The sequence below is a fragment of the Neomonachus schauinslandi genome, chromosome 5, assembly GCF_002201575.2.
Source record: "Neomonachus schauinslandi chromosome 5, ASM220157v2, whole genome shotgun sequence".
Classification (NCBI taxonomy): Eukaryota; Metazoa; Chordata; class Mammalia; order Carnivora; family Phocidae; genus Neomonachus; species Neomonachus schauinslandi.
In genome coordinates this window covers 101,703,291-101,774,584 of record NC_058407.1, presented here as the reverse complement: position 1 = coordinate 101,774,584, position 71,294 = coordinate 101,703,291, and the positions used below count along the sequence as shown (strand labels likewise).

Below are 71,294 nucleotides of genomic sequence, written 5' to 3'. Positions count from 1 at the left end.
TGACTCTTCCTTTTCACAGCATTCCTCAGGGAAGCCGGCTGGGTTTTCAAGGCAACCCAGCCCATCATCTTTTAATGACTTTAATCACCAGAACATTCTTTCTTATAGTCATTTGAAAAATGCCTCCCTGTAACTTCCGCCTGCTGGAGCTACACTGTCTAATCCCTTCCCATTTGACAGCCTTTCAGCATTTGAAAACAACTGATAGGCCTTTTATGTTTTGTCATTTCCAGGCTACAGAAGTCTGATTTCTTCCTCAGTTCTTTAGCAAACATGCTTTTCCGAGCTGAATCACGCCTCTCAGAATTGCCTTTCAAAATAATGTGCCCACATCTGAGCATAATTATGCAGACACTCTGCTCTGACCGTCCTGGCCTATCATGATGGGCTCGGATCCCACTCTGTCCTCAGGTGGATTAGGTGTCCTTGCAGGTGCTCTGCCTCTTTTGATTGGGGCATCGAGGGTGGGCAGCTCTGCATTCCTGGGGAGCAACTGGGTCCTCTGCTAAGTGCAGACTACGAGTGCTGCTCTCAGCCAGCAAGACATAATGCAGGGCTTCAGAATGGACAAGCAAGCTGGGGGGCTTCTCTAAACGTGCAACAACTCAGAGTGGAAACTCAAACCATCTCAAGGATAGAGGCTAATAAACCCGCAGCCCTGTTGCTGCTAGAGAGACCTGGCATCTTCCCCCTACAAGGAGACAGCAGGACAGGAGCACGCCCTCTCTCTCTGTTTCTCAGTAGAGCCACCCAACTACCAGGAAGGTGCCCCCATGCACCCCTGACCAAGGCTGAGCCATGCACCACGGCTCCCTCCAAGGTGCTCTGCTGCCCTCTGGTGGTGGACTCTGGCAGCAGCTTCAAAGAAGGGAGGACTTTCTTGGAAGTCATATATATGAAAGAGAGAGAAAGAGAGAGAGAGAGGATTCCCCAGGAGCCACCCTGGGACCAAGGGCATGAATGGAGGATAGCTTCCCAGGTAGCATAAGTCTGCAGGGAAGCTACAAAAAGAAACTGTGAAAATAAGGCAAGCAGGGGGTTCCGTTCATAACAGAACAGGGTCCGGGGAGAATGGGAGGGCCGGCTGGCACAAGTCATTCCCCCAAGCCAGTCCTCACCCAGTGGCATTTCCATTCCTGCTAACTCCTTCCTTTCCTCAAGTAAAGCTCACTTTTTGGCTGTCACTCAAACAAAATTACACATGAAAAGGATCTAGGGGATGTCAGGCACGCATTAGTTCCCTGAAAGTGATTTGTGGATGCCTCTCTCTACACCTGGGGTCCTCCTGCTCTCCTCATCCAGAACCCAGCGCAGGGAGTGCTGCTAAGACTTTACCAGATACTAAGTGTATTTGAGGAGAATCAATAAATTATGAACAATTCCCACTTAACCCCAAGTCCATTCTTTTAGGAAAGCTGCCCAGTAGGACTGTGGCAGGAACATCTGAGCCCTCCTTGTCTAGACCTTGAGTTGATACTAAAGGAAGGACGAGGGCAGCAAGGTTCAAAGCATACTTTCCCCTGGTCCTCACTTGTCAACATGGGTAGGGGAAAGAGGTCAGGAGAGAGGGGCCTTCCTCATACCCTCCTTGCTGCTAAAATCGTCCTTTGGGAAAAACTCAGCCTCAAGTAACTCCCAAATGCCCTCCTTCCTTGGAGGGGAAACTCTTTTAGAGAATGCGAGACAGAAGAACACAGTGCCCTAACACCTTCCTTCTATGGCCCTGCCGATCAGACCCAGTAGAATAGGGCCGGATTTCTCAATTTCTTGCCAGGGAGGGGAGGATTGCATTTCAAAAGGACCTCAAACAATTAGACCCCAAATCACACCTCCACCTAAGCAATAGGGCAGCCGGAGAGCAGGGGGGAGAGGGGAAGGGACAGGAATCCAGGAAGAGGTGGCCTCTCATCTTTCTTCTGGGTCTGTCCCCTTCCCCCACGTTCACACACATCCCTTTGGAATGAAAAAGCCAGGACTGGATCTGGGTCAGGTTAATGACAGCTATCACCAATTTGGCCCAAAGTTTCTATCTCTCTCTCAGGGTCCAAGTGGCAGAGGTAAAAGTCATCTACACTTTCAGAGCTGCAATTTTCGGTTCTCTACCCAATGCTGTCCAAGCCCCCTCCCCCCCGCCCCCTGTGCTGAGACAAAGGGCAGTGTAATCCACTCGGACTCAACTCTGCTGTTCTGCCACCCTCCCAGAGTGAGTGGCCGCTGACCGCCGCAGACAGGGCGAAGCTGGGCGCTAGCTGGGTGGCCCACACGGCATCTGAGACCCTGCTTCCTGTGTGCATCTCCATCTCCCCTTGCACACCGCTTCCAAGCCTCGGAGAACTCAGACACGGTGAGGGCTCTCTCTGCCGGGCCTGGGGGGCGAGCCCGGCTCCTCTAGCCAGCCATGTGCCGGTGGGCTCTTACCTATCTGCATGACTCTGCCAAAGACGGACGCGTTGTCCACCGTGCTACAGTTCCACCGCCGCTGGCGAAACTGGTACTGGCACTCCTGGATGCCCGTCTTGGCTCCCTCCCCGATGTGGGCCATGTGTTCCTGGTACAGTTGGCACAGCTTCCTCTGGCCAGGGGAAAGCCCAGGAAGCTGGCTGCACACGGGCTGGGCACCGATGATAAACATCTCGGGTCTCTGTACCGGGCTCATAGCTAATGACCTACAGCGGAGAGCCAGAAAGGGGACAGAAGGCCAAGGGGTGAGCGTGCGCTGTGTGCAGCACGAAGTCATTCGTTCGACACATTTAGCAAGTGCTTTCCTTCGCTGTGCAAGGCCCTGTACCGAGGGTTTGGAAAGGAAACTTCCTAAAACAGAGGCCCTGTCTTCAAAGGGCATTCTAGGAAACTGAAGCACAAACGCGGATGACACGGGAGGTGTCAAGGGCCAAAGCCAGACTTGCGCTTCTGCATCCACAGTGACCAGACAGAGACAGAGCTCTTACGGCCAGAGAAAAGATTTTTTTTTTTAATTTTATTTATTTATTTGACAGAGACAGCGAGAGCAGGAACACAAGCAGGGGGAGTGGGAGAGGGAGAAGCAGGCTTCCCGCTGAGCAGGGAGCCCGATGTGGGACTCGATCCCAGGACCCTGGGATCATGACCTGAGCCGAAGGCAGTCGCTTAACGACTGAGCCACCCAGGTGCCCAGAGAAAAGATTTTATAAGCAATGGCCAGAGTGTGAAATGGGTCGTAAGGGATGGGGGCAGGCAGAGAAGGGCAACAGAGAGGGCAGAGGACATTCATTCCAGGTGGAGGACAGAAACAGCCAAACCTTAACGGGACAGCACATGACTTATTCAGGGGGTGCAGATGATCCATTCACTTTAGCCCGTGCGCAGGGCATGTGATGGAAAGCAATAAATTCCTTCAAATAGCACTGCCCTTATGCCTTGCAAACAGAAGCCAATTTACATACATCACAACACAGTCTAAAGGTTTTCGCTTCCATATCCCACCCACAAATCCCCTAACCCACTCTATCCGTTCAGGGGCTCTCGCTTCGGCTCATGCTCTACCAGATAGAGTAAAGTGTTCAGTTAGATGAGAAGACTGTAAGATGTGCCATCTGAGTACAAATGTGAGCGGGGCCCAGCCCAGGCAAGATAGGTGGGGAGGGCCGGCCATTTCCAGGTTGACTTGGCCATGACAGTAGTCTTAAAAACACAAAAGAAGGCCACACAAGGGACCTGCAAATCTCTCAACCTCTCATCTGGTCTTCAGACTTATAAAATAGGAATTCTATTCTCCTTGCTCCCACTGGAAAAAAAGAAATCAATGTTCTTATTGATCCAATAACAACGCAAGAGCTATTTCTAACAACCCATGGGGACGGAGGAAGGTCCCAAAAAAGGGGAAAGCAGACAGGATCAGAGGAAAAACCCAAATGAACTAATCCTTTATCCTCGCTGAACCTTCACCTCTGGGGGCTTGTTCGAGGAAAGGCTGTCCTAGTTTTCCTGGGATGAAAGCCATCCTTAGGATTCCTACCAATAAAGGAATGATCACAACGCATGGTGACCCTTCTCCACATTTAATTACCAAAGGAGGCGTAGGTTGTAGAGAAGGGCCTCAGCCGCTCTCACTCACCACCAGGAGCTGGCTTCGGCCGGAAGCTGGGCCCAGCTGGACAGCAGAGCGGCGGCTAGCAGCAGGAGGCTGGCCATGGTTGGCCTCGGCCTCGGCCCCCCCCAGTGCCCTGGGAAGACCCCGGGGGCGGTCGGCTTCCGAAATGGGGCTCCCTGGAGAAGACAGAATGGAGGGAGCATCAATGTGGAGATGCAGCCGATGAGGCAGGACCGGGGGAGACGAGGAGAGGGTTAGCACCAAGGATTAGGTGCTAAGGGGGGCTAACGTCAAGTTCTGCTCCCCCCACAAAGAGATTCAGCCTCTTTCCATCTTCCACCTCCTACGGCTACTCTTCTCACCAGGGGACCGCCTTTGTGTCTCTTACCCCAAACTGTGGGAACCTTACCCAGGACCTAATTCCAAAGGAAACAATGAGCTGAGAAACTAGAAAAGAGAAATGAAAACAAGTCATTTCCAAAACAGAATGTGCTCCAGGTAGCATCAAGGAAGATGCTGTGGTTGCTGCAGCTCACACCTGCCCTTCTTCCAGAACATCCAAAGAAGCCAGGGCACCATCCACTCCTCCCTGTACGTCTCACTCCAGTCAGAGCGCTCCTTCCTGGGCTAAGAACAGCTGGTGAGTTGGATTTGCCTGCAGCCAAATAGGAGTCTTCCCTCCCAATGTGTACCCTTCTCACTCCAAGGAAGTTTCCGCATCTCAGCTCCTGTTTACCAGGAATAGAGCAGACAGAAGGGCGAGGACTTTGCACTTTCTCAGGGCAGCTTCTCTGAGAAATGCCATGTGCCCCTAAAGCTCCCTCGGGTGAGGTGGTCTCTTCCTAGGTGGCCTCCTTCCCCTCCTCTGCGCTGTGGCCCTCGAGGGGCGGCCGGGAGCACTGATGGCAACAGCGAGCTCTTGGGTCTGCAACGCTGGCCTCAGTGGTCTGCGCCGAAGACGCATCTTCCAAAAGCAACGACCCCTTCCCTTGGAGCTCAAGAGTTTCCCACATCTTTGCCTGTGCTTTTTGTAACTCACGCTTGTGCCTGTATCCCCGAAAGAGCACCCTTCCTCCAGCCCTTGGAAACAAACGGAAAATCCTTGCTTCTGGATCCTAGAGCAAGTCTATAAAAACACGCCCCCTTCCACTCACCCCCACCTCGTTTCCCCCTTAGCTTTCATCCAGGGCGTGACCCCACATCTCCAATGAGTCTTCTTCCCAGGACCCCTTAACACCTCCAACTCTACACACGCTCACACACACACTGGCGCGCGCGCTCCCAGCCGCCCCCACCCCATCTCACCGCGCGGCTCCCACGGCCCTGGGTCTCCGGGCTCTCCAGGAGAGGGCGGCAGGTGCTTCGGGTCATCAGCCTAGGAGATATTTTTGTCCTGGGGCCACCAAGAGAGGAAGGTGGCCTGAACAGGGTCCAGGGAAGCTGGGCCACAGCCTGGTCCCCACCCCCTTTTGGTTTTTCTTCTTGAGGTCTCAGCTGGGGCGGGAGCACCAACAGGCAGGTGTGTGGGGCCGGCAGGGGGCAGATCAAAGAAGAAACTTGCTCCTTCCCCTTTGTCATGCAGAGCCCGGTCGGAAATGATCTGGCCTCTAGCGCCGCGGAGTAACAGCTCCCCACACTCTACTTTCCTAACAGACCTCGCCTCCTCTAAAGGATGCCCCCTCCCCCTCTACCCTCTACCCCCCCATAAATCCTCCCCGTCCCTCAGGGCAGGAGGTCTGTGAATGCACCGACTGGAACCAAGAGAGATGCAGCAGAGATAGGGCCGGCACCAGAAGCTAATGGCTTTATGGAGGGGAGGGAACCAGGTCCAGAGAGGGGAGGACGAGAGAAGAGCTTCAAAGGGTTTCCTTGTGCAAACATCCTCAACTCCACCTACCAGTCCTTCTTGGGGACTGAGGAGTCTGAGCTGCCCCCATTCCCCTGTGGTCCTCCTCCCTCCCCCACACCGACCCTCCCGCCACCGCGCCTCCCGCCGACCCCACACATCCTCACACGTTCCTACTGCCCGAGAGCTGAGTTCTGTCTCCCAACGGGTGACACGTCTTATCCCCGGGGATGCCCCCCTCACACCAGCGTCTCTCACTTCTGCCACACCTTTTCATCAAGCTCCTGTGAAATCTTTCTGGCTCTGCAACTCCTAGGTTCAACCGAGGCCACATGGGCGGGGGGGCACCGTTTCTGAGCCAAGGACAGGAGTCCGTGCCTGCTAATGGTCACTGTGGCTTTGACTCCCCAGTGACAGGCCAGCTAGGGCCAAACTTCCCAAGAGCTGCTAATCCCACCTCTCGGTGCCTCACGAGCATAAACGGAGAGAGGGCTCACGGCCCAGCTGTTCCTACCATGCTGTGCTTTCCATCAAACTGGCCACGCATTAAAATATATATATATTTTAAAAACTTTAAAAAGAAAAAACAGACTACCGCACGTGTGGTGACTTCTTTCTCTGCCTTCCAGATGTGTGGCACCTGAAATTGCACGCCCTCCCCCCGCCCCCACCTCCACGACAACCTCTCAGGATGCTCTCTGGCAGGACGCAGGCAGATGTGACCCACCCTTGGCATGTCACAGAGCCCTAGGGGCCAGCTCTCGGCCCTGGCTTACATTCTTGGCTTTCCTTGTGCGGAGCTGGGAGGAGAAAAGTGAAGACTGGTGATTGGGTTCATCAACATGGGCAGCATGGAAACTTCTGGCCTCAGCCCAGCCAGGGTGGAGGGAAGCTGGGTGGGGCCGGATGGTTTGGCTTTGATGAGTGGGACACATGGAAAGCCCTGTTTGTGCTCACAGGTGAGGTTTACAGCACGACTCAACCAGGGGAGGCTCTTCTTTGCATAGGAAGAAAGAGCTAGTAAATACGGAAAAGACAGGGGAGGGAATTCCTTGTTCCGCCTTTTGTCATAACCACGGATTTCCTCAGAGAACGAAAGCCTCTCCCCTTGCTGGGGGGTGAATCCCGCTATCAAACACAGCAAACACAGTGAAGCACGGGGGACTCCAGGGTCTCTGTCCTTTAGTGGTAGAGGGTCAGGGAAAGGGAAGATGCCTCCAGAGGGCCAGAAAGAGCTGGTCAGACATCTGCTCTGCCCTACTTCTTCAGTCAGTTATTTGTTTATTCATAAAGTCATTAATCAAAGGTGCACCAGGGGCCTCGTCTGTAACAGTTACTGCTCTAAGGGCTGGAGACAGGGCAGTGAGCAAGGAAACGCCTCCTGTGTTAGGTCCCGTGAATACTGCAAGAAGGAAAGCCGGGACAAGAATCAAGAATGGTAAAGGGTGATAGTGTACATTCTTCGGGGTCCCGTAGGGAAAGCCAGACTCTGAAATATCTGCCCAGCCCACCTGTCTTCAAACTGCTGTGGAGATAGGGAGGTGGCAGGGCTGCGACCCCACATCCCGGACTCCGCTGTGCCATGTCCTTCACTGAGACTGCGATGCCCGCTTTACCAGCACAACCAAAGGGGTGCATATTTGCAGACAGGGCTCCAGGTCTTCTTCCTTTTTTGGATTCGGTCATCATTTTTCATTCCCTTAAGTAGTTAGCCCAGAGGTAGGAGCCCAAGGAGAGAGACGTGGACAAGTGTGCTTCCACCCACACCTCAGAGCAGAGCCACCATGAAACACAACCCCCTACCCCCCAACGGCAGGGCTTTGACAAGGTCATTAGCTGTTCACAGAGGCCACCACTGGGTGCTCAGGACTGACCTCCCCCAGAGCCCGAGAACTCAAGTAAGGTATGAGTCACACATGAAATGGTGTCACATCCCACACCTGCCCCGTTGTCCCAGACAGGCACCCTCACACCTAAAAACCTACCCAGAAAGAACCAACAGCCTCCAGGGGAGCCTTTTCCTGGTTGCCACTGGCTAATTCTTTCTGTGTGACCCAAGGAGGAGCTATGGAACATGTGATTAAAAAATACATTTGCAGTCCACCTGGACTGCAGTCCAGCACGTGACTCCTGATCTCAGGGTTGTGAGTTTGAGCTGGGGCATGGAACCTCCTTAAAAAAAATACCTTTGCAATTTTGTCAGTGTTCCTGACAGACACTCTTAGCAGTCTTTGGGAAGCGAGTGTCTCCCTTTGTGAACTCTGGCCACACTCCCATTGTCGCCAGTGATTCCATGATTTCTGTGGGGGCAGGTAGGGCAGGAGCAGGATGCTGGAGGCTTCTCTCCCTTCCGCCACATCATTTCCACCACTGTAGAGAAAGATTCTTTTTTTTTTTTTTAAGTAGGCTCCACACCCCGCATGGAGTCCAATGCGGGGCTTGAACTCACGACCCCGAGATCAAGAGTTAGACACTTAACTGACTGAACCACCAAGGTGCCCCAAGAAAGATTCTGTATGGATCTCAAAACACTTGACAAACACCTCCTAAAATGCACTCAGGCTCAGTAATTTCCTTCTCTATTTTCAGGTAAATACACCTGAACACCAGAGCAGTCCTCTGTGGTCTAACCCAATGGCGCCCACACCAGTTTTCCTGAAACACAAATCTTGCATCATAATATTCCCATTTGAAGACTTATAGTGGTTCCCAGCTCTTCAACCATTCTAAACTTCCCAGCCTGGCCTCATTTTACGTCTCATTCTTCTCCTGAAATTCCCGCTTTGGGGTCTCTTTTCCAATCTCTCCCTGCTCCTAGAACAAGCTCTGCCCCTCCCACCCCCCAAGCCCTCATTCTGCTCCTCTTCCCAGGGATGCTTTCTCATCTCCAACAATACTTCCAAGTCCGTGCTCAAGATTCACTTCTTCCATAAAGTTGTCTTTGATTAATTCCACGCCATGGAAATCTTTCCATTGACTTGGGATTTCCTTGGCACTGTGAAGACACCATTCCACACAGGCTGCCTTGGAACCGTGCATATTTCTTCCAGTAGACGCGAAGTTTCCCGAACATACAAACTTACCTCCCCTACTTCCTCTGTATGCACCACTGTGCCTAGTATAGTTTTACTAGACAATAATAAATGGCTCTTGGTTGATAACTGGTGACAATACTTGATACTAGAGGACACTTACTGAGCACCTTCTACATGCACTGAGACAAATATTTTATACCCAATTCTCTCATTTAAGCTTCACTAAAATTCTATGTGATCTATGCCATTATTATCCTCGCTTTGAATATAAGGGAAAAAATCCTTTATGGGGACGCCTGGGTGGCTCAATTGGTTAAGCATCTGCCTTCGGCTTGGGTCAGGGTCCTGGGATCAAGCCCTGCTCCAGGCTCCCTGCTCAGCGGGGAGTCTGCTTCTCCCTCTCCTTCGGCTTCTTCCCCCAGCTCAAGCTCAGCTTGGGCTCTCTCTCTCAAAAAAATAAATAAAATCTTTAAGAAAAAAAAGAGAGAAAATAGAAGGCAGGCTACGGAGGCCAGTCTCTCTTGGACAAAGGAGTCCTTTTGGTTTCCATATGGCCCAGCCCACAGAAAAAGCTGCTTCTACTAATGTATCCCTATTTGGCAATCTACTGTTAGCTGCTAATTGAGATTCTGGAGATTCCAGGTCTCAGCTTTGTTTCTACCTTTTCCTCAAAGACATGAGTAGCAGGCAGCCTCTAAAGCTGTTTATTTTATTTTTTTTTTTTTTTTTAATTCATGAGAGACAGAGCGAGAGAGAAAGGCAGAGGGAGAAACAGGCTCCCAAGGAGCAGGGAGCCCGATGCGGGACTCGATCCCAGGACCCTGAGATCATGACCTGAGCCGAAGGCAGACGCTCAACCATCTGAGCCACCCAGGCGCCCTAAAGCTGTTTATTATAAGATAACCTGAAAATGTCTAAAACGGTGCTCCTTGCAGCACTTCATCTAGCTGTGGGAAACATGAAAAAGCTACTCTGAAAGGCAGGACACACCAAGTGCCTGAAGAGTCCAAGGGATGCTTCATAGTCAGGAAGTGGGAATGGAGTAGGACCTTGAAGAATGTGTAGGAGAAAAGGGGAAGAAGGATTTCCCATAAAGATGGGGTTTGGTCAAAGAAAATTTCAAGGTGTTTTGAGAAAGGTAGGAGAGAGACTGCAATAAAGAAGGACTTCAATAATTTCCAGTGTCCTCAGAATCATTCTTGTTCATTAAATTTATGAAGTCCCTCTGAACCCCGATACTGAATTCCCAACAAGCATTCAGCCATGCGCCACCCAGGAAAACTCGCGTGATCTGCAGTAATGGGACCTGAAATGGTGGCTGGGTAAATCTTCTCAGAGAGCTCAGTACAGGAGTTGAGATACTGATTGATCACACTCTCCCTCACAATCTTGCTTGTTCTTTGCCCTCCAAGTCTCTTCCTGGATCCAGGCCTAAAACCTTGCTGCTCATCTTGACTCCTCCCTCTCCTTTACCTTCCACGCCCAACCAATTGTCAAGTCCTCTTGGCTGGGCCTCCATAGTATTTACAAAGCGTATTCCCCACCCTCCACTCCTGCGGCCTCACTTCGAGCTACAAGAGCCTGAGAATGGCCTCCTTTGCCTCCAACAATTTGTAAGTGTCTTTTGTCTAATTCTTATCTTTGGAATGATTGAATGAATTCCTTCCACGCTCAGTTCTCTGATTTCCAGGGTAATAGCCAGCTACCAGGTTGCTCAAAATACCGTCCCCAGACTCACAGTATCAGTATGGCTTGGAAACTGATTAGATATACAAATTCTCGAGCCCCACCCAGACCTGCTAAATCTGAACTCTGCGGATGGTGCCGAGCAATCTGTTTACACAAGCTTTCCAGGTGCTTCTGGTGCACACCCAAATCTGAGAACCTCTGTCATAAAGCAGCCCATAGGAATTAATGCGCTAAATCTTTCAGGGAACATGTATCTGTGTTAATGGCAAATTTCTACCTGTCGGTGCCTTAAACCAGTGGCTTCTTACCTGGGGGCCCCAGAACCACAGAACTTATGCAAACCAAGCACTGTCTCTGGAAGGAATACATATGTCTACCCACTTCCACTGTGATGACCTCCATGTATATAGACCCTTATAATTAATAAAACCCTAATTCATTTGGAAGTGTTACTGATGATTGTGGTTGCTGGTGGTTGCACAACCCCAGGAATAGATTAAAAACCACTGAACTGGGGCGCCTGGGTGGCTCAGACGGTTAAGCGTCTGCCTTCGGCTCGGGTCGTGATCCCGGGGTCCTGGGATCGAGTCCCGCATCGGGCTCCCTGCTAGGCGCGGAGCCTGCTTCTCTCCCTCTGCCTCTGCCTCTCTCTCTGACTTTCATGAATAAAAAAAAAATTAAAAAAAAAAAAAAAACACTGAACTGTACACTTTATTTTTTAAGATTTTTTTTTTTTTAGTTCATTTGAGAGAGAGAGAGCACAAGCAGGAGAGAGGAAGAGGCAGAGGGAGAAGAAGCAGACTGCCCGCTGAGCAGGGAGCCCGACGTGGGGCTCGATCTCAGGACCTGGAGATCATGACCTGAGCTGAAGGCAGATGCTCAACCATCTGAGCCACCCAGGCACCCCAGAATTGTACATTTTAAACAGGTGAATTGTATAGTATTGGAGTTATAGCTCAACAAAGCTGTTACTTTTTTTTTTTTTTTTTAATGTTCCTGATAATGCAGCAATTCCATTTTCCTGGAGATGTCTGCCCACGTGCACACCAGGATGCATGTCAAGAATAGCAGTGCTATTAGGGGTCTCGAACTGGAGTGGCTTCCGGGTGGCTCAGTTGGTTAATTGTCTGACTCTTGGTTTCGGCTCGGGTCACAATCTCAGGGTCGTGGGATCGAGCCCCATGTGGGGGTCAGCGCAGAGTCGGCCCCTCCCTCTCCCTCTGCCCCTCTCCTGCCCGGCTTGCACACTCACTCTCTCTCTCTCTCAAAAAAAAAAAGAGCCTCAAACTAGAAACAACACACATATCCACAACCATGGATGGACCAATTAATTGTGATATATTAATGCAATGAAATATTAGGCAGTGATGAAAGTGAATGAAGTACAGTTACATGCAACAACATGCGTGCATCTTACAAACATGACGTTGAGAAGAAGCAAGTCACAAAAGAATATAAAAACTATGATTCCATAGGGATCCATACATGGTACGTGGGGAAGGCAGGGAAACAATGACTGTGACCGTCAGGAAAGTGGTTTCCTCAGGGGTGGAGAGGGGACTGTGATGAGGATAGGACATAAGAGAATTAATTTGTGGAGTGCCAGCAATGTTCTGTTTCTCAGCCTCAGTAAGGGTACATGGCAATCCCCTTTATAACAATGTATTAAGTTGTGCATATACGCTCTATGCATTGTTCTGTATATGTTATGTCACACAACAAAAAAACCTTTTTTAAAAGATTTAATTTATTTATTTGACAGAGAGAGAGAGCACAAGCAGGGGAGCGGGGAGAGGGAGAAGCAGACTCCCCGCTGAGCAAGGAGCCCGATATGGGACTCGATCCCAGGATCCCAGGATCATGACCTGAGCAGAAGGCAGACGCCCAAACAACTGAGTCACCCAGGTGCTCCCAAAAGACATTTTTTTAAAAAAGATTTTATTTATTTACTTGAGAGAGAGAGCACAAGCTGGGGGAAGGAGAGGGTGAGGGAGAAGCAGACGCCCCACTGAGCAGGGAGCCGAAAGGAGGGAGCAGGGAGGATGCTGGGATCATGACCGGAGCCGAAGGCAGACGCTTAACCCACTGAGCCACGCAGGTGCCCCTCAAAAAGCATTTTAAAATGAGGACAAGGGCACCTGCGTGGCTCAGTCGGTTAAGCGTCTGCCTTTGGCTCCGGTCATGATCCCGAGGTCCTGGGATCAAGCCTCGCATCGGGCTCCCTGCTCAGCAGGGAGCCTGCTTCTCCCTCTCTGCTGCTCCCCCTGCTCGTGCGCTCTCTCTCTCTGTGTCAAATAAATAAATAAAATCGTTAAAAAGAAAATAAAAATAAAAAAATAAGGGGCACCTGGGTGGCTTAGTCGTTAAGCATCTGCCTTCAGCTCAGGTCATGATCCCAGGGTCCTGGGATCAAGCCCCATGTCGGGCTCCCTTCTTGACGGGAGGCCTGCCTCTCCCTCTCCCACTCCCCCTGCTTGTGTTCCCTCTCTCGCTGTGTCTCTCTCTGTCAGTTAAATAAATAAAAATCTTTAAAAAAAATAAAAAATAAAAATTAAAAAAAAAATAAATAAATAAAATGAGGACAAGTCTGGGCGTCTGGCTGGCTCAGTCAGCAGAGCACGTGACTCTTGATTTCGGGGTCGTGAGTTCAAGCCCCATGTTGGGCCTAGAGCTTTTTTTTTTTTTAAAATAAATGAATAAATAAAATGAGAAAAAGTCTCATTAACACCCAATGATTTGAGAGGATCTTCATATATTTCTTCAGTGGAAAGTACAACTATAGTCTCAGGGGGCACGTGACCTTTTGTGGGGACGAGCTTAAAAAAGGGTCCTCATACTCAAAAAGAAACCTCTGCCTTAAATGCAGGTTGAAAAATTTAGGCACAGAGACAACCACTTGGGATAACTATTTGAGGGCGGGCAGGCGGGCTTGCTGGGGAGGGAGGGTGCTCAATGCAAACCACATGGGTACCATTCGCGGAGTGCAAGGTCTGCACTGACTATACACGTAGGCCCAGCTGCCATGACCACGCCAGGGGCCAGCTCAGCATTTTGTTTCTTCTCTTCTCACTCCAGAAAACGAGGATCTGACCAAAACTGCCTTCTGGCAAAACCACCTCTGCCTGCCGCACCCCCCCTTTTTTTTCTTTCCAATTTTTACCATTTAGTCCTATAGCTAGTTGTTTTCTTAGATGGATTTTTTTGTAGATATTTTTCTCCCTTAAAAATATTTTTAAAGGGGTGCCTGGGTGGCTCAGTCGTTGGGCGTCTGCCTTCGGCTCAGGTCATGATCCCAGGGTCCTGGGTTCGAGCCCCGCATCGGGCTCCCTGCTCAGCGGGAAGCCTGCTTCTCCTTCTCCCACTACCCCTGCTTGTGTTCCCTCTCTCTCTCTGTGTCTCTCTCTGTCAAATAAATAAATAAAATCTTTAAAAAAAGTTTTTTTAAGTAGTGACCAAAGATGAATGCAATTATGTACCCAAGACTTGGATCAGAAAAATCCCATAACCTCTTGAAAGAATCCCCAGATGCTCATCTTTCTTTGCAGCTCAATTAACATAGCCTTTCCCTGCCAGCCTTAATTATTTCTCCCAAGGGCCTCTCTCTGTCTCTAGGTCTCTCTAGCTGTTCCTTCTAAGCTTTTCTCAATGAATCCTCTCAGCCCTAAGGCAGAGCATTCTTTTGTGTGATCTACTTTTCCGATGGTAGGTGGAAATAAAATTAAAGTTTTTTTTGGAGCAGGTATTCCCAGCTAGAATATTACTCATCTCCCAAATAGTGTCTTTTCTCTTTGTTTCTCTCATTTGCAGGAGAAATTATGCTCTGGGGATGGGGGCGGGGGTGAAGGGATTGGAGGGGGTAAAAGCAGTGAGATTTTAATCTGGCCCTCAAGAAAAATGCAAAACTGCCCTTCTTCAAGAAACTGTGTTTACCATTCACTATGAGAAATTTCTCACAATCTGGGAAGTATGGGAGCAAAATGGACATAATCACAGCACAGGGTGACAGGCACACAGAAATAGATCCTGATACCTCCACACTAAAATCTAGTTCTTGGTGTTTCAGACAAAAGCGATTCCCAGGTCTCCAGCTCCTAGTGCCTGGAGAAGTGTAAAGTGGCCACTCACACCTGGCCAGAATAATCCCACACATCAGGCAGGGCAAATCCCTGAGACTCCAGGCCCTGCACAGTTCCCAAAAGTGGTACATCCCAGCTGACCCCTCCTTGTCTCTCACACTTGAGGGGGGAAAAAAAAGCAGTCCCACCCCAGAAGTCTTATTATTTTATTTTTTTTAAAGATTTATTTATTTATTTTATTTGAGAGTGCTAGAGAGAGAGAGAGCATGAGGGAGGGGGGCAGAAGGAGAAGCAGGCTTCTCCTTCCTGAGCAGGGTGCCTGATGAGGGGCTTGATCCCAGGACCCTGAGATCATGACTCAAGCTGAAGGCAGACATTTAACCCACTGAGCCACCCAGGTGCCCCGGAAGTCTCATTCCATGCAGAAGATAAGAAAGGAATTTTTCCTTCTCCTAAATCCTGATAAATTAATTTCAAAAGATTCTCTAGCAAAGAAGGCAGAGAGGTATGGCCACCGATCAGTGTGGTATAGGAAATTGTTTTAGAAGCATGCAGCCGTGGTTTTGGACTTTGTTTCAAGAGAGTTGAGGAGTTGACGGGAAACCGGTCTCATCTTTCTCCAAGTAACCTTATCTCCACTGAGTCTGGTTCTATGGGAAAAAATATTTTCCTGGGAAACTGCCACCCACTTCTGCAAATTCCCTGGCCTGGATAGGGTGAATGAAGCAAAGAAATGGAATTCTGGATCCCCATTCTGGGCAGGGGGATGACCTCTCTATGTCACAGGCTAATTAGAATAAAAATGTATCTTGTGCGATCAAGGAAATGCGTTCCTGTTTTTGCCAACTGAAGCATATTGTAAAAAGACCTCGGGAAATCTTTTTTTTTTTTTTAAGATTTTATTTATTTATTTGACAGAGAGAGACACAGCGAGAGAAGGAACACAAGCAGGGGGAGTGGGAGAGGGAGAAGCAGGCTTCCTGCTGAGCAGGGAGCCCAATGAGGAGCTCCATCCCAAGACCCTGGGACCATGACCTGCGCCAAAGGCAGATGCTTAACAACGGAGCCACCCAGGCCCCCTGGGGAAATCTTACTATTTAAAAAAGCAGGCTCACCAACTGGCAGACACGAAATAAATCTCTTTGGCTAACAGAATGATTTAAAATTTTTGGATTAGGAATGTCTTGGTGAGTGGGAGAGGGGTGCACAGGCTCCCTAATTCCCCCAAATCCCACTGTTCTCCACTGCATTTCTCCTGGCTGCTTCACACATTCATTTTGCTTGTCAGGTGCCCAAAGGCTTTTAAGTATGCCACTGTTTTTTAAAGGAACCGTAATATGTGTATTATATATGTTACATATACACTAGCCATTTTACTATATGAATAATCACTCTGAACTATTTATAAATCTGGATTTGCACATATGGAATTTTCTGAACACAGTTACGCTAACTCTTCTTTTTTTCCTAAACAATTCTGTCATACCATCCCAGGAACTCAATTTGGGTGAGAATTTATTGCCTCCCCTTATTCTAGTCTTCTTGCTGTCTTGGAATCTTACTGAAGCTGCCAACCTTAGGCTTCAAACATTGGCAATTTCCACTTGGAAAAACAGGATGGTTGTTTTGTTTTTATCAGCAAGTGGGAGGTGAACGTTGCAGTGGAAAGAGTAGCAGAAACAGCCGCTCTGGACCCAGAGGCCTTGAGTGGTGGGTGCAGCGACCGTCCCCCAGATGTCCCCCAGTGGGGACAACAGCAGAGGAAGAGTCTGGCTGGCTGGGCTCCAGCGGCAGTGTGTGAAAGGACAGACTGCCAATGAACCCCGCCCCCCCCACAGCCGACTGCTCATGCAGAAATGACACTTGGCTTTTTATTTGGGGGGAAACCAGTCCCTCTAAGTTACATTACTCCCCCGAGCTACTGCCCCTATGTTTCAAGCTAACCCTTAGATGGGGCTATGGAAGAGCTCCTAAATCCTCACAGGGAAGAAGTGTCAAGCAGCTTTATAATGAAAAGCATCAAAGGAAAGCGTTCGGTGCCTCCCTTCCTTCCTCTTGGGTGAGAAGCCAAGCTGGCCGCCTTGCTCTTCTCCCCCCAGGGCTAAGACCCCCATCACCAAGGGGCTCACTGCCAGCCGGCTTCAGACCCAGTCTGTGGGTCTCACAGGTTCTGATTTGGGGAATTCAATACAATTGAACTCTGTGGCTGCTTCAGGAAAAAGCATGATCACCAAATTTAGGCAGGCCGGGCATGTTAAAGGGGTTTCTGGTTCACCGCTGAGATTCTTTCCTTGCTTTGATGGCTCTGCTGGGCCCCCTTCACAGAGCTCTAGCCCTCTTGCTCAGTTGCTTCCATGGCTACCTGCTCGCTTCCCCGGTGAAGGCTGCAGTGATGGAGGCCAGGCTCGTGGTCCGCGCCACCTCAGCGAGGGGCTCTGTGCAAAATGAAGACAACAAGCAAACAAGCCCTGGCAAGCACCTAGCATTCGGCAACCATTTGATGAATGTCAAATGTTCATCACTGAAGGGCACCTGGATGGCTCAGTCGTTAGGCATCTGCCTTCGGCTCAGGTCATGATCCCAGGGTCCTGGGATCGAGTCCCGCACTGGGCTCCTTGCTCAGTGGGGAGCCTACTTCTCCCTGCCCCTGCCCCTGCTTATTCTCTCTTAAATAAATAAATAAATAAAATCTTTAAAAATGTTCATCATTTAACAAATATTTGTCTGGGCCTATTGAGCACCTAGCACTATATGGGAGATTATAATAAAGTAATAAGATGTTACTCTCCCAGGAACTCGGTATCACTGCCCTGTCCAGTATGGTACCACTGGCCACATGTGGCTTTTCAGTAGAACACTTCCATCATCACAGAGAGTTTATGGATGGTGCTGGTCTAGAGTGGAAGCTAGAAAACAAATCATGACTCCTACAAAACCGAAAGCTCCATTTGAAATCTATTATTTAAGTTTGATGCAATGAGGGCAGCCATAATAGAGGGAACACGTAACCTACTATAGGCACTTGAGTAAGGGCAGCTAACTCTGTAACCCACGGTCTGGGACCAACACCCCACCTACCAGCCAGGGAGATACACTTTTTCTATTCCAATGACAATCTCCACTCACTGTCTTTAGAGTTATCATTAGGAAAAGGAGACAACGTAATGAAGTTGGGAGCAATTTTTCATGATCAGAACTAAATGTGTAGCTATTTTGCATTTGCTACTCAAGAGAAAAGGAAAAAGTTCAGACCCAATGAAAATGTCAGAAAGTAATATAAATGGAATTCTTTCTGTGACTCCAGTTTGAATCAATAAATATTATTGAGCATCTACTAGGTCTTACTCAAAGAGTAAGAGAAATTCTTTTTTTTAATTTTTTAAATTTTTTAAAAGAATTTATTTATTTGAGAGAGAGAGAGAGTGAGAGAGAGAGCCCAAGATGGGGTAGGGTTAGAGGGAGAAGCAGACTCCCTGCTGAGCAGGGAGTCCGATGTGGGACTCAATCCCGGGACTCCGGGATCATGACCTGAGCCAAAGGCAGTCGCTTAACCAACCGAGCCACCCAGGCGCCCAAGTAAGAGAAATTCTTATAATCTTATAGGGGTGAGGCAGACATGCACAAGATTACAATATTTAGCGGAGTGACATGCTATAATGGAGATACCAACTGCTTTCCGATTATTCTCCTTTGAATCCAAGTCCTAAGATAGAGTAATTAATTCCAAAGGAGGACATGCTTCATGATAGAGTGGTATTTGAGCTTGTCCCTAAAAGGACAGGGAGAATTCCCACAAGTGGAGATGGGAGAGTTAGACCCTGCCACTGGGCAAAAGTGCAGAGGCCTGCAAACACAGGACACATTCTGAGAATGATAAGAACATCACACAACAATTTCATGCCCCAAATTCAACTATAAAAAACAGAGAGGGGCACCTGGGTGGCTCAGTCGGTTGAGCGTCCAACTCTTGATCTCAATTCAGGTCTTAATCTCAGGGTCATGGGTGTGGGCCCCGAGTTGGGCGCTGCCCTGGGAGTGAAGCTTACTTAAAAATAAATGAAAAAATAGGGGCACCTGGGTGGCTCAGTCGGTTAAGCATCTGCCTTCTGCCCAGAATTAATTATAAATAAATAAAAACAGAGGGGTGCCTGGGTGGTTCAGTGGGTTGGGCGTCAGACTCGGTTTTGGCTCAGGTGGTGATCTCATGGGTCATGTGACTGGGCCCTGCATTGGTCTCCCTGCTCCACGGGGAAGATTCTTGAAGATTCTCTCCCTCTGCCCCTCCCCCACTTGTGCTTGTGAGCACATGCTCTTTCTCTCTCAAAGAAATAATGACTCTTTTTTTTTTTTTTAAAGATTTTATTTATTTATTTGACAGAGAAAGACACAGCGAGAGAGGGAACACAAGCAGGGGGAGTGGGAGAGGGAGAAGCAGACTCCCTGCCAAGCAGGGAGCCCGATGCGGGACTCGATCCCGGGACTCCAGGATCATGACCTGAGCCGAAGGCAGTCGCTTAACCGACTGAGCCTCCCAGGCGCCCAAAGAAATAATGACTCTTTAAAGAATAAAATAAAAACAGAGAGAGAGAGAACCAAAGCCAAAATTCAAAGTGAAACAAGTCATCAATTGTTGGTGAAGCAGGACCTTCATACTGGGACTTGCCCATGGAAGACCTGAGGCCCCAAGCAAGAGTGTGGGCTTCATTTTGTAATCTGTAGAAACTATCCAAAGCATTTAAATAGGAGAGAGGCATCATTGGATCTGTATTTGGGAAAACTGCTGATAGTTTGCCAGCAATCGTGATTGATGGAGTATAGAGAGTGAGAGTCTAGGGGCCGGGAGCCCAGCTGGGAGGACTAATCCAGCAGAAACAGGATAAGGGGCAGAAAAAGAGCACTGTCAGCCTGAGTGGAAGGAGGGGGAGGAGGTGTGGTCTGTGCCTTATGCAGCCATGAGAACGACAAATGTTAGTGGTGGGAACCAATCACTAGCATGGGCCCTCAGATCACTTGCCTTTGATCACTACTGAATTGAAATAAAGAATACTGATGATAGTATACCTTCATGTAGCTTTGGGGAGAGCCCACACTATATTTATGCTCATCTCCAAGGTTCCATTAGGTGCTTGGAACAGGTTTGATATCCGTGGGATCTGGCCATCTTGCGAATACATGTCACTGATCAAAAAGAGTCACCACTATTGAAGAAACAAAGAGCTTAAAGTACATTTACCACCTAGAATGAGTCAGCAGAAATACGTGCATTAAAATTATCAAAAAATATATAGTTAATAGTAGAAATAGGGGCGCCTGGCTGGCTCAGTCAGTGGAACATGTGACTCTTGATCTCGGGGTTGTAAGTTTGAGCCCCACGTTGGGTATAGAGATTACTTAAAAATAAAATCTTTAAAAAAATAGTAGAAATAATTAGCAATAACTTCTGCATTCCTGGGTTTGTATGTATGTATACATATATACATGTTTGCCCATGAAGTGACTTCACCCCCATATGCTGTCTTTCCACTTTGGACCCTCAAAGCTATTCATGGTGGAGCTCACTTGATAGTCACTGAAACCACACACAGCTTGACTATGTCCTCCAGCCTCCACTGCACTAAGATGTCGTCATGTGACTGAGTTCTTTCTTTTTTTTTTTTTTTTAAGATTTTATTTATTTTATTTATTTGACAGAGAGAGACACAGCGAGAGAGGGAACACAAGCGGGGGAGTGGAAGAGGGAGAAGCAGGCTTCCCGCTGAGCAGGGAGCCCGATGCGGGGCTCGATCCCAGGACCCTGGGATCATGACCTGAACCGAAGGCAGACGCCTAATGACTGAGCCACCCAGGCGCCCCGTGCCTGAGTTCTTTCTAATGGAATGTTAGATGAAATGATGTCTACCACTTCCACGCCTGACCCATAAAATCCACCAACAAGCAGTCCTCCATGCTCACTTTCCTTCTTTCACCTTGATGCAGATAAGCATGGTGGCTTTCAAAGTGAGGGCTGAGGACAGAGTCATTAAGACAGAAAAAGCCCAGGTCCCAAAATTACCCCTTGGAGAACTGCCTGCCAATAAGGAACATGCATTTTGCCTTCTACTTGGGCTAGAAACAAACTTTGATGGCTTTAGAGCCAACCTACATTTGGGTGTGTGCTCATTACAGAAGCTAACATTAGCTTAACTAACACAAACTCTTACAACCCTCTCATTCTACCTGGTATTAGATCCACCTATGTCCTTTTAAAGAAAATCCCCTTTTGAGGGGCACCTGGGTGGCTCAGTTGGTTAAGCATCCAACTCTTGGTTTCAGTTCAGGTCGTGATCTCAGGGTTGTGGAATTGAGCCCAGCATCAGGCTCTATGCCCATCAGAAAGAAAATCCCCTTTTTGGACTGTAAACACCCCATTTTTATTTATAGTTGCTCAAGTGGTTTCTAAGACTATCAAAGAGACTTCAGTTGTAGGGGCGCCTGGGTAGCTCAGTTGGTTAAGCATCTGCCTTTGGTTCAGGTCATAATCCCAGAGTCCTGGGATCAAGTCCCATATCGGGCTCCCTGCTCAGTGGGGAGTCTGCTTCTCCCTCTTCCTTTGCCTCTCCCCCTGCTGGTGCTCTCTCTCTCTCAAGTAAATGAATAAAATCTTTTTTTTTTTTAAAGATTTTATTCATTTATTTGACAGAGAGAGACACAGCGACAGAGGGAACACAAGTAGGGGGAGTGGGAGAGGGAGAAGCAGGCTTCCCGCGGAGCAGGGAGCCAGATGCGGGGCTCGATCCCAGGACCCTGGGATCATGACCTGAGCCGAAGGCAGACGCTTAACCGACTGAGCCACCCAGGCGCCCCAATAAAATCTTTTTTAAAAAAGGACTTCAATTGTAGATAAATTGCTATTCTACTTAAAAATATATAGAGGTGGGGCGCCTGGGTGGCTCAGTTGGTTGGGCAACTGCCTTCGGCTCAGGTCATGATCCTGGAGTCCCGGGATCGAGTCCCGCATCGGGCTCCCTGCTCGGCGGGGGGTCTGCTTCTCCCTCTGACCCTCTTCCCTCTCGTGCTCTCTGTCTCTCATTCTCTCTCAAATAAATAAATAAAATCTTTAAAAATATATATATATAGAGAGAGAGAGGGGTATCCAGCTACTCAGTCATATGAGGACAGATTGAGTGAGGGTAACAATGCCTGAACTCCTGTTCTTTGAGGTCTAAGACATTTTGTCTGTCTAGAAAGATAGTAAAGCACAACACCCTTGAGGTATTAAAAAAGGAAAAAAGTTTAATCCTATGTTAAGCTATTTTACCTACAAGAAGATCTAAATAACAGCCCATCATATTTTACTAATGCAGTCCCAGCTCTTCCTAACTGTGTGACCCTGGACAAATCACACAGCTGCTCTGGGTCCTTGATTTCTCAATGCCGTAATGAAAGGCTGAACTATATAATCCCTAATGTCTTGCGCTGCCCTAACATCTCTGACATCTACTGACCAGTCAACCAACCCAGTGAAATTGGCTCATTAAGTACATTGGGCAATTGATTGTTTTTTCAAAATACATTATTTTTAAGAAAGTAAAGCCTAATAAAACATTACACTAGGTTTTAGTTTTAAGTGACAAAAGTTAAGATATTTAGATAGTGTCACTTAAAAGAATCTCTTCTCATAATAGGTAAAAATGGGCATCCGATTTTAAACCTCATTTCTTTGATTATTAGTGAGGGTACACTTGCATTTCCTCTTTCATCAGTCATTTAGTTTTAAGATTAAAACACTTGCAGGAGGATCACGTTATTGCCCGCATCTCTCCACCAGTGGGCAACGAAAGGGGCCTAAAGTATCTTACCCACAACCATCACCAGCTCAACGGACTGAACCGTAGGACTCCCAGCACTGCTTCGGCTCTGTGCCTCCCCGAGTGTGCCTGCCTTTCATTATGTGTTCAATTCAATGGAAGAAAAGTGGCTGCAAGCATAGCATTGTGGGGTTTCATATTTATTCTCTTTCTGTGACAGCCGCATCCAATTTTCTCAGTTGAGAAGTCAAAGGGGTTACAAATTCTGCTCAGGACCTGGAAATCCAGCTGGGCTGTTAGAGCTTCTTTCTGCTTCTCCATGAATCAAGATTCTAGGAGAGGCCCTACACCAACAATGCTGCTAATGACGTAAGACGCAGATGGGTCCTCAAACCCAACTGGCCAAGGAGCCCCTGGGCTTTGCCTGGCTAACTCATGCGCAAAAATTTGTTTTTGTCAAAAGAAACCCCGTAACGTGATATGTGCTGAAGTGACACAGAGAACGGAAGTGTTGAATCAGAAGGCATGTTTTGGCTCTGCTGCTTCTCCGAACCTCACCATGCTCTGTGGCCCGGCACCGTCCCCACATCAGCCTTCTGGTGATCTGCGTCCAGGTGACGCAGTGCGTGTGCCCGAATGACGGAAGAAACCAACTCTCTCCCGCCATCTGGGTCCTAGCAGCAAAATAGAACAAGACCGTTGGTTTCCAGAAATTCCGTTTCAATAAAATAGTTTAAAAAATTGACAGGGAAATTCTTCTTCTTTTTTTTTTTTGAAGGTTTTATTAATTTATTTGTCAGAGAGAGAGCTCAAGAGATCGCACAAGCAGGGGGAGCAGCAGAGGGAGAGGGAGAAGCAGGCTCCCCGCTGAGCAGGGAGCCAGATGCGGGGCTCAATCCCAGGACCCCGGGATCATGACCTGAGCCGAAGGCGGACGCTTAACAGACTGAGCCACCCAGGCACCCCTGGAGAGGGAAATTCTAATGAGGATTCTCTGTAAAAACTGCCCAGTAGCCAGTGTGCCCGAGTTGAAAGCAAGAAAACATTATCAGCAGGAGTGCTGTTGGATCGCCGCCCTGGAGCACAAATAAGGGAGGAGTGTCCTTGCTCTTCTGCGAAAAGGGCCTTGCCCTTGCAGATGCCACTGTCTGGGATGGCAGTAACAGGCAGACAGCTGGGTCTGAAGCTCGGCTAGGCCACAGACAAACGTGCGTTAATGGCACACAGCATCACCATGGTTTGCGTGACTTCCTGGAAAGCCTGCATTTTTCTACTCCTATGTAGCACATCCACCATACCAAGGAAAGCCACGGGAGGGCACCCACAGATGGAAGCAAGAACAGGAATGTAAAAACGCATCCCAAGGACAACGTCCAGCTGAAGATGACCAGGCCCCTAGGAATGTTTCGGTGGTAAACGTGTTCATGTTTGCATCAAGAGAAACCACACACCCAACCCTAAAAGGCCAATATCAACAACCAAAAAGACAATGGAAAACAGCACAGCATAACATAACAAGTCTAATGTGACCTGATTTGGTTTAGTAGGGAACAGCATGGAACGGCACACAGCAAACGATAGAACTCTTGCATTTTTCCAGCATTAAGAAAACAATTCTCAAACACTGAGGCAAACCCAGAAATGTCTGTGTGCTCTCTATTCCTGCTCCTGCCTTGCCCCCAGGTTGTTTGCCCCAACACGGATTCATTCACTGATCCATTCTTTAGAGAAACAGCTTCCTCTGCCCCTCTCTCTCCCACTCTACCCCCACCCCCAACATATATTAACCAAAGACAAATGGTCAGACTTAGAGGCAATCTCTGTTGAATGCTGACTGCATCCACTGTACCAGGGGCTGCAGGACAGGCAGGAGTGGAGGCTTGCAGGTGAGGCGTAACAAAACAACGGACACAATCCTCGCCCTCGTTCTGCACTGAGAGCAGCAGGGCAGGGAAGGTCCAGGGACGGAGTGACAATTACAAGCAAGACAGCGCTGTGCGGTTGAGGGGTAGCGCCAAGTTCCCATCCCTGTTAATTCTGGGCAGCAGCTGCTGCAGAATCTCTACCTGTTTGGTTAGCCTGTTGAACAAACAGAACTTGTGATAATTTGTATGCAGAGAAGTAAACTTTCCTTGACCCATTAAACCCCCTCTGACTTAAACAAACAAACAGCTTTTTTTATTGAAGCAAAACGTAGAGAAAAATGCACAAATCTTAAATATACAGCTTGATGAATTTTTACACCCTTATACACCCATGAAACCATCACCCAGATCAAGAACCATTTAGCCATGAAGCACATCAAATTGATATGCTACAGAAAAATGCAGGAATAGAATCCAGTTGGATCTCTAACGTGCCTTTTAAAAGCTGTGTTATTGTTGTTGATTTTATTTCAATGTTTAGAGAGAGTTTATTCTTTTTTGTGAGGAGGGGGGCAAAAGGAGGTCCACTCAAGCAGAAGCTAGGCACACAGACACTCATTCAGAATAGAATTTTCTACTTGTTTGAGAGTCTTTCAGGATCCCTAACATTTATGAAATGTTTAAGAAAACATTCAGGCTCCCACCTACTGCTGCCACATATTTGCATCCCTTATGTTTAGAAACAGGGTGTGAAAGCAGTTTAACTTTTATATGTAATGCCTTCTCTTGCATAACACCACAAACTTAATTCCCGCCAACTTTTTTTTTTTTTTTTGCAAGTCATTTCTTTTCCATGGTAGAACAGCACGGCAGACAGTATTATTTTCAGGTCTTCAATTCTCCCTTTCCAGCTTTGTCTTAGAATTCATTTCTTTTTTAAAAAGATTTTATTTATTTATTTGTCAGAGAGGGAGAGAGCACAAGCAGGGAGAGCAGCAGGCAGAGGGAGAAGCAGGCTTCCCGTTGGGCAGCGAGCCAGACGGGGGACTCGATCCCAGGACCCCGGGATCATGACCTGAGCTGAAGGCAGATGCTTAACCGACTGAGCCACCTAGGCGTCCCTAGTCTTAGAATTCAAATGAACAGAATAAAAAATAAAACTTGAGGTATGCCGGGCTGGCTGAGTCGGAGGAGCATACGACTCTTGATCTTGTCATGAGTTCCAGCCGTGCGACGGGTGTAGAGATTAGTTAAATGAATAAAACTTAAAAAAAAAAAAAAAAGCATGGGATGCCTGGGTGGCTCAGTCGATTAAGCGTCTGCCTTCTGCTCAGGTCATGATCTCAGGGTCCTGGGATCGAGCCCCACATCTGCTTCTCTCTCTGTCCTACCCCCTGCTCATTCTCTCTCCCTTTCTCTCTCAAATAAAATCTTAAAAAAAAAAGTAAAAACTTAAAAAAATAAAAATAAAACTTGATTTTTTTTATAAAGGTTTTATTTATCTATCTGACAGAGAGGCAGCGAGAGAGAGGGAACACAAGTAGGGGGAAGGGCAGAGGGAGAGGGAGAAGCAGGCTCCCTGCTGAGCAGGGAGCATGACGCGGGGCTCTATCCAGGACCCCGGGATCATGACCTGAGCCGAAGACAGACCCTTAACGACTGAGCCACCCAGGCGCCCTAAAACTTGGTATTTTTAAAAAAGCAAAACCAACCAACCGAACAAACAAAACCCTCAGTTTGGAACATGATTCCCACATCAGAACTGAACAGCCAGCCTTCTCCCAAAGCTGTGGATCATTTAAGATGATTTAATGTTAACCATATGATTCTTTACATTGGTCAAGGATTAAGAAGTGCTCAAATTTTAAGCATTTAGTATCTTACACTATAGAACACAGAAAAACTTTCGTTAGCGTATTAATCATGTAGTAGCTACAACTTTCTGCCAGTTTAGGACACCTTACAGACTGTTTTTTCTTTTTTTAAGTTTATCTATTTATTTAAGATTTTATTTATTTATTTGTCAGAGACACAGAGAGAGAGAGAGCGCATGCACACAAGCAGTGGGAGCGGCAGGCAGAGGGAAAAGCAGGCTCCCTGCTGAGCAAGGAATCATGACCTGAGCAGAGGGCAGAAGCTTACCTACTGAGCCACCCAGGCGTCCCTATTTATTTATTTACTTACTTATTTTTAATAATTGCTACACTTATCATGGGACTTGAACTCACGACCCCAAGATCAAGAGTCACATGCTCTTCCGACTGAGCTGCCAGGCACCCCCAGAATGTGTTTAATAAATGCTATGCTTGTATTGAAAATTATGATAATCAGGATATTAAATGTAGCATACGAAAGCAAATATGCAGTCTCTATAGTGATGCATTACAGACTAAGACCTGTTGCTGATGAAATCATAATGCAAGCTAACTCAATTTTAGCTCTGTCAGCTACATTTCTTAGTTTATACATTTTTTTCGAACTGTGCCCAACTTTTAAAATTTATAGGTTTAAAATCAGAAAAATGGAGGACTAGGCTGACAGAGGATCCCAAAGATTGTTTTCCATTTTCCCATAGCACTTTGTCACTAACATCACTCTATCTAAAATAAAATGTTCACTGGTCCTCCCTTATTGCAGTTAAACCAATTAGCAATCCTAACCACTTAGCAGCATAAGTGATCAAATTTCTATGTACTTCTGCCAGTGTCTAATCATCCTTCCCACTGCACACATCGAGTACAAAGGCAATCCTGAGCATGCACCTGAGTGAAGAATTCAAAGATGCTCTGCAGATCCTAGGAAAGATGCACTTAACCTCAATTGTCCCCGGGACCCTGAGAAAATCATTTCTTTTTTTTTTTTTTTTAAGATTTTATTTATGTATTTGACAGAGAGAGATACAGCAAGAGAGGGAACACAAGCAGGGGGGGTGGGAGAGGGAGAAGCAGACTTTCCGCGGAGCAGGGAGCGCGATGAGGGGCTCAATCCCAGGACCCTGGGATCATGACCTGAGCCGAAGGCAGACGCTTAACCACTGAGCCACCCAGGCACCCTGAGAAAATCATTTCTTTATTCTACGCTTTATTTTCTCCATTTGCAAAACAAACAAACAAGTGCTGCCATTAAATGTCCAATAGTGCTCTCAGAGCTGTAAAGTGAAGGTGTCATCTAATTACTAAGTTTTGTCATTGTGCCAAAATGTTGACAACTCCAATTTCAGTTTGTGCCCTCACCCAGCTAAACCAAATAATTCTCAATAGTTACAACAGTAGCCATTGATTATTTGAGTTAAGTTACTTGAACACTGGGGCGCCTGGGTGGCTCGGTCGTTGGGCGTCTGCCTTCGGCTGGGGTCGTGATACCAGGGTCCTGGGATCGAGCCCCACGTGGAGCTCTCTGCTCAGCGAGAAGCCTGCTTCTCCCTCTCCCACTCCCCCTGCTCATGTTCCCTCTCTCGCTGTGTCTCTCTTCGTCAAATAAATAAATAAAATCTTTAAAAAAAAAAAAAGTTACTTGAACACTTTGGCCTTAAATGGTAAGTGAAATTTAAAAAATAAAAAGTAAACAACAAATTAAAAAACCTCACTGAATTCTAGGCCTGGAAACTGAGAGAAGTTGTTCCAAATTTAGAAAAATTTGGACAGGGTTTTTGTGCTGTTTTCATGTCCCTCCCAGAAGAGGGAAAAGCCAGTGCTTGGTATTACTGACATCTTTAGGAATGACTGGTATTCAGGAAAACAGCAGTATCACATGATGTAAAGATCTGATTTTTATCTCCTAACCATCTTTCTTCTGGGGTGTGAAGAGTTAATTCTGGCTATTTTCTAAACCTTTAACCCTACTGTCTTGGCAGAAAAGGGAAGCTGGCTGTGAGCTCTGCAACAGGGCCAGGGCCGGTCCCTCAGACTCCACTGGGTCTGGAATTATGTAAGAAATGTAAATGCTCTGGTTCGTCCACATAGAACATTCCAGAAAAGCCTGGCTCAGCCCCAGTACCTTTTCAAAAATAGGAATCACCTTCAAACTCCGGCTCAATAAGGCTTTAGACAGCAGAGTCCCAGGCCCAATGTGGAGTAACAAACCAGTTCTGAGTGAGATTGATGTTGATCCCTCCTTGCCTTTTGAAATATTTATCAAGATATGACAAACCTATCAGGATGACCTTCACCAGCAGAAAGAACCACAGCCTCAGGCTATGGAGAGGCAGGAAAGTTAGCCTTCCATTCCAGGGTGGTGAAAGCCTGGAATGTAGCCAGCCTTTGTTAGCCCCACCGTCTGTGCTTACTTCCCCTGGAAAAGAGAATTGAAACTGGCCGAGAATATTCTTCTCCACTCCCACTTCAGCCCTCAGTACTGAAGAAGCTCTGGAAAGAGCTCTAGATGCAGTAACTGTCCCATCCCACAAATACAAAATAGTACTTGATGAAAACTGATATGTAGGAGGCTCACTTGAAACCAACATCCTTCCGTCCTCCCTTCTCTCCGAATGTTCTGCTTTTCCTGCCTCCCCTTCCTTCCAGCCAGGAGCGGACTAGTCATTATTTCCGGTAGCGCGTTTTCCTTCCTTCACACCCTCCCACTCTCTTCTTGCCCTGGGCCATGCTCCTCTTCTCTCAGCCCCGCCCTTCCGTGCCCAAGTCTTCCTCAGGTTCTGCTCACTGAGTCTCTTTTGGAAGAAGCACTGAGTGGGCTGTTCCATGAAGAAAGGGCTAATGGGGAAGTAGCCACTAGAGGGTGACATAATTACACACAAGTGCATTCCTTGGGGACCATAGGAGGCCAGAGCCAGCCAGGCGTCCACCTCTGGGCCTGGAGGTGTAAAATGGATGATCAGTGTGTCTACCCAAAGCGTGCAACTCACACATGCTCTCGCTCTCTCTCTCTCTCACACGCACACACATGCATGCACACAAATACTGACCTGCTTTGGCTAGCAAATCAACCAGGGTCTTCCAGTGTTTTGCATGAAAGCCACACCTGGCCCTGGCCCAGTACTGCTCACAGTCCAGTCACTATCTCATTCACGGCTGACCATTGTTTTCCCGGACCCCTCCTTCTTTGGTGTCATATAGAAACTGCATCCTAGCAAGGTAGAACGATTAACCTACACTGTGGAGGCAGCAAAGCACAGTGATTTAGAATGTGGTCTCCAGATCTAGACTAAGTTCAAATTCCAGTTCCACTAGCTGTTTGGTCTTGAGCAAGTCACTTCTCTGTGCCATAGTTTTTTCGTCTGTAAAATGGAACTTTCTTCATAGGGGGTACAGGTTAGCTGTTGTGAAGAACAGATAAGTCCATATATGTAAGACCTTAAAAGAAAGTCTAACGCACAATAAATGCTCCATAAATATTAGATATTTTCATTATGATCAGGAAGTGTACTAGGAGGTTATATGCATTATCCCATTCAACTCTCCCCAAACTCCCAAGGCACAAAAATCACTAGTCCTATTTCACAGACAAAAAAAACCAAGGCTCCAACTGGTTAAATAACTTGTCCAAAGTCACAGAGCTTTTAAGTAATAGAGTCAAGATTTTAAACCAGAACCTGTCTGACTACAAAACCTATGTTCTTTTCACTCTATCACTGGGGGAAAAATGCAGTCGTCATGAGCTTATGATCTAAAAGATAAAAGATGAGTGGGGGAAACATAGTTTTTTTTCCTATGTTTTTTTATTCTACTAAAAAGGGAGAGCCTTTAGGAAGTATAACTTAATAGAAGTTTTATTTATTTTTTTAAGATTTTATTTATTCATTTGAGAGAGAGACAGAGAAAGTGCAAGCAGGGGGAGAGGCAGAGGGAGAGGGAGATGCAGGCTCCCCAATGAGCGGGGCTCCATCCCAGGACCTGGAGATCATGACCTGAGCTGAAGGCAGACGCTTAACTGACTGAGCCACCCAGGTGCCCCCTAACAGAAGTTTTAAAGCAGGAGAAAGAGAACTGGGTAGTAGGAAGTTGCTCACCAGGGGTTGTTGGTGCTGTGATCCAGGGTCAGCAGCATCAACATCACCTGGGAACTTGTTAGAAATGCCAGTTCTGGGCCCCACCCCAGACCTCCTGACTGAGAAGGCTTCAAAGGCCTTCAGATGCACGCTCAGGTTTGAGAACCACTGCTCTAAGCACAAGTGTGAGAGTTGGTCGTGAAAACACGTTGAAGGCAACAAGTTGGACGTTCCTCGGGCAGAAGAGGAGTGAGGGACTACTGGTGACTGAATGCAAGATGCTGCTCTTCCTGACTTTTGGAGGCGACAATGAGGTGCAGAGAGATGGATGGTTTGCTCTAACTGAAAGATCATTTTATTATGCACTGGCACTTTTGCTGTTTCCGCTCCTTTAACCTGTACATTTCTTAAAAACAGGAAATAACATTTTTAAAAAATGTTTAACTGTCAGCAAATGTATATCTATACAATTTGGGGGCACACCTGTGTGTGTGTGTGTTTTTTTTTTTCCCACAGTGCATTTATCAAAGAAAAACCAAAATAGCATTCATTAGATCTCTCCTATGTGCCAGGTTCTACACTAGGCCCTTCCTTTCCTGTGGATTTCCCCCCCCGCTCAGGGAATTCGCACAACATTTCTGTGAACAGGAATTACTTTCATTTTATAGATGAGGAAATTGAAGCTCAAAGAATTTCAGTCACTTTGCCAGAGGCCATGTGTCTATGATGGCAGAGCTAGGATTCCCGTGCCCAACTTCAGACTCCGAGTCTGGTGGAGATTGAGCTCACGGGAACAGAGGTGATCTAAGGAGCCCCCATCTCCCAGGCACTCAAGGGAGACACACGGGGAAGCCACCCTCGCCCCTGGGCCGTTTTTCCGGGGCCAGGCAGAACACTGACTGGCTGCTCTTCTCCATCCCTGTCTGAATGTGTGCCATCAATCTTTACTGTCAGAGAGCAGAGAACTGGGCAAACGAGGAGAAAGACTACCAATTAAGAACATTTTTTTTTCTGTTTTCTTTTTTTAAAAGTATTTATTTATTTATTTATTTGAGAAAGAGAGAAAATGAGCAGTGGGGAGGGGCAGAGAGAGAGAGGGAGAGAGAGAAACAAACTCCCTACTGAGCAGGAAGCCTAATGCGGGGCTCCATCCCAGGACCCGGAGATCATGACCAGAGCTGAAGGCAGACACTTAACGACTGAGCCACCCAGGCGCCCAAGAACATTTTTGTTCAAGGCAATCTGGTTTGTAAAAACAGTAGCCAAGTCCAAGCCATGAACTCAAATTTCCTGACTTCAGATACTGAATTCCAATTCCAGATAAATCAGAGTTAAAGTTTCCTTGTTCTTGAAGAGAAAAAAAAAACCAAAAATTCTTTGAAAAGGTGATTTTAAAAATTAACCTAACTGATGCCTCAAGATGAAAGAACCATAACAAAGTATGACAATGCAGGGCTGCTAGTAGTAAGTGTTTTTATTTTTTTCTAAACAAGCAAGGAAAAACTTCAGCCTGTTCTCTGAGTAAGTTTCCACCCTATGTAATGACCTTCCTCCATCAACACCCACTCATCAATTCTAGGCTTCCCTATGGTGACCCTCTAAACTGAAACATTTTATTTCGATCACTCTGGTGGCACTGGAACACCAGCAAACACACCACTAGGAGCAGGTGCTCTGGAGCTCATTGCCTGGTCCTCAATCCTTAAAGGCAGAAACACCACTTCCACATCTTCGTCTACTTCAAAGCACAGAGCCCTGCACAAAAGTTGTTTTAACGTTTCCTGAACTACTGACTGACTGAAAATCTACCTTGTTAGGTGTTCCCTGCCCTGGAAACAGCTGTATTTACAACACAACTTATTATTATTATTTTTTTAGAGTTGCTATATCTATCTGCTTTATAACAAGTACCTAAGGTTTTTGTTTTTTTTTAACAAGTACCTAAGGTTTTTGTTAACATTAACAAACGACAGCTGATATTTGAGATTATTCTATCAAAGTATTTAATCCTTTGGTTAGGTGCCTGAAAATATGAAAACGTACATTAGAGTTAGTGCTCGGGGCGCCTGGGTGGCTCAGTGGGTTAAGCGTCTGCCTTCGGCTCAGGTCGTGATCCCGGGATCCTGGGATCGGGTCCCGCATCGGGCTCCCTGTTCAGTGGGGAGTCTGCTTCTCCCTCTCCCTCTGCTACTGCCCCTGCTTATGCTCTCTCTGTTAAATCTTTTTTTTTTTTTAGGATTTTTTTAATTTATCTGAGACAGAGAGAGAGAGAACACAAGCAGGAGGAGAGGCAGAGGGAGAGGGAGAAGCAGACTCCCAGCCTAGCAGGGAGCCCCATGCAGGGCTCGATCCCAGGACTCTGGGACCATGACCTGAGCCGAAGGCAGACGCTTAACCATCTGAGGCACCCAGGCGCCCACTCTCTCTGTCAAATCTTTAAAAAAATAAAATAACTAGAGTTAATGCTCAAAAGTTGCAAATACAAATGGCAACTCGTTTCCAGAGAAGGAGGGAGTGACCATTCATGGGGGCGGGGGTGTAATCATAAGTAGCACCCCTTTCGCTCTCATGAGTTTTTCCAGTTCGGACAACAAATTGCACGGTCGCCTTTCTTGGGTGACGGCGAGAGCAGGGACGGCACCCTGAAGGCCTGGGCGCGCTGCCTGCCCACCCCAGATGCCGCACTGCGTCCCTCCATCGCGTGCGAATCTTTGCACCTCGTCATGGGGTCGCCAAGTCCCCCTTCTGGTGCTTTGTGTCTCAGCGGAAGAAGATGAAGAAGGCTTCAGGGGAACTGTCCAGTGTGGACCGGTGTTGGAGAAATCCCCCCTGGCGCGTTTGGAACTTCGGGGCCTGGCTGCGCTCCGACTCCCAGAGCGGCGCCCGCACACGGCCTGTACCGGGAGTCCCGGCACCTGGCCACTGGGGGCGCTGTCACCAGTGCTACCCGGACATGGGTGCCCACTGGCTCCCCATCATGAAGGTGGAGGAGCCTGCAGCCAGCAAGTGCCGTCACTCCCAGATCAAGTCCCCGCTGCCCCGTAGGGGCCTGTGGCGCCAGCACAAGCCACGCTTCACCACCAAGAGGCCCAACACCTTCTTTTAGATGCAGAGCCTCCCTGTCCCCAGGTCTGCCCAAATCAATTCCTTGGGAAGCCCCCTCCCCCCCAAATAATAATAATAAAAATAAAAAATAAAGTGCACAGTCACCCTAATGAGAGGGCTCTAGCTACCCAGACCCCAAGCCCTGATTTTTATTGTGGTGGTTAAAGCCCATGTTTATCGGATATAGCAAACTAATAATTTGGGAAGAGTAAACAAATAGTTCAGGGTATTCCTGGCAATTTGTTGATAGAACAATTTTCACCTATTTTTTCCCTTTATTTACATCTTTATTTCAAAATGTTTGTTCTATTTAAACATTTTTTTAAAAGATTTTATTTATTTATTTGACGGAGACACAGCGAGAGAGGGAACACAAGCAGGGGGAGTGGGAGAGGGAGAAGCAGGTTTCCTGCGGAGTAGGGAGCCTGAAGCGAGACTCAATCCCAAGACCCTGGGATCATGACCTGAGCCGAAGGCAGACGCTTAACGACTGAGCCACCCACATGGCCCTATTTAAACATTTTTAATTACAGTGAAATACATATAATGTAAAATTCACCATCTTAACTATTTTTGAGTATGTAATTCAGTAGTGTTAAGTATATTCACATTGTGTAACAAATCTCTGGAACTTTTCATCTTGCAAAAATGAAACCCTATATCCAATAAACAATTCCCCATTTCTTCTTCCTCCAAGCCTCTGGCAAACACCATTCTACTTTCTGTTTCTTTGATTATTCTACATACCTCATGTAAGTGAAATCATACAGTATTTGTCTTTTTTGTGACTGGCTTATTTCACTTAGCATTATGTCCTCAAGGTTCCTCCACCTTGTAGTGCCAGAATTTCCTTCCTTTTTAAAGCTGCATGTATATACCACATTTTGCTTATCCAATCATCATGATGGACACTTGGGTTGCTTCCACATTTTGGCTATTGTAAATAATGCTATGAAGATGGGTGTACAAATATCTCTTTCAGACCCTGCTTTCATTTTGGGGCGTTATAAACCCAGAAGTGGAATTGCTGGATCATACCTATGGTAGTTCTATTTTTAAGTTTTTGAAGACCCATCATACTGTTTTCCACAGGGGCTCATCCTACATTCCCACCAACAGTATGTCAGGGTTCCAATTTCTCTACGTTGTCATCAACACTTGTTTATTTTCTGTTTTATTAATAGCAGCTATCCTCATAGGTGTGAGGTACTATCTTATTGTGCTTTTAATTTACATTTCCCTAACCATTACTGGTGTTTAGCATCTTTTCATATGCTCATTGCCCATTTGTATATCTTCTTTGGAGAAATGTCTATTCGAGTCCTTTGCCCATTTTAAAATCAGGCTATTTGGGGGGCACCTGGGTGGCTCAGTTGGTTAAGCGACTGCCTTCGGCTCAGGTCATGATCCTGGAGTCCTGGGATCGAGTCCCGCATCGGGCTCCCTGCTCGGCAGGGAGTCTGCTCCTCCCTCTGACCCTCCCCCCTCTCATGTGCTCTCTCTCTCTCATTCTCTCTCAAATAAATAAATAAAAATCTTTAAAAAAAAAAAAATCAGGCTATTTGGGGCGCCTGGGTGGCTCGGTCGTTAAGCGTCTGCCTTCGGCTCAGGTCATGATCCCAGGATTCTGGGATCGAGCCCCACGTCCAGCTCCCTGCTCCGCAGAGAGCCTGCTTCTCCCTCTCCCTCTGTCTGCCGCTCTGCCTACTTGTGCTCTCTCTGTCAAATAAATAAATAAAATCTTAAAAAAAAATAAAATAAAAAAATAAAACCAGGCTATCTGTTCCTTTGCTGCTGCTTAAATCTTTTATTTGCAATCAGTGAATCAAGTCCTCGCCCTCTATTATCTTTAATATTCTCTAACAAAGAGGTGCCCCAAGGTATTCTCTTGTCTAGTAATACTAGAAATGAAAAGAATGTTGCTGTCAAGAAATCTTGAAGTTGGAAAGTAGTTGGAAAGGTACCATTTTATAAATCTCAGATATCCATTTCTATTGGTTGTCCAGACTCTTGGAGAAGTTTTGATATGCCTGAAGTCTTTCATAAAGATATTATGTTATTACTGCTCTCAATCATTTCAGCTCAACAACATTTACAGGGTGCCCGCTATGTAATGGACATTGTGCCATGGATACTTTAGAGTTAATATAAAACACACACAAGGGGTGCTAGGGTGGCTCAGTTGGATAAAGGACTGACTTGATTTCAGCTCAGGTCATGATCTCGGGGCCCTGTGATCAAGCCCCAAGTCGGGCTCACCACTCACGGGGAGTCTGCTTCTCTCCCTCTTCCTCTGTGCCGTGCCCTGCACCCCCCGCCTGCCCCCGTCTCACACACTCTCTTTCAAATAAATAAATAAATCTTTAAAAAAATAAATAAAACACACACAAAATATTTTAACTCCTTTGATCTAATAATACCTACCAGCTAGATTCTGGGCGACCAGTTTTGGATCTACATTTTTTTGAATGAGTTTAAAAAGCTACAGATCTCTTCTGAACTTTCCTGCCAGATCTTCCCTCTCTGAATGAGGAAGTATACACACCCTTAAGTAAGCTTGATATTTGGGTTGGGCCTCTGAGTTTTCCCAGGCCTCACCCAGGTGAAAAACACACCCTATCTGAAAATCTAGTTCCTTAAAAATATCTTGGTAAAGTTTTGGAGAGACTTCCTACACAAGGCTGTCATTTCTGCTTCTGTACAGAAGCACATTCAGAAAAAACTTCTTTCTGGTTGCAACTTGTTGAAAGATCTCAACAAGTCCTTAAAATATGAACAGCCATCCAGCGCTGCCAGTACTTGAGCTGCCCGCCCCTCCTTGCCTCCCCTCTCCCCAGAGAAGCCCAGGGAACTAACGCAAGAAGGAGGGACCATGTTCCAAGGCAGGCTGATGGCCCTCGACTACCATAACCCTGCTGGCTTCAACTGCAAAGATGAACCAGAATTTAGAAACTTTATTGTTTGGCTTAAAGACCAGAAAATCAGACACTACAAGATTGAAGGCGGAGGTAATGTAAGAAACATCCACAGTAGTGACCAGCCCAAGTTCTTTGAAAAGTATCTCAGAGATGTTAATTGTCCTTTCAGGATTCAAGATGGGCAAGAAACAACTGACTGGCTTCTTGGTTTAGCTGTAGGACTTGAGTCTGGAGATAATGCTGAAAAATACAAGGACTTGGTACATGATAATACAAAAAGTGCCAGCAATGATCCATCTGGATGTAAATAATCCTGATTTTTAAGGCTCGTGTAATGGCTTTGGTTAACCTTCTTCAGATTCAGCTGTCAGGATGACTACCTGGTAATGCTTAAGGCAATTTGCATTTTGGTCCAGGATGCAGCTGCTACAGCAAATCAAACAAAAGAGGGCTTGCCTGTTACTTTAGGCAAACAACTCTTGGTTTTGACACAGGAGATGTGGTTCTTTTTTTTTTTTTTTTTTTTAAAGATTTTATTTGTTTGACAGAGAGAGACACAGCGAGAGAGGGAACACAAGCAGGGGGAGTGGGAGAGGGAGAAGCAGGCTTCCCGTTGAGCAGGGAGCCTGATGCGGGGCTCGATCCCAGGACCCTGGGATCATGACCTGAGCCGAAGGTAGACGCTTAACGACTGAGCCACCCAGGCGCCCCGGAGATGTGGTTCTTAATGAAACTGCTCGAATTCTGTGATTGCTGCACATAGAAGAGCTCGGAGAGCTACAGACAAAAATTCATGAAGCCGTACGTAGTAGCTGTTCAGGCAATTACTGCCGATCCAAAGACAGACCACAGACTGAGGAACACTTTAGGATTTCAGCTTCTCACCTACTTAGTACAGTTAGGACCCATGTACAGTCTGGCATGTGTTCGGAAATCCAGTGTCACATTTTCGAGGGAAGACGCCCAGAAAATCGACTACATTCTAGAAATTTACCATCATTGCTTTTTCTTTAATAAAATTCAGGAAAGTGGGGGAAAAAAATGAACAGCTATCCAGATTATTTTCTACATTGGTATCCATCTTTTTCAGATTATCAGGGTCTCTGCTCCACGATACATACCCTCCATCCACTTTTGTGCCCCAAATCTGAACCTAAACCAAAACCCCCAAGAAGCTACTGCATGTGAAAATATTCTTAATCTCTGGCCTGCCTTAGGAACAATCCATAAATTCCAGGGTTGAGAAGACAGCAGGACTAATGTAGGCTCATGGTCTCCTAGAGCGTTACTACTGGAAAGGCCTCTGAAGGTTATCCAGTCAAATCACCCTCGTGTCACATGAGGAAACTGAGAGCCAAAAAGGGACACGTTTTCTCAAAGCCATACAAAGTCACTATGTCTCCAGACAGCATAGGGCTCTTCGATGCCACACCTCTTTTTGTTCACTAATGTTCATTTCCTGAGATGCCTCTTGATGTTTATTTTCCTATTTATTGAACATGAAAACAATTGTATTACTGAAAATCCTTGAAATATGTTTGAATGTCTTAAACAAAAGGCTCTGTATTAATAAAATTCCAGAGTTCCCCTCAAGAAAAAGTTTTGCTAGAACTAGGATCAGGTGGCCAACTTCTAGAGAAAGTGCTCTGGGTACCTCTGAATGACTCTTCAGACTTGAGAACAATGGCCTGTCTAGGGGAGAACCACTAAGCTCCTTTTCTTCAGGTCATGCTCCCAGTCTACAAATACATTCCCTTGGCCCCATGTGTGGTCTAGCACTTTGTTTTGTGTTCACTAGGATTAAGGTGTTTGGGATTCATACTTTGACATCAATACAACACATCTACATCCTCAGCACAACAACAACAAAGTGACTTTCATGTCGAGTTTAAGGTAAAAATTGAGGCATAAGTGACTGAGACAAATATAAGGCCAGATACACTCTAGGAGAAGAGTATTAGCTCGGATATGGCCCGGAATTGTGACATCTTATTGCCACAGCGCATCTGGATCATCTAGGTGACTAACAGTATAGTCTATTATTTCAGGAAGGTTATAAAAATCTATGGGCCTCACACCATGCGTAACATGGGCGAGGAAGCAAACTTGTAAGAATTTTTGCTTCTGCATTTCCTGATTTAGGAACAGGAGAGGTGTGGGGGGTTGTCTAAAATATCTTCTGCCTATTAGTGAATCTGTATGTACTTGGTCTAGTATTGGTCTCCCGGGCAAAGAGAGGTGGCCAAAAGTTAATCTCAAATACTGAAGAGGGAACCCATTCAAAATCTTGTTTGGGCCCTCAAAGAATCAATGAAACCATTTTCCTTTTCTGATAAATACATCAGGTTGTCCTGTATGAGGTTGTATGGACCCATGAGTTCATTAAAAGTACAGAGGGGTCATTTTCTCTGATCCAAAGATTCTTGGTTTGGGGATAGTTAGGAGGAAACGCTGAAATCCTATCGTCTGTGCCGGCATTTAAGACCCAAGAGCCACATTCTAAAAGAGAGCACTGCCCTGGTTCCATAAAACCCAGTTTATAAACCAGCAGACATTTGCTTGCAGCACCTTAAACGAAGTTCAATAGTCGCTGTGTTTTATTTAAAAAGTATCTTTGTGTTAGTACATACAAATATACTCTCAGTACAACTGTCCGTACAATTTATATTTAGTCCAAGAGGCTGGTGAGAAGGAAAAAGATCATAAAGCAAGGCTTAGGGACGGCTGCTCTCTTCGAAGTGCAAAGCAGGCTGGCGCGATGCGAGGGCATCCGTGGCGCTCCCGGCAGTCCACAGTTCAGCAACAAAGTGCGGAAGTGGAGGGAAGTTTTGATGTATAAAGTACCACAGCGGTGTCTGGAAACAAACAGAAGATGCTAGAAGGCAGCAGGAATGGGTAGTGCTAGAATGAGGGCTGGGGAGGGTTCAGGGTCAAGCTAAGGTAGTCATGAATAAAGCCGAGTTTCTTCGTAATTTGAGGCACAAGACCGGAGAGAAAGGAATCGTAGGAAGCAACCCCGTTGGGGAAGACTGGGGGTGTGATAACAGGGACATGTTAAGAGGCATTAGGAACAGTAAAAAAAGGAAGGAGAGTTGGAGTGATGATTATTGAGTACTACCACTGGGAGGAGGGTCTTGCAGGGATAATAAAGGGAGAAGGGTGTAAAGGAAGGGTCAGGAATGGTAGGGGTAAACTATGGGAAAAGACTGCGCAGACGTCAGCAGCAAAGAAAAAGAAGGAATGGGGTTGGGGCGTGGCCCAGAAAGGGAATGGCTCAATAGCGGGCTACGGGGTGAAAAGGAGAAGGGTGGGGAAGAGCCCGGCTGACAGCTGCTCTCAAATGGCGCCTACAGGGTTAAAAATCAGGGCGACCAGACTAGGAAGAACTCGGTTTCCAGGGTAACGGCTCCGACAGTTCCGGCAGCGCAGGCTCGTACCATTGCGCGGGCGCGCGCGGGGGGAGCGCGGCGGGAGGGGACGCGCGAAGGAGCAGTCGGGCAGAGGGGTCCGGCCCGGACTCTACCAAACGCGCGGCCCGCCTGCTCGCCCCGGGCCCGGCGCCGAGCCGCGCTCCGGCCGCGCGGGCCGCGGCGTCCTCCGTGCCCGGGCCCGCAGCTCCCAACTGGCCGCGGACGGCGGGGGGTGGGGGTGAACGAACGTGCGCCCGGTGGCCCGGATTGGCCTCCAGGTCCCCCCGCCTGGGCGGCGGAGTGCGGGCGGCCCGGGCTGGGAGGTTTGAAAAGCGGGCGAGAGACAAAGGCAGCAGGAAGCCTTCTCGGCGCCCGGAGCCCGTGCTCGCAGCCCCCGGGGACCCCCGGCCGGCCCGCCGGCCCGGAGCAGCAGCGTCGGCGGCCGGCGGCGGCAGTGGCAGGAGGCAGAGGATGCGGCAGGGGGCGTGGGAGCGGCGGCGGAGCGGGCGGAGCGGCGCGGCCCGAGCGCGGCGTGGTTAGACCCGAGGCGGCGGAGGCGGCGGAGGCGGCGGCCCGGCCGGGCTCGGGAGTGAGTGAGAGGGCGCCTTCCCCGCCCGGGATGTGAGGACCGAGCGGAGCCCGGGGCGGGGGGAGGGAAGGGAAGGGAGGAGAAGCCGGCAGGAAGGAAGGAAGGAAGGACGGACGGACCAGGAGGAGGAGCGGCGGCGGCGGCCGGAGCCGGAAGGCGGGGAGGGGCCGTCCGTTGGGCCCGAGGCGGCGGCGGCAGCGGCCGGGGCGAACCGCTCTTGTCGCCTCTCGGGACAGGAGCGGCGGGGCCCGCGCCTCCTCCCCCCGGCGCCGCGGAGGGGGGAGGAGGAAGATGGAGACCCACATCTCGTGCTTGTTCCCCGAGCTGCTGGCCATGATCTTCGGCTACCTGGACGTCCGGGATAAGGGGCGCGCGGCGCAGGTGTGCACGGCCTGGCGGGACGCCGCCTACCACAAGTCGGTGTGGCGGGGGGTGGAGGCCAAGCTGCACCTGCGCCGGGCCAACCCGTCGCTGTTCCCCAGCCTGCAGGCCCGGGGTATCCGCCGTGTGCAGATCCTGAGCCTCCGCCGCAGCCTCAGCTACGTGATCCAGGGCATGGCCAACATCGAGAGCCTCAACCTAAGCGGCTGCTACAACCTCACTGACAACGGGCTGGGCCACGCGTTTGTGCAGGAGATCGGCTCCCTGCGTGCCCTCAACCTGAGCCTGTGCAAGCAGATCACCGACAGCAGCCTGGGCCGCATAGCCCAGTACCTCAAGGGCCTGGAGGTGCTGGAGCTGGGGGGTTGCAGCAACATCACCAACACCGGCCTCCTGCTCATCGCCTGGGGCCTGCAGCGCCTCAAGAGCCTTAATCTCCGCAGCTGCCGCCACCTCTCCGACGTGGGCATCGGGCACCTGGCCGGCATGACGCGCAGCGCGGCCGAGGGCTGCCTGGGCCTGGAGCAGCTCACGCTGCAGGACTGCCAGAAGCTCACTGACCTTTCTCTAAAGCACATCTCCCGGGGGCTGACGGGCCTGAGGCTCCTCAACCTCAGCTTCTGCGGGGGCATCTCGGACGCGGGCCTCCTGCACCTATCGCACATGGGCAGCCTACGCAGCCTTAACCTGCGCTCCTGCGATAACATCAGTGACACGGGCATCATGCACCTGGCCATGGGCAGCCTGCGCCTCTCAGGGCTGGATGTGTCGTTCTGTGACAAGGTGGGGGACCAGAGTCTGGCTTACATAGCCCAGGGCCTGGACGGCCTCAAGTCCCTGTCCCTCTGCTCCTGCCACATCAGCGATGATGGCATCAACCGCATGGTGCGGCAGATGCACGGGCTGCGCACGCTCAACATCGGACAGTGTGTGCGCATCACAGACAAGGGCCTGGAGCTGATCGCTGAGCACCTGAGCCAGCTCACGGGCATAGACCTGTACGGCTGTACCCGAATCACCAAGCGCGGCCTGGAGCGCATCACGCAGCTGCCCTGCCTCAAGGTACTCAACCTGGGACTCTGGCAGATGACGGACAGTGAGAAGGTCAGGTGAGGGCAGCAGCACCTGCTCCCCTTGTCCCGCCCTGTTCATCCTCCGGTCACCACCACGCCCCCGCCCCCCCCCCCCCCGACATGCACACTTACACATAGATCATTGTAGCGGATGAGATGGGGGCAGTGACACGAAGCCTCAGGCGCATTTTCTCCCTCCTTGAGCACCTCGGCCCACTACACACCCATTCCCATTGCATCTGGGGTTCCTCTGCTACCCCTACCTTACTCCCCTCTCGTTTCCCCTGACGATGGAGAGACCGATTCAGCTACTTACCCACCCACTCCTCTCTGCAGGGGGATGGAGGACTGTTTGAGCTACTGTATCCCCACTGCTTTACATTTGGAAATGGGGGAGGGGGTGGGGATGGCCTAGTCCTTAAAACCCTGGGGGAGTTGAGGAAAATGTCTGCCTTCCTTAAGCTTTCATTTGAATACTGTGATCTGGTTTTTATTTTGAAATGTATAAAGAGCAAACCCAACTACCACGGCCTTTTCACCCTTCTTCCTTCCACATTGTAACTAATCCCAGGCTCTTCTCCTCACTTCTCCTACAGTACTCTGCTGTTCACGCTCATTTCCTTTTGTCTTTCTTTTTCGTGTTTTTATTTTTTGAAGAAATTCGAAATCACGGTCCTTTTTTTTTTCTGCTGAATATAGTCTATATATTATATATATATAAATTATATATATATATACATATATATATGTCTGGCTACCTCGTTTTAGTTTACTTTTTTCTCTGAAGCCCTGGAATTCTACAAGAGAGATATTTTGAGACTGAAACATTTTTGTGCCTAGACTGGAAAGATGCCCATTGGGTTTGTACATCTTTTTTGTTTTGGCTTCTTCCCAAACTCCATCCATCCAGTGTGTCCCACTTCCACATTCTGGCTATAATTTTTTTTTTCCTTGCCCATTGGGATTTGAGGGCCCAACGATGTTCGCAAATCTTGACTTAATTTATAGCACAAATGTGTGGAAGAAATGAGAGTTGAACTTTGAGATGCAGATTGTGTCTTGAAAATGATTATTATATATGCAAATTCTGCCCTACCCTCACCCTCTTCCAAGTGTCCCCACAAAAAAGGTCACACGGTGAGGCTTCCTGTTGGAAGCAGAGGAGCAGAGTTGGCCTACGGAGCCCCTGGGGCTGTAACGTGAAGAGGAGGAGACTAAAACTCACATCTTATCTCTGTTCTGTTAATAAAATGGGAGTTTGTGGGTTTTAACAAAAATCTGTTTCTAAATGGAGGCATAGATGGCTTTCTTTATTTTGGTGGGGGTTGGGACTTGTGGCTTTAAAAAAAAAATCGCTTTTGAGTAGGATGTATATTTTTGTTGGAGTTTTTGTTTATTTTTTTAGAATCCTCCACAGCAACATGCGAGACCATGGAGTTAAAGAAACCCAGAGACCTTTATCAATTAATTGTACTGTTTGTGAATTTGTATAAATAATAACAAAGATCCTCTTAAAACGTTTATATTCTTACAGTAAAAGGTTAAACTGATATTTATATAATAAAAGAGGAAATATGAAGTATGTTTTTGAAAAAAAAAAAACAAAACAAAAACAAAAAACCTTGTATCTGTGAATTATTTTGAAGGCAGTGTGTGTTTGGGTACATGCCAAAGTAGGAGGTGCTGTTTGTGTACTCTAAGAGGAAATAAGGTATAGAGTTGGGTGCATCCTATGTGGTGTGAGTAAGCTCGTGGTTACAAATTTATTCTGTGTAAAGTTTACTACTGACATCTAAATGTTTTGTTGCTAGAAATGTGACGACTGGAGATTTATATAATTTTTGGTTTTAAACTGTCAACAACATGGAAATTGAAAGAAACTGAACAAAATGGAACTTTTTAAAAAGTAGATCTGTAGGAGTCACAATTTCCCAGGGTGGCAATGAGATCCAGGGGTCCTGTTGAAAAATGGGTCATGAGATGTGGAAGTGGGGAAGAAAAGACGGGCTTCTTTCCACTTTTAGTGGGTGTGGGGAGGATGTGAAATGGTGAAGGGTGGAGGGAACTGAAGCCATTGTTCAGAAAAGTTAAAAGAGCGCTGTCCTTGCCTACTCGCTCACTTGCTCAGTCATGCATGCTGAATCTCACAGTGTGAGTGAGGGTCCTGGTGGAAAGGAGGAAGGCAGTTCAGCCCCTCTTTTTAACATTCTCCTCCAGGCCCCGCTGTATTTAAGCACTTTCCTGGGGGATGGGGAGGTTGGCCAGGAGTTCTTGCACATTTGCATTTTAAGCACTTCCAGCGCTGAAGCTCACCACTCCACTCGGATCCACTGTGGTGAGGGCTCTTAGGCTGAATTCGGGGCAGATAAATGAATACCAACAATTCCAGCGAAGAGTTCCCTCTGGTAGACAGTAAATAATGAACACCCCGCGGCTGGGCTGCGGAAGTGGCAGGGTATAAATGCTCCAATGGTGGAGTAATTCACTTTCCTGGTTTCACATAGGTCTTAGTTGTTTCTGAGATTTTTTTTTAAACAACAACAACAAAGTACAGATCCCAGCAAGAGCTAATAAGAGCGGTATAAAACTTTCCTGCAAAGACACCTCTTTCCACGAAGAGAGCTAGAACCCAAGTTTCTCTTGGGGTGAGATTGTTTTGTAAAATTTCCAAGCTTTCTGCTTGAGCATATCACAAAAGCAGCATTGTTCCTTTTTGGAGAGCCATCACAATTGGGTCTAATTGAGCCTGACACTAGATCCATCTTCCTTTTCTTTGGGGAAGGTGTGGATCTCTTCCTTCCCTCTTAGGTCACAGTGCTTATTGCCTGGAAAAAAAAAAAATGTGTGAATCCTAGTAAGAAGTCGGGACGTGGATTTAGGGTCAGCTTTCTAATTTAGCATTTGGTGCTATACCGCATGAAGGTTCCACAAGCTGTAAGCTCTCGGGCTGTTTTTCTTCTTTCAAGAGACTGCATGACTACGGATTCAGTCAATAAAATTTGGGCACCTCCTAAGTCTTAGACTCTGTGCTCACATTCTTCATTTTAATACACAAGATAATCCAACCAAATAACGGGAAGGGTTTTCCACTTTTCTGTTTGGTTTTGTTTTTTCCTTGAAAGGCTAAAGATAAGCCTGACTAAAGGTCGGTAAATTAATGTTTGAAAGTCCTCAACCTGAACTGGGTATACTACGAATATATCTGGAGTGTCTCTGGAAACGATGAATAAACCATTTACTTTCATCAGCCAAGGTTAACTGTTTATCTCTCAACCTTTGTGGATGGAAAGAAATGAATATGTGTTGAGAATCGGGGGTATGCTTTGCATGGTCCCTGTAAATTTCTCCTTTCAGTCCTCAAAGCAACCTGTTGAAACAGGTATCCTGATTTCCAGATACGGCGTAGTACTCGCCTGAAGTCACCCAGCCACTAATGGAGGGAAACCGGGACGCACACCAGGGACAGCTCCAAAGTCTAGCTCCCTTCTGTCCTCTGAGAAGGTTCAGTTACTGATCATACCTTGAGTTCCAGTGAGGTGACCTCAGAGAAGTGAGTGGTAGCTGTCTGATCACCATGTGGACAAGCCCAGGCCACAGGGCGCGACTTAAAGGGAATATGGGTGGATCCAATCTCCACCATAACTACTGGAATGGAAAGAAATGCTTTTAAAGACTAAAACCACTAAAGGACATGATAATATTTTGTGGGTGCTACAAAAGTTAAAAGGCACATCAGGGCAGTTTTTAGAATAGCAGAAAAAAACCTGGTTCGGGTATTTGCTGCAACTTCAGAAGTGAAAAACCAAAATGGGAACTTCGTGCATATCACCTAGAAGTAATAAACGTCATAGAAACTGGGTGGTGGTGTGGAAAGGGCTCCATATACCTTTCTTTGGGCAGTAGCCCTTAAAGTCTGTCTGGAAAAGATTATAAATGCAACAGTGGGATTCGGTTTCTGCAGTCCCCTAAGGGCCATGATAGGCCTCCAGCTAGAAGTGCTGGTGCTGCATGATTCTCCCTGCTGTGGACTCCCTCCTGCGGGATTCCTCAGTCCTAAGGCGGGAGGGCCTGCCCGATTTACCTCACATTTGGCAACAGGGAAAGGGATGCTTGCCTAACTTATAGTATGTCTTCAACTAGTTAAGAAAATTCAAATTGATCATTTGATCATGATTCAAATCAACAACAAAATCATGAATCTTTCATGATTCAAATCAACAACAAAGATCTGAAAAAGCAAATGTTTCCTTTTATTGGAGTTTCCTTTTAAAGGTAAGAACTTTCTCTGAAAAAAGGACACTTGATATGTAAATCCTGGTGCTTTCCTGCCGTGCCTACTAGAGAGACTCTGGTCTTGGAATAAGCAAAACCTTTTTCCGCTTCTGACTTAGAAAATGTGAACTCAAGTTCTCAAAGGGGAAAGGTAGTGGCCCCCAGGGACCACTCTGTTTCCAAAGAACAAGAACCTCTGGAATAAAAGATCGGATTTGTAAAACAAAACCGAGGCCTCCTTGCAGCTTCTGGCAACCGTCTCTTGCCGGTGCCCTGCAAGGGAGGGCCCCTGGTCTCTGCGCCCTGCTGGACAGAGGGCGGCTCCAGTAAGTCACATGGGCATGGTCCTCTCGGTTGCCCTTGTCTTCCCTGCAGCTCACCTCACTCCCTTTTCAGGTCATTCTATCCATTTCGTAGAGGGCAAGACCTAAATTTCGTGCCCCTCGGAACCCCTGGGGAGGCCGGGGTGAGGCTTTCTGATGAACTACTGAAGAGCACAGGATCAGACACCTGGAAAGCTATGTTCAGACGCAGGCCTATGCTTAGGCCACATCTCTCGTTTTTGTTCAAACGTGATGTAGCAAGTTAAAATATTTTGCAAAGTGAATGGTATCAAACAGATAAGACGTTCATATTTGGATCACTGCCAACTATTAATAATTGAGAACTTAGCAAAGGTAAGTGCACAGCTAGAATAAAAGTATGTACTCTCAGGGCTTGGAGAGAAAGTGAATCATTTCTAGACAATGAGTACACTTAAATGTCCACAAATGATCAGTTCCAGTCTTTTTCTCTTTTCCAGGGATTGCTCTGACTTTGCCAGGTGGAGTTGCCTGTACCAACCCAGCACATTCGGTACCATGTAAAGTCAAGTCTTCCAGTTAAGGTGCCAGAGAAAGTAAGCTTGAGATCTTAACTGTGCAGCCCTAGCGGGCTATCCTAAGCAGCCCCGCAAATAAAACAAAATAGAAGTGGTATTCTTCTGCTTGCTGTTTGTTAATCCAGAAAAGGGCACGTCATTTTCTTAAAAAAAAAAAAAAAAAAAGACAATGTTTTTATTTTCTCATTCCTCTTCGACTTTAATTGTTTAAAGGACAAATGCCACATATCCTTGTAAGATCGCTTTTATTTGTGATGGTGGAAAATAGTGTCTGTTACAAAGAAGAGAAGAATGAGGTCCTTCTGCAGACTGTGTTAGGGACGTGAACGCAATCTACTGGAAGAACTGAGTCATGACGTAGTGTTCAATTTCTGTCTCAAAATGTTTTCACAAATCCAGTTGATATTGTACATTTAATTTTATAAGTGGGGAAAAAGGCTTGACAAGGCTGGAAAGGTTTTGCCTCCGTGAGGTGAGGCGCGCATATCAGAATGAGGACTGCTTCAGACTTTAAGGACCACATCAGAGGAGGATAAACACACAGGTAGCTCTTGATCTTTCCCCGAGACCCTGCAAAACACCACCCTGACCCCTTGGCTTTAGAAAGGTGCTAAACCAGAGCCTATTTTCACTGGGAGCAAAAAAACCCACAAAAAAACAAAACAAAACAAACCCAAGTGCTGAAAGTTACTACTACTTAATATGCATTACATTATGCAAATTTAGATATGTTTTGCAAGCGTTATGTATAGGGTTATTCAAGAAGCAATTTGGTAAATGGGCTATAGGGTACTGAAGTAGCTAGCTGTGTCAAACCTGTCACCTGTTGTCCTCAGAGGACTTGAGCCAGTTTCCCAAGCACTGCTTTGTCACAAGTAGTGATGCAAAGTACGAATGCTGTTAAGTCTGTTCTTGCAGTAGTCTTGAAGCTAAGGACTTAAGCGTGTTTAGCGCACTGCAAATATCTGTCACCCAATCCTCATAAAGTAGAACTGAGTTGCAGGATCACCAGCTACTCTTCTCCATTCAAAGGTAAAAAGGCTTGACTGAACAGATGTTTTAGTTACAAATCCCTCTTGTCCAGAAAGAGTACAAGGGTCTAATTTGTTAATATCAGGCAGGCTGTTAATGTTTATTACTCCTCAGTTTATGTAATCCACACTCCAGAAGGATGGGGCCCAGCAGACAGCTGTCTGTTCAATAATTACTACTCCTATCATGGATTCAAGTCACTGGAATTGGACTGTGGGAAAATCGTTCTTTGAGACCAGATTAGCTTTTTATAAATAGCACGGGATAACTCAACATGGTTTGGAAAGAACTGTTTTCCTCATCTGAAAAGAATATGAAAATATTTACAAACACCCATAATAATATTTCTCCTTAGGAAATCCTTACCCTAAACTGTCAATTTTACGTACACATTTGTGTAGGAATTAGCTACCTGCTACCATTGCTTTTGAGAAATGGTCTCTAAATAGGAAGAAACCGTAAAAATGAGTCATAATACTCCTAGAATCTTTAGTAAAATCACCGAGGCTAAAATTGGACAGATGGATAAAATAAGGGAGGAATTGCAACAGTTAAGCCCTCAAATTCTTAATGTTCTCAGATGGAAGACAACGAATTTTACCTTCCATTTTTACTTCAGTGTTTTAAACCTTAGCTTCACAGCTCAAAAGCTCATAGCCGTGAACAAAAAAAAAAAAAAAAAAGACAAGTAGGTGTTTCCTAAGCAAACAATACGGAAATGACAAAGTGACAATTTCTAGCTCTTCCACATCATTTCAAATGCACACAATTTACTAAGTTTGAGGAATCTGTAAAGAGGGTATGGACAGGTTCTGGGTTCTCCCAAGCTTTATCGGGCTCACAGCTTGCCATTGGAGGAAGCAGGGAAGGTCTCCACATGCTCTGAGTCTGGAATAGATAGACGACTGGCTCTTCCCACCCCCGCTGACGTCTGTGCACTTGAGCCAGATGCTCTGCCATTGTGCTCAGAGTCAACTGGCAACAGAACAGTGTGGTCCAAAGGAAGACAGCTGCCCTATCTTTTCCCCACACACAACGGTCTAAATTTCAGTGGAATCACAAGAGGAACTGCAGAAATTCACTGGAGTAAGCACCACACAGTGATTTAGCAGCAAAGAGCCTCATTGCTGCTTACTTTAGAAATAAAATTGTGGGGTGCCTGGGTGGCTCAGTTGGTTAAGCGACTGCCTTCGGCTCAGGTCATGATCCCAGGGTCCTGGGATTGAGTCCCACATGGGGCTCCCAGCTCAGCAGGGAGCCTGCTTCTCCCTCTGACCCTCTCCTCTCTCATGCTGTTTCTCTCTCGATCGCTCTCCAATAAATAAATAAATAAAATCTTAAAAAAAAAAAAAGGAAATAAAATTGTGTAGGGGTGCCTGGCTGGCTCAGTTGGTAGAGCATGCAACTTTTGATCTCAGGGTCGTGAGTTCACGCCCCATACTGGGTGTAGGGATTAGTTAAATAAAACTTAAAAGAAATAAAAATGTGTATATGCAAGTTAGGAGACAGAAGTCGAGCACTACACTTTACTGAAAAGCAGGGGTGGAAAATCAATTTTGACTTCTTCTAGATTGTTCCTTGACCTTTTCCATCCCCACCCCACAAAAACCAAAAACAACAAACCTTTCCCACTCACACAAGATCGACCCTCCCCACTGTGATGCAGCTATGAATCAGGTCTAGCTGGGAGTCCAACCTTGTGTTTTTCTTTCCCGCAAGCTTACTAAGATGATTTTTAAGATCCACTATAAGACAGAAAAAAAAGTATGGTTAATGCAAACAAATGGAAATTTGTTTTCCAATGTGGAAGATGGAAAGTGGAAAGATGAAATTTATTTTTCCACAAAGTCTGCACGCCCTGTGTTTTGTCAGCAGGCGGCAGCATTGTCTGCGAATTGGAGGCTATTTCCAGTGGGGCGCCCAGACCTCCACCCCTCAGACAAATGCCCTCTGGTCACCTCCTGCACCACCTTCTGCCAAACCAAAGAATTCCCCCAGGGTCTGAGAGTTGACAAAGGAGGAATCTCGTGTTGCCAAAAAGATGAAATTGAATTTTAAAACATCAGAGAAGCTGTTTGAAGGAGCCCAGGTGAGCAGCACTTTGTTTTCCAAGCAAGATAACAGATGTGACCTCATAAAGGTTCCCTGATTTAGTTCACAGTGAGTGCTTTGCTTTGGGAGGCTGTGGGAATCAAACATCAATTTCTAATTTTTTTTTTGAATATTTATTTATTTATTTGACAGAGCACAAGCAGGGGGAGTAGCAGGTAGAGGCGGAGGGAGAAGCAGTCTCCCTGTGAGCAGGGAGCCCGACGCGGGGCTCGATCCCGGGACCCCGGGATCATGACCTGAGCCGAAGGCAGTCGCTTAACCGACTGAGCCACCCAGGCGCCCAATTACTGTTTTTTCTTAAAGACCATCTCGTACAAATCCTGTTACACTGCCATATTTGGGAAGTTTGGGAGAACAAATGGGGTGAAATTTTACAATCCTACATGGAGATAATTTTAACAGCAAGAGTAAAAGTGCTGGCTTTTTTATTGCAAAAAAATAGAAAGCATATCATCTGTAATGAAAAATTCTAGAGAGCCTTTCAGGAAAAACTAAGATCTTTTAAAAATTTTAGGAGTACTTATTTTTATTAAGTTATTATAAAATGAGCATCTTTATTGCCCAGATGAAGACATCTTCATAAAATCTATGACACTGAAAATATTTAAGAGCCTGACAGAGAAGTAAGGTTGCTCACATGTCTAAATTCCTCTTATGGAAAACAGGCATTAGGAAAAAGTAGGAGAAATTAAAACAAAGAGAAAGAACTTCTAAGCCAACTTGGCCAGATTCCATAAAATGACACAGTCAGGGACAGGCTGAGGACCGGCCAGGTGAGGCCTCGGGGCTCTTGCCCTCTTGGTGCTCAACAGTCTGGCCTCGGGGAATCCATGCCTGGATCTGAGGAGCAGTGGTGCAGGCGCGGAATAAAAATGTGGAAGGTAGAAGGTGAATATCCCCTATGGCTACTTCTACCAAGCTGTAGTCACTGGACGGGGCACGGCTTTATTAGCTCAGTGATACAGAGGTCATTTTGGGTTAGAGAATGAGAGAAAAGAAAGGAAAACCTTCTGGAACTCAGGGCCCAGCCAGGAAGCAAATCACCGTTCGCGGCACCATTCATGAAGGTCTTATAAAAGCAGAAAATCTCCCCAGGCAGGTTTATGGACATCGTAGCTCAAATATGCCACCATTAGTGACCATACCGAATGCAGATTCAGGGACGGCAACCCAAGTAAGGAAAAGAGGTCGCAGCAGCAGGAATAGAGAGCCTGTATCCCTCCAAACGGAGCCGAGGAGGAGAAAACACAGAGCAGGCCGAGGAGCCAGATCAAGGCAGCTGACATGACATGGAGGGCAAGCATAAACTATTTAACGACCAGCAGCTCCAACAGATGGTCGTTAGAAGGAACAACTGGCAGCCTCCGAGACCAGCTCTCCTGAACCAGCACATATCTCCAAGAAGACAGGCCCTCTTTCTTTGGTTGTTGGAGTCTGACTTGAGACAAAACTGCCAACTCACAGGCCACCGGGCTGGCCTGCGGTGAACTGTGACTGAGGACGTGATGGAAGGTGACAGCACCGGGTGCCTGACCCCATGCTGCTCAGACAGGTCGCTGTTTGGCTGCCCCACCCCTCACAGCCATCCTCGTCTCCAGCTGTATGCTCCTGCTGTATGTATGCTCCAGCTGTATGCTCCCGCTATATGTATGCTCCAGCTGCATGCTCCCGCTATACGTATGCTCCTGCTGTATGCTCCTGCTGTATATATGCTCTAGCTGTATGCTCCCACTATATGTATGCTCCAGCTGTATGCTCCCGCTATATATATGCTCCAGCTCTATGCTCCTGCTGTATGCTCCCGCTGTATGTATGCTCCAGCTGTATGCTCCCGCTATATGTATGCTCCAGCTGCATGCTCCCGCTATATGTATGCTCCAGCTGCATGCTCCCGCTATATGTATGCTCCAGCTGCATGCTCCTGGCACCGTCCTGGTTGCACAGGGAAAACAAGCTAGGACGACAGTGCACCCTGGGAGACACAGAAAACAGGCATTTCCAGGGCCGCGGGGGGGGGGGTGTGTGACATCCCTCACACAGGCCCTTGAGGCAGCAGTTGGCTCCAGTGGCCACTGCCCACCAGTTGCACTCGGCTCAGCCTTCTGGGCTCCATTTTGGCAAAGAAGGTGTAGCCCACAGCTCTAGTGATCCCCAGAAGGCGCTTTTAGAGATCCCCCGAAACCCTGACTGTAGAGGGCTTCCGGGGCAGAGCTCGCCGGCCCACACAGCCTGGCCACTCATCTGCCCACAGGACAGCCACGGCTGCTGCTTTCCTAACGTCCCCTCAGTCCCAGCCCCACAAAAGTAAAGGTGTCCACGCAGACATCCAAGTTAATGCAGCACAGACATGTCCTGGTTCCTCGAGCTCCGTGAGCAGAGGGGCACAGGGAGTGCAATCCTCCTGGATTTGGGGTGCCTTGCACTTGATGCCCCATGGACCCCTCCATACCCCCCCCCATGGACAATTCCCAAGCTCGTGAGCTCCCACTGCTGTACCCATTCCTGCCTCTGCACCTGCCAGGAACTCGCAGAGAAACTACAGCCCTTGTGTGCAGGGATGCAAACACCTTCCCACCCTTTCCATCAATGGCCCAAAACAAGCCTGCTAATGCTAATCTACCCCCTCACTTGCAGCTCAACAGCTTTTCTTCTTAAGCTCCTGATAATGGTTTTACTAAAATCCCCTTTTGATGGAAAAAAATCCCAGCTGGACATTTCAGGCCTCAGCACAATGTACAAGGCTGCAGGTCCCTTTCCCTACCTCACAAAGGCCTCTAATCAAGTGGAAAATGTGCTGGAGGCCAGAGGTTTGGGTCTGCAATTATTTTTTAAGGGATTACTAGAGAAGAATAGAGGGCAGCAAGGATCCCCCCACCCCCGGCTTTGTTTTCCATTCGGTCCTGCTTTTAGACATATGGAACCAGTAGCAGTGTCCAGTTCCCCAAGCATGAGAGCCTCATATCTCCCTTCCCTGGTGGAAGGGTGTCATCTCTGAACGCCATCACTTCAAAAAGATTTAGAGAGTTTGGAAGCAATATGCAGGTCCTATTCCGACCCCATTTAAGCCCTTATTTATAAAACCACCATCGAACAGGATCTCGTGTGTGAGGAGAGCACTCATTCATTAACCTCTAACCCCCACTCTGTATGCAGAGGGGAGAGTTCACACCGTGTCCATACACTGCTAAGATTGGGAGCATTCACTAGGGCTTCCCAGGCTTTGAAGGGCAAGAGGTCATGTTCTCAATCTTGCCAGATATCCTTCTTCTTATTTATATACATTGACCCTTCCCCTCAACACAGAACCCTAATGCAAACCATGGATAAAAATATAAAACTCTAACCATTCTTATTAGCCTATTTGAAAATGTACACTATGGAAGGGAATTTGTCTTCTCTGCATATTGTCATTTACACATAGATGCTCATTAAGGACTAATTGATAAATGAACATTTCAGGTTGGCCCTAAATTCTCATCATTCTATTTCAGCACAGAAGAACTGCTCATCCTTCTCAACCGAGCTGGTTAGTGATGGATGCAAATACCCAGTAAAAAGGAAATGATTACAAATTCCTAAACTCATTCTGGGATGATCAAGGATTAGGCTGTTCAGCTCTGAAAGCTAGAAGTCAGCACATATTGTAAAATAAATGCCAGGCTGAGTAACAATTTTTAGGTCCTTTCTTCAAAGTCCCTAAAACACCTTTGGTCAAAAACAAAAAAACAAAAAACCAACTCTGGTCTTTTTTGTGAGTATAAATGCCTTCTTTTTTTTTCTTTTTTAAGATTTTATTTATTTGACAGAGAGAGACAGCAAGAGAGGGAACACAAGTGGGGGGGTGAGGGAGGGAGAAGCAGACTCACCATTGAGCAGGGAGCCTGACGTGGGACTCGATCCCAAGACCCTGGGATCATGACCTGAGCTGAACACAGATGCTTAACGACTGAGCCCCCCAGGTGCCCCAGTATAAATGCCTTCTTGATTTATTTTGCTTTACTGATTTTTCAGTTTTCCCACAGAAAAACCCTAAACAAGCGAGAACCAGATGGATAAAAGCGTAATTATTACAGAATACATTAGATACTTTATACTAACACCATACTAGTATTCTACGTTGGCCTTCACACTTTTTTTGGTGGGTAATTGCGGGAGGAGGGGGCCATACAGTTTCCCTAAAGACAGCAAGTAAGGGTGGCCCCTCTGGGGTCCTCTCCTCAAATAATGACAGACGGGCTTGCAGAATTACTTCTGCTGGATATCAAAATGTTGTGACAGCTTTCTCCAGGAGTGAATAATTTTCAGCCTACTTTAGATGAAGATGAACTTGTTTTAGCAAGGTGAAGTGATACATTCAAGGGCATCAGCAGGGACAGTGTACTCGCTCTAAAAAGTCTAAGGGGGCCTGACTCCTTAAATAAGGAGCAAACCATGAGTCAAACCAAGTCTGACTTAAAGGGAGAGTTGTTCCAAATCTTCCTCTCCCGGATACACTTCCTGAATCATTACCCAGAAAGTCTGTTTGCTCCTTTCCTCGGCTTATCAACATTATTTTATTTTGTTTTATTTTTTTGAGAGAGGGAGGAGGGAGGGGCAGAGAAAGAACCTTAAGCAGGTTCTTGCCCAGCGCAGAGCCCGACGTGGGGCTCGATCCCATGATCCTGAGATCATGACCTGAGCCGAAATCAAGAGCCGGATGCTTAATCGACTGAGCCACCCAGGCGCCCCAACATTAGTTTAATACTCATCATTATTCTTATACTTACTTCTCCACTCTTTTAACATACTGTATCCAACAAAGTATCGGTTGTTTTAGAAGTCCCTCTTCCTACCAAAGCCAGTTTGGGGAAGAGTAAAACAGCAATTTGAAAACAATAATTTGATAAAACAGTGATGACAATGCATCTCAATTTTTTAGGGCGGTTGAAGATTTTAGTACATTGGGATATGAACATCTTTCAGACTCTCATTAGATCAGAAAAGTATGGGGCGCCTGGGTGGCTCAGTCATTAAACGTCTGCCTTTGGCTCAGGTCATGATCCCAGGGTCCTGGGATCGAGCCCCGCATCGGGCTCCCTGCTCCGCGGGAAGCCTGCTTCTCCCTCTCCCACTCCCCCTCCTTGTGTTCCCTCTCTCGCTGTGTCTCTCTCTGTCAAATAAATAAAATCTTAAAAAATAATAAATCAGAAAGGTATGTAAAAACCAACGTAAGACCAACTTTCTTAATTTTCCACTCAAAAAACAAGATTACCATAATTAGAATTAAGAAGTACAAAGTATAGGCTTTCAAATTAACAAAAAGAAAATTTTGTTTAAGACCTAAAGAGAGAAGGAAATTATATCTTGAGGTTGAAATGCTATTGGTCCAAAGTTCATTATGTCTAGCTGGCATTCCTAAAATCGTTGGCAAGTGCTCTTGAATCCATGGAGAAGAGAGGAAATATTCCCCAGATTGCACCGGGCAGGGTAACCTACAGGGAGAAATGGAGCCTTCCTTCTCTACAGTGTCTTCTCTAGCTCCTTCTCTCACGCTCTTAATAACTAAAGTCTACACCTGACTCCTGCTCAGCTCACCTGTGTTGTGTTGCTTCATATTTCTAAAATTCTCCCTCTTCACTCATTTTCCATTATTATGGGTACACTTATCCTCTGGCTCACCCAACTCCCTAAATCACCACTTCCCTGCCTAACAATCTCGACTCGGCAATCATAGTCCCTGACTGGGATCGCTGTGCACCTGACTGTGGCTTCCCCTGCTTGCCCTGCTCTGTCTGCCCCGGCACTTCCCAACAGCTATGGAACTTACCAGAATCATCCAGACTGGTGGTGGCAATCTCTACACCACAGTTTTAAGTATTATTTTTACTAAAGTATGCCTGCCTACTTAAGGCTGTTCTTCAAAGGGATACATAAATCCTTATCTCAAAAAATCCTTATAAAAAATCATCCAGAATAGAAACATTTGAATGACAAGGCAAAATCACCCTTCGGTCCCTCATCTAATGCCATTTCCCTCTCCTGAGACGTCCCAGGGGACAGAGTGGGCTGTATTCTTCTGGACCCAACTCCAGCTTTCAGAGCTGCCAACAGCAGTGAGGTGACAAATGCCCCAAATTTGGATCTGATACAGAATCTTATCCTGGATTTGTGTAAGATCTTGAAATTAACCTTTTGCCAGCATACGTTAAGGGTCTATGGTGATCTGGCAACATTAAGAGTATCTCTCCCCTGGTCTCCCGCTTAAGAATCTCTTAAGTTCCTCTCTGGGAACTATTATGAGTTTATCTACATGGTGCTGACAGGCAAGTGGCAGCACTGATAAAGCTTGTGCTTGGCTTTATCAGTCATATCGCTAAAACTACTTTAAGAGCCTATAAAAATGCTAACAAATATTCCTTCTGACCAACCCACGTAACAGTCGTTCACAATCACAAGATCCTGCTGGTTTATTGGGATTAATTCCTAACAGTTAAAATGCTAGAATTTATGAATGACTTTTCCAAAAATACAAATTAGGGTGGATTCAAGACTATCTTTCACTTAGTAAATATTTATTTGGCAGCTACTATTGGCCAGAATCCTGCACCCAGGGCTCAGGACACAGAGTAACATCTTACACTCACTTGTATGGGTCTGCTTTCTTGAGTGGGAGAAAAAGAAGTGGAGTTTCACTGGGAACCGCTCCCAACCCACAGCCTGATTTATCTGTGCCACCGCCTGTAATCTGGAGATGCCCATGGGAGTGTGCCTCATGTGTGTTTTAGGAAAAAGAAAAAAAAAGAAAGAAAGTTGGGGGTTGCGGCTCTAAGAGTCAGCCAGTGGCAGATAAGGAGGCCGAAGTGAGGTTTGTGGACAGACGATACTGAATTCCTTCCAACTTCCCTAGAGAGTGACCGCCGGGTCCCAGTCCACGGGAATTGCTCGCCTCTTGGTCTCCCCCCACCTCCTGGAGGCAGCCCTCCATGTCAGTTTCAGCTTGATTTCACTGGGACAAAAATACTGAGGGAGGGGCTACAGGAGCCCCAATGACCTACACTGCTCCCCCCCCCCCCCCCCCAGTCTCTGGGACTGCCCCCCGCCCCCTTCCGCTCAGGTCAGCTTAGCCTGCCTGGCCTTTATTAGCACAAGCTAAAAAAGTCTCCAAGGGAGGCCAAGCCAAACCAGGTCCTTGATTTAAATGACTATTTGAATTATTCTCTGCTTCATCTCCAGTAATTTTGTTTTATTAGTGAAAGGGTTTGTGAGAAGAAAGGAAATATTTAAGGTTTCCTCCTGCTGTTCAAAGCTAGTTAAATGTAAACAGAAAAAACCTGTTGGGCTGTGTTGAGGCACTGTGTGCAGTTTGTCATGTGCATCTCGGTGTAGACACAAACATACGCCCGCGGGCTCCACAAGCAAAGGGTTGTTCCCCCGAGCTGCTTTCTTAGGATGGGACCTTCTCTCCGGAAGACCCTGCGAAGGGAGGAAGTCCAGAGTTCCTGCCCAACCTGCAGACCATTTTATTTACTTATTATTAAAAAAAATTTTTTTTTTAAGATTTCATTTATTTATTTGAGAGAGAGAGAGTGCACAAGCACAAGCACAAGGAGGGGGAGTGGCAGGCAGAGGGAGAGAGAGAAGCTGCCCAGCTCTGTAAAAGGCACTGAGGACACAGCAATGAAACAAGCTTGGTGCCAATCTCACAAGCTTACAGCCTTGTGGGGAAAAGAAACAATTAGTAAGTACCATAATGGGGGATGAATGTTCTGATAGGAAAAGTACTTAGTATAGGTTGGGGGGTGAGGGACCCAAATCAAAAGGATGTAACCTGGCCTAGGAGTCAGAGACTGTCTCCCAGACAAAGCCAGGGCTTACCCTTGCTATCCTAGCTGTTGCCTGCACACTCGGATGTTCCAAACATATTTTCTTTTTTTTAAAAAAATATTTTATTTATTTATTTGACAGAGAGAGACACAGCGAGAGAGGGAACACAAGCAGAGGGAGTGGGAGAGAGAGAGAAGCAGGCTTCCCGCCGAGCAGGGAGCCCGATGCAGGGCTCCATCCCAGGACCCTGGGATATGACCTGAGCCGAAGGCAGACGCTTAACAACTGAGCCACCCAGGTGCCCCTATTTATTTATTATTTTAAGATTTATTTATTTAAGAGAGTGTGAGATCACAAGTCGGGGGAGGGGCAGAGGGAGAGGGAGAGAGAATCCTAAGCAGAGTCCCCACTGAGGGCAGAGCCTAACCCGGGGCTCGATCCTACAACCCTGAGATCATGACCTGAGCTGAAACCAAGAGTTGGACGCTCAACCGACTGAGCCACCCAGGCGCCCCTCTTACTATTTTTTATTTTAAAGAGTTTTCTTTTTTTTTTTTTAAGGTAATCTCCATGCCCAATGTGGGACTCGAACTCACAACCTGGATACCAAGAGTCACGTGCTCTATCGACTGAGCCCGTCAGGCACCCCGCCAACCTGCATACCACTTTGTAATAATTCCCCAGGATCAAAGCACAGACAGTTCCCCAGAGATACTGCCACGGAGACAGTAACCCTGTCTGTGCTCTTCCTCCAATGTGCACGTCAAAACTGATCGCACTCTTCACTCACTGTGTTCCTGCTGACCAACCGCCAGGTGCCTCCACAGGCTCCCACAACTGTCAGCTCCAGATGCTGACACAGAGCATGGACAGCGGCCAAAAGCAACTCCAGGAGCAAAGATCACAGTGTGCCAGGCGGCGTGCATGCGTGTGTGTGTGCGTGTGTGTGCGTGTTTGTGTGTGAGAGAGAGAGAGAGAGAGAGATTCGGATCCCTGAGAGCCTTTCACGAGCTTCAGATAGGGGCTTTTCGACAGGGTAGAAGCTGTGAGCACAGTATTCTCACTGACCAATGAGGAGGAGGGCTTTTTTCCCAGGGGTCCCAAGCAGCAGTGTTAGTGTTTACTCAAAGTACCATAACCCCAGCCATGCAGACAGGTCGACACTTATGGCTGGAAGATTCAGGGCCAGAGACAGGTAAGTAGGAAGGTAGATAGACAGAGATATGTAGATAGATTAAAACACTTTCTTTTTGTTCAACTCGTAATCAGCATCTCCTGAGAAACTGAAGTACTTTTATCTCAAAGTGGAATAAAGAAACCCCAGTGAGCAAAGGATAAAGCTGTGGGGGATCTTTATTTTTATTTTAATAGAAGTTTGTTCTCCCTTGAGGTTTTGCTTATCTGTCCATACATGTCCACAGAAAATATTATTCTTAGAGTCCAGAGTCTGTTCATATTTCTTTGAACAGATTTTTAAGGGCAAATAAAGACAAGCAGAGATACTTTTGACACTGTTGTGCTTAGAGGATATGTTTAGATCGTTCCCATCTAGTTCAGAAGCAATTTGTTTGTCATTACCGGCCAGAAAGTACTTTTGAAATACACTATTAAGTTCATCAAAGATGACTTGTAAAGAAGGCCCCTGGCTTTTCCAAGGAATTCCTACCAAAACCTTTCCAATAGGCATAATAATGCTCATGTTAGGACTAAAACGGTCATCAGGACACCAGGGGTGATCAGATTACATCTGAAGTAAGGTAGGATCCTACTGGCCATGTCCCCAAAGTTTTCTGCCCACATCCAACCACAAAAGCATCCATGTGGCTGGACTGCAAAGCTTCATGTGGTTTATTTATTTATTTTTTTTTTCAAACGATTTCTTTTTTTTTTTTTTTAAAGATTTTATTTATTTATTTGAGACAGAGAGAATGAGAGAGAGAGAGCACATGAGAGGGGGGAGGGTCAGAGGGAGAAGCAGGCTCCCTGCCGAGCAGGGAGCCCGATGCGGGACTCGATCCCAGGACTCCAGGATCATGACCTGAGCCGAAGGCAGTCGCTTAACCAACTGAGCCACCCAGGCGCCCGCTTCATGTGGTTTATTATCACTGATGCTCTGGGACCTCTGAGGTCTTGAGTTTTGAATGCCTCAGAAGAGGGTTCCTTTTTCCTCTTTTTAAAAAGATTTTATTTATTTGCGAGAGTGGGGAGGAGGGGCAGAGAGAGAGGGAGACAAGCAGACTCCCTGCTCAGCAGGGAGCCCGACACCAGGTTTGATTCCAAGACCCTAAAATCATGACCTGAGCTGAAGGCAGACGCCCAACAGACTGAGCCCCCCAGATGCTCCACAGAAGAAGGTTCTGAAGACTCCTTTGGCTGACTAGATGGGATGGCCTCATTAGCTCTCAGAAGACTCGCTGTGCCTCTCTCCCAAGACACCTCTTCTACCACCAGCCTTAACTTGCTCCAGCTTCTCATTCACACCACTGTTTCTTTAGGTGTGGTCTCAGGATGACCTGTGGAAGAATCACCTAGGTGCTTGCCAAAAATGCATTTTTCAGGGGGAGGGGTTCTTAATCTCTCTACTCTATCCCAGAGATTTTTCCCTAAAACTGTAATCTGACCATAGTGTTATCCTGCTTAGAAATCTCCACTAGCTTCCTGTTGCTTAAAGAGTCAAGTCCCAGCTCCTTGCTATAGAACCATAAGCCTTCAGGGTCTCCAGTGACTCCTCAAGACCCATCACCTGCCAGTCCTCATCCTTCCAAATCCCAGCCTCTTATGCTGGTCACATGCAAACTTTTCACTCCTTTGTGCCCTTACATATTTTATACCTGCAGGCCTAGAATGTGCTTCCCACCCAGCTTGATTGGAGAACCCTTCCTCACCCTTCAAGGCCTGGCTCAAATGAACTTTGTAGAGCCTTCCATTACTTTCTCCTGTGCGTCCCCACACCATGTTGTATGAGGCTCCAGTCTTAGCGCTTCTGGCTCTGTCTTGCCTTGCTCCCTCTCCCTAGAAGGATCTCCTAGCCGTGGGTGGTTGGGGTGGCATTCAATTGACAGGCATGAAAGTATGTGTTGAGTTTCTACTAGCTGCCCAGCTCTGTAAAAGGCACCGAGGACACAGCAATGAAACAAGCTTGGTGCCAATCTCACAAGCTTACAGCCTTGTGGGGAAAAGAAACAATTAGTAAGTACCATAATGGGGGATGAATGTTCTGATAGGAAAAGTACTTAGTATAGGTTGGGGGGTTGAGGGACCCAAATCAAAAGGATGTAACCTGGCCTAGGAGTCAGAGACTGTCTCCCAGACAAAGCCAGGGCTTACCCTTGCTATCCTAGCTGTTGCCTGCACACTCGGATGTTCCAAACATATTTTCTTTTTTAAAAAAAAATATTTTATTTATTTATTTGACAGAGAGAGACACAGCGAGAGAGGGAACACAAGCAGAGGGAGTGGGAGAGAGAGAGAAGCAGGCTTCCCGCCGAGCAGGGAGCCCGATGCGGGGCTCGATCCCAGGACCCTGGGATCATGACCTGAGCCGAAGGCAGACGCTTAACGACTGAGCCACCCAGGCGCCCCCCAAACACATTTTCTTAAGTGTCACTTGAATGAGGATGATCCTGAAATAGCCAGTCCAGGCCTCTGGACCCACAGGCCCGACTATTAGACATCTCTACTTAGCAGACATCTCAACCCAGCACAACTAAAACTAAACATCTTTCCAAACCTACTCTACCTGCCCAAATAATCTACAGCCTCCATAAAAGGCACCCCCTGGTTGGCCAAACAATAAGCCTGGGAGTTATGTATGATTCTTCTCGCTCTCTTATTAAACCCTATGCCCAACTGGAGCATCCCAGCCTGTCAGTCCCACTTTCCAGATTCCACGTGTTTGCCCCTCTCTCCTCCCACCACCTCTGCCCTAAAACTGTCCTTATTTGTAACTTTGACCCAGTTTCCAAGAGTGATTTTTCTAATGCACAAATCTGATTCTATCACTTCCTCAGTCACAATTCTCCAGTGACTCTTGCCTATAGGTTAAAATCTAAACTGTGTCACACACCATCCATGACCCTTAGTGATCTGGCCCCAACCTCTCCTCTCCACTGCCGCCTGTCCCCAACTTGTATATGCCAGCATCCCTGCGCCCCTGAGGTGGTGGTTCTTCTAACCTCTCACGACCTGGCACCTTCATCTGGGAAGGGGGCAGGACCCCTGGATTTGGTGGTCCAGTGCAAGGGACTTTTTGAAGTATCAGATGGGCTGAGACTTCAGGACAGTTCACAGTGCCTGGTGCCAAAAAAGCCAAAAGTATAATAAATACTGTTTTGATCAGATGAAAATGTTCCTGAATTTTAAAAGGCACAATATTTGCATTAAAATGTTCCCTGTGTCCAATTGCAAAGGTGCAGGAGGAAACTTTTTGGGATGAAGAAAAGCTCTGTATCTTGACTGTGGTGGTGATTTCGTGGGGTATATACATCTGTCAAAACTCACCATATTGTATACTTTAAAGGACTGCAATTTGTTCTACATTAATTACATTTCAGTAGAGTTGTTATAAAAAATGTTCCCTCCATCAAAGCTAACTTTTGCAAACGTGGGTGTCATTTCTCTTGTCCCCTACAGTTTTGGTCATCCCTCCCCATCCTTGATGGTGAGGCCTCTGAAATCCCCTTGGTAGAAGAATGTGCAGCTCTGGAACTTAAGACTCTGTAGAAATACCAGGCTCAGGGTGGTGAGGTCTCAAGTGACCACAGTACAGGAACTGTCTTCACGTTGGTGACCCCTACACTCAGGGAAGCACCTGGTACGTAGCAGGAGTTCAGTAAGTGTCTGAGAAACAAGTGCAGTAGAAGGTACATAGTTTGCACACTAGGCTCAAGTGAATCTGGCTTGAAGGAGGCAGACAAAGCTCTTAGTAATGACGACAAACAGAATAGGGACAAGCTTGCACGAACCTTGCTAGTGAGAAATCTATGAAAAGCCCAGATTTATGAATAAGTCACTCTTTGATAACTGCTATGTCCCTACCCCAAGGTAACCCTTTCAAAGTCAAAGCAACAACACGATGATTAGAATATCTCAAGTATCTTTTTTATTTTTTTTTTAAATGCTAGTCTTTTTTTTTTTTTTAAAGGTTTTATTTATTTATTTGACAGAGAGAGACACAGCGAGAGAGGGAACACAAGCAGGGGGAGTGGGAGAGGGAGAAGAAGGCTTCCCGCGGATCAGGGAGCCCGATGTGGGGCTCGATCTCAGGACCCCGGGATCATGACCTGAGGCGAAGGCAGACGCTTAACGACTGAGCCACCCAGGCGCCCCTCAAGTATCTTTTTTAAAGCATTATTTCGATTTATGCAATTGAGGAGCTACGTTGTTAAGCTTTGCTGATTAAAAAAGCAGTGTTTCACAACTACTGCCCTACAAAACATGCTTGTGGAGATATACACGAGTACATCTAAAATCTAAGACAGTCACAAAATTCAACAACAGTGACTGAAGGACTGCCCAGTCAAACGGCCATCACAATGACTATTAGTCATAAATGAATGCCATGGGGAACGAGGACTGTTGACAATAATGGCACATTTAATTTGCCACTGTCTCGCAGGGACCTCTCTCTGGAGATTCGGCTGTACTTGGCCGTGGTGCCACCCCCACCCCGCATTACCACAACCGCTCGGGAGACCGCCCAAGGGGTAAACATCAAGAGAGACGGTGGAGGGGTCCTGGGTGGCTCAGTTGGTTAAGCGACTGCCTTCGGCTCAGGTCATGATCCTGGAGTCCCGGGATCGAGTCCCGCATCGGGCTCCCTGCTCGGCAGGGAGCCTGCTTCTCCCTCTGACTCTCCCCCCTCTCATGTGCTCTCTCTCATTCTCTTTCTCTCAAATAAATAAATAAAATCTTTTTTTTTTTAAAGATTTTATTTATTTATCTGAGACAGAGAGAATGAGAGAGACAGAGAGCACATGAGAGGGGGGAGGGTCAGAGGCAGAAGCAGGCTCCCTGCCGAGCAGGGAGCCCGATGCGGGACTCGATCCCGGGACTCCAGGATCATGACCTGAGCCGAAGGCAGTCGCTTAACCAACTGAGCCACCCAGGCGCCCTAAAAAAATAAAATCTTAAAAAAAAAAAAAAAAAAGAGAGACGGTGGAGAATTAATACTATTTGGTCTCCATGATCATATCATCAAAGATTGATCGAATATTTAGTGTATGCTCGAACCAAAACAGGCAAAATAGTCAAGAACCTTGGGTCCTATTCTGCTCTGCTCATTTAGTCCCTGGCTTAGCTTACCTTCCCTTGCCTCGTCTTTTTCACTTGTTAAACCAGACAAAATAGTGTACGTAATCCTTGCCATTAGATCCAGAAAAGACTACAGGGAATCACCAAGAGTGAAATACAGTGCGATTCAGCAAAGACCCATTGCATGGACGCCAGGGTGGCTCAGTCATTTAAGCATCTGCCTTCGGCTCAGGTCATGATCTCAGGGTCCTGGGATCAAGCCCTGCATCGGGCTCCCTGCTTAGCAGGGAGTCTGCTTCTCCCTTTCCCTCTGCTCCTCCCTCACCTCATGCTCACACCCTCTCTCTCTCCAATAAATAAGTAAAATCTTAAAAAAAAAAAAAAGAAAGACGCATTGCAGGTCTAGGCCATGCAGCCAGCGCCCCGCCGTCCCTACCCCCCCCCGCCCTCCCCCCGCTTCACCACTTCAGGGCAGAGGAGCCACCTTTTAACTGGACATTTCTTAGCAAAGCCCTCTTTGCCCATCCAGTTAGGAATTAAGCACTGGGAAGTAAGGCTCCCTGGGACGGCCCTCAGCCAGTGACTGACAGCAGTTGGTCCATAACCACTCCAGACCCCCATGCCAGCTGCCTTCTCCAGAGGGCTCAGGCTCAAAGGCCCCCAGTGGTAACCAGGTCATCAGCCCACCTGTTACTGGCCGCCTTCCCTTCCCTGCCTCATTCTCCCACTCCCTGACCGGTGGTTCCCTCACCACGCAAATAATTTACACAAACCACCACTACCTTTCCTCAACTTAGAAAGAAAAATGAAAAGGAGAAAAAGGATAAGGCAAGACAAAGAGACAGGATGAGTTCAGGCTATTTCATTGCTTCAACTTACAGACACGTTCTCCATAAATACATACACATAGGCACATAAAGATGACACTGATTCTGTTAGCACGTATAAAGATGCACCCGTCTTTTCCTTTTCTGTTCCATAGTTCTGTAAGAATTTTACTGTGTTCTTTACTCCTCACCCTTATGAAGATATTTTTAAGATTATTATGATTATAGTATTAAAGGTAATTATTCTAGGTCATTCTTTTTTTTAAGATTTTATTTCTTTATTAGAGAGAGAGAGAGAGAGCGCACAGAGGGAGAGTGAGAGGGAGAAGCAGGCTTCCCGCTGAGCAGGGAGCCCGACTTAGGGCTTGATCCCAGGACCCTGAGATCATGACCTGAGCTGAAGGCAGACGCTTAACCGACTGAGCCACCCAGGCATCGCTATTCTAGGTTATTCTTAATGTCTCGGGACTATACTTTGCACTGCCCAGCCCCAAGAGACCTCAAAGAAGCACATTTGAATTATATATACATGTATATGTTTATATATACGTGCGTATGTATATGTGTGTATATATATGTGTGTGTGTGTGTGTATAAAATGACAATATATATAATGATTGCATATAGTTCTGAGAGAACAAACTAAGGTTCTACAGTGATGGCCGGACACACAAGGAATTCACAACCCCCTAAAGAAAAGGCATCTGGATGGCCTGCCTAGCAATTCCCCACTGAGATATAAGAATGTCTCCATTTTTCCTTCCCTGTTCCTTCCCTGAAACACTTTTAGTCACTTGACAAATCATTATCATTCATTAATAATGTTTCCTGAGTGCCCATATGTGAAAGAAATCCACTGCACATCTCACAGTTGCAATTCCCTTCCCCATGGAGCTTTTGTTTTAATGGAAACTATAGAATATGTATGTCTTCCTCTCACATATTCCATTTGGGTTTGTTGTGTTTCCTGTTTTTCTCTCTTCTCTCTGGTCCAGAGGAATAATTTCCTGGTTTACAATCGAAGCTGGATCATTTCACTTCCATGAGTTGGGAAATTTTTCATGAACATTTAAGAGGACTGGGCGTAAGGGCTGGAAGGAAGCAGAATTGAGGCAAACGGAACCGGCCGAGCAGGGATGGCTGCCCCTCCTCCTCAGCATGGAGGAAGGTTCCCGGTGGCTGGTCATCATAAGCAAGGGTCAAGAAAGAATGATTGGGGGCAGAAAGAGCATATGTCAAGAGGAGGCCAAGCTGATAACAAGAAACAATTGTCCCATCATCACACCTCACATTGCCTTTTCTCAAATTACCTTGTCAACTTGATGGGACCCAATTCTCCTGGTCCCCATTTCAGAGCCACAGAGACTGACTTCTGTACTATGCAGCTTAGGAAGTCCAGAGAGGTGGAACCTCATTTTCTCTTCCAAAGTTCTGTACTAGGCTTGCCTTAGTCCAGCCAGGATGGTCGAGGTGTTAGAGAACTTTGTCTCTTCTGATTGTTCTAGAAACTGCTGCCTGCGCCCTGTCCAAAGACACTGATAAGAACCCTCTCTCTGCTGCCCAAAAGGACCTTCTGGCTTAGACTCTACTAGAAAGGTGCCAAAGCATGAGCTTGCCTACATGCTGAACCTGGCTGACTCGTGCTTTTGGTGTAGAGACCCTTCCTAAAAACATGAGAGTACCATCCAGAGGTGTAGACAATTTGACAGGTAGACCTTATAGTGAATCACAAAGATATAGAGATGGTGATGATCTAGTCCAGTAGTTTTAAACTTTTTTTTTAAGAGCTAGAACTCTGCTTTTCTACTAAAATCACATGTTGGAAGTATAAGAAATAAAGGCATTTATGCAGGTGAAACTTGGAGAGGGAAAGGATCCCCACACTAGCTCCTCAGTAAGAACTGTCTCAAAAACCACCTGTCCAGCCCGGCCCATCCATCTTATAGGCAACAGAATGGGTACACCGAGAAGTTAGGTAAACTGCCTTGGGTTGCAGAACTAGGGGCCAATCTACTTTCTGGATGCTTAATCTCTTGCTCTTTCTACTACAGCATCCGGTCTCGGAGAATCTATTCTGAGCCTACGGAACTACATGTGGCAATATTAAACCACAAAAATTACTGACTCAATGCTTTCATTAAAGACTCACTCCTGTTCACATCCTGAGAATGAGAAGTTTGGGGTTCTTCGTACCACATTAACTCCAATGGGTAATTCTGAATTCCCTCTTGGCAGAAGTAATATAGGTCAGATTCCATTAAACACATATCACTACAATTAAAAACAAAACAAAAATAGAATTCAGCTCATGGTCTACAAACTCCAGTAAGACTTAATCATCCAGAGTTTAGTGCTATACTACCAAGGAATTTGGATGGTGTTTTCGATTTTACTGTAAAAAGACTGCCTATGGGGCGCCTGGGTGGCTCAGTCCGTTAAGCATCTGATTCTTTATTTCTGCTCAGGTCATGATCTCAGGGTCGTGAGACTGAGCCCCGCATCGGGCTCTGCGCGGAGCGTGGAGCCTGCTTGGGATTCTCTCTCCCTCTCTTTCTGCCCGTCTTCCTGCTTGCTCGCTCTCTCTCGAAATAAATAAAATCTTTCAAAAAAAAAAAAGATTTTGTCTATAGTGTATATATATATATTGGCCTTGTGGTGGTAGATCCGATAATGCAGACAGGCGATGGCTTCCAAGTCCCTCACCATAAGTGTGGCTGCGTATTAACACAACCCGACACTGGAACACTACTCCCCGGGACCCCCTCATTTCATTCGGTTTCCTCAGGTAGTCAGGCAATTTACTACCCTTGAGCAAAGAACTGTCAGGACTCCCCAGGCCCACCCATGGCTTCATGGGCCCCTCTGGGCGTGGGCTCACCATCCCAGCTTCCTCCTTGGTTCTTTACAAGACCAGAGTCCTTAAAGTAATTATGTTGGAGGCCCTTTAAAAAACAGGAGGATAAGTAAGAATTTGAAACCAATGTATGTACATATTTGAAAAATTCAGGGACAGGGTGGAAGCCTCCTTGGAAGTAGGAGGAGGTAAGCTATCACAGTGGGAGGCTGGCCCCTCCTTGAAGACCCTGCCAGTGCAGCAACCCCCTTACTCACCCCTAGGCCCCTGAGGCTGGGTGGGGGATGGGTGACCTTACAGTCCCAGAAAGGACTGGTCTCGGAAGCAATGAAAAGGAGGCCACAAGAACGAGGAAATCGTCGACATGGAGAATAGATTCAAGGCCAAGATCCAAGTAAAACATCATCAAATTGGAAAGAGAAAAAATAACAGAAACATTTCAGATGACAAAACTGAAACTCTGTCTCTGGGATGTGGCTACTTAGGTTTTCCTCTCATGCCTGACAGCTCGGATCAGAGCCCTGCCATTTCTAGACACGGAGTCTCTGACACGTGATGCCTCTGGTACAGATGAAACCCGCTCACCGCGCAAGTGATCTGGGCGGGGGACTGGGTGTGTGGGGCCCGCTCGCACCCCCTACTCAGGTTTCCCAGCCATCAGCTCCTATTTGAAACCTGGTATTAGAATAGTTCATGCTGGGACACTCTCTGAACTCTGCTTGCCCTGGTCCTGTCACTTCTGCCCTACAAAGGGAGGGGGATCCTAAAAGCGTTTTTAGAAAAGCAAGGGAAAGAGGAAGAAACTTGTAAAAGCTTTTGATAGTGCTGAGTCACACTCATAGAAGCACACAAATGGTCAGGTAATGTATGTTCCGTAACATTCACAATAAAACTCTCGGTGGACCGACCTTTCCTGTTACCTCATGGGGCAGCGAGGCTGAGTTAGAGCTGAGAACCAAGCTGAGCTTTCTAAACATCTGGGGGCTTTTAAATACTTTTGCACTAGATATTGTTTGGGGGTGACTTACAGCTTCTGAAGAGAGCTGAGCACTGAAGACAGAGCTAGGGTTTAAAACTCAGTTATGTCAATTATTGGCTGCACGACCCTGAATAAGTTATCCAAATTCTGGCCCTCAGTTTTCTTGTCTGTAAAATGGGAATATTAAAACCCACTTCACAGGGTCATAGTTGAGATCAGTGAAATGAGATGATGTATGCAAAGCATCTACTACAGTGCCTGGTACATGGTAGATGCTCCGTGCATACAACCAGTATTAACCGAGCACCCTCCTCTTTGCCAGGCACTATGCCAGGTAAGCAAAGACAGATCTCGTAGCTGTGCTCTTGGAGCTTCTGGTATGACCACTAGTCTGTGACTCAGCAAGAGCACGTACTGTGAAGTGCTTGTCTGGACTGATGTACGGTGATGGCAGCACATAGGTTACAAAGATAAGAGAGGTACAGACTCTGTTCCTCAGCTGCTTCAACCTGACTGAGAAGGTAAGGGAACCATATCACTGGATGACTCTGGTACTAATTACGTGACCTTGGGCAAGTCATACAACAATTTTGGAGCTCAGTTTCCCTGTAAGTAAAATAAGGAGGTTGGATTGGATTAGTGGTTCTCATACTTGACTGGGTACCGGAATCTCCTGGAGGAGCTTTTGGAACTATAGATTCCAGGCCCCCACCCACACCTACTGGTCAGAATCTCAAAGTGTGGGGCTCGGGGATCTGTCATGGTTTTTAAGATGCCCCCAAGTGGTCACATGCAGACATCCTGGTCTTGGCCCCTCTGTAAGATGGCTTCTAACACGAGTAAAGTTCTGTGGTACATCACTGTGCCACGAAGCTGAAGCTAACAGAGCCACGGAGGAGGCACCGGCAGAGCACCACCAGGTGAGGAGAAGGCAGACGGCAGTGGGTCATGGCAGCATGGACGCCAACTTGAGATGGGCCTTAGCCGAGGGCTAGCATCTGAACTTGAGGGGGCTGGGAAAGGAAATAGCATGGAGAACAGAAGCCAAACACTGGGCCAGAGGACAAAGTGCTTGGATGGGAATGATGGCACAGAGGTTGGAAAGGCAGATTGAGACCAACTCATTCATTCATTCATTCACTTAACCATCCATCCATCCATCCATCCATTCATTCATTCATGTGACCTTATTTGGAAATAGGGTCCTTACAGAGGTAATCAAGTTAAAGTGAGGTCATTGGGGTGGGCTCTAATCCAATACGACCAGTACGGTTATAAAAAAGGGGAAACTCAGAGGTGTCTGGGTGGCTGAGTCAGTTAAGGGTCTGCCTTCGGCTCAGGTCATGGTCCCAGGGTCCTGGGATCGAGCCCCACATCAGGCTCCCTGCTCGGCGGGAAGCCTGCTTCTCCCTCTCCCTCTGCCCCTCCTCCGCTTGTGCACATGCTCTCTGGCTCACTCTCTCTCTCAAATAAATAAATAAATAAAATCTTTAAAAAACGGGGGGGAATTCAGATTGAGTGACATGCACGGAGAGAAGGCTGTGTGCAGAGACACAGGGAGACTGCCACGTGAAGGTGGAGGACTGGAGCGTGTCCACAGGCTGAGGAAGCCAAAGATGGCCGCTAAGCCACCAGCAGCCGGATGGAGGCACAGAACAGACTCTCCATGGGAGGCCTCAGAAGGACTAATGCTGCTGATGCCTTGATTTCAGACTTGTGGCCTCGAGAACCATGAGACAATATATTTCTGCAGTTTTAAGCCACCTACTTTGTGGCGCTTTGTCCCCTCAGCCCTAGGAAACAAATACACGCTGGAACAGCAAAGGAAACAAGCCAGAGAACTGTTAGAGACTGTGGATTAGAGGCTTGGCAATTCACTTTCTGAATTGTTGGACGAACCCGCTAATTATGTGCCGAGAACGGTGCCTGGCACCTGTCATCATTCAGTATCATCCAGCAGCAAAAGAGATTTGCTGGGTAATTAATGAGATGTTCAGGGTCAAGGAGGAGGAAAGATGGATTCGTGGGGAGGATGGCGGCATGTGGGAAGAAATGTAGGTTTCGCGTCAGACACATGAACTTCTCCAGATAGAAATATCTAGATGCAGCTGGAGCGCAGAAGTGAAGCTCGGGAGAGAAGTCTGGGCAGAGATTAAGTTTTAGGAATCACCCTGATAGTGACAATAGGTTAGATGTAGTGAGAAAAAAATCATCTAGGAAAAGAAAAGAGAGACGAAGGCAGACTCGACATAAGTTAGGGTCTCAGAAAAGGACGCAGAGAGAGGAGAGGTCTTGGGCGAGTCTGGGGGCCCAGGACCCAGGAGAGGAGATGTCGCGGGGGAAGCCCTGGCAACAACAGAAATGGAAAGAAAGACATGGGTTTGGGCATATTTCAAGCTATTTTCTTTTCATATAACAATAATTTTTTTAAACATAAATCCATGGCAAGTTTTGAATGGTTTTAAATGGAGCCACTTTTGAATTTCTTAAATTCAA

General features: G+C 47.0%; 2 protein-coding genes and 2 pseudogenes across 2 annotated transcripts in view; 3 read left to right on the top strand and 1 right to left on the bottom strand.

The window, feature by feature from the left end:
• Nucleotides 1–4,242, bottom strand: part of WNT5B (Wnt family member 5B) — a 12,252-nt gene extending 8,010 nt beyond the window's left edge. Inside the window, exons 1-2 of the mRNA XM_021690627.1 lie at nt 4,094–4,242; nt 2,419–2,666 (exon numbers count right to left, since the gene is read on the bottom strand). Of these exons, the coding sequence (XP_021546302.1) occupies nt 2,419–2,666; nt 4,094–4,170 (325 nt within the window). The 5' untranslated portion in view covers nt 4,171–4,242. The remainder of the gene's footprint in view (nt 1–2,418; nt 2,667–4,093) is intronic.
• A 26,347-nt stretch (nt 4,243–30,589) lies between these two features.
• LOC110580743 lies at nt 30,590–33,417 on the top strand (annotated as a pseudogene).
• A 2,871-nt stretch (nt 33,418–36,288) lies between these two features.
• LOC110580744 lies at nt 36,289–38,353 on the top strand (annotated as a pseudogene).
• Nucleotides 38,354–40,495: 2,142 nt separating this feature from the next.
• Nucleotides 40,496–47,042, top strand: FBXL14 (F-box and leucine rich repeat protein 14). The gene is made up of 2 exons (XM_021690566.2): nt 40,496–41,823; nt 46,862–47,042. The coding sequence occupies exons 1-2, from the start codon at nt 40,625–40,627 to the stop codon at nt 46,923–46,925; spliced, it is 1,263 nt and encodes a 420-aa protein (XP_021546241.2). The 5' UTR covers nt 40,496–40,624; the 3' UTR covers nt 46,926–47,042.
• The last annotated feature ends 24,252 nt before the right edge of the window (nt 47,043–71,294 follow it).

Bases quoted from the DNA above. Each gene is read 5' to 3' on its own strand.
- FBXL14 (XM_021690566.2), top strand. From the start codon at position 40,625: ATGGAGACCCACATCTCGTGCTTGTTCCCCGAGCTGCTGGCCATGATC. The intron at 41,824-46,861 runs GTGAGGGCAGCA...TCTCTTTTCCAG, and splicing joins ACGGACAGTGAGAAGGTCAG to GGATTGCTCTGACTTTGCCA.